The 72,089-nt window shown below is 43.9% G+C and overlaps 1 protein-coding gene across 1 annotated transcript; it reads right to left on the bottom strand.

The window, feature by feature from the left end:
• Window positions 1-21,859: 21,859 nt before the first annotated feature.
• On the bottom strand, window positions 21,860-47,684 carry YWHAZ (tyrosine 3-monooxygenase/tryptophan 5-monooxygenase activation protein zeta; the record flags this gene model as incomplete). The annotated part of the gene is made up of 5 exons (XM_082014638.1): window positions 47,388-47,684; window positions 30,570-30,693; window positions 26,708-26,871; window positions 26,521-26,616; window positions 21,860-21,919 (listed from the first exon to the last, which is right to left on the bottom strand). The coding sequence occupies exons 1-5, from the start codon at window positions 47,679-47,681 to the stop codon at window positions 21,860-21,862; spliced, it is 738 nt and encodes a 245-aa protein (XP_081870764.1). The 5' UTR covers window positions 47,682-47,684.
• Between the last annotated feature and the right edge of the window lie 24,405 nt (window positions 47,685-72,089).

Raw genomic sequence — 72,089 nt, 5'->3', positions numbered from 1 at the left:
GCATCAGGGCTGGGCGGGGGGTGCTCTGGGGGAGGAAGGGATGGGGAGCAGGGCTGGGGGGATGGGGTCGGGCAGTGGGACATGGTAGATGAGGCACAGTCACCCCACGGGGAGCTGGCTCGCAGGGCTGCCTTTGGGCTGTACCTTATCTCAGTGCTCCCTGGTTCTCAGACATTTACACTTTGTCACTTTAATTCCTTGTTTTGTGGTTGTCAGCAATCTGGCCTTCACAGCGGCAAAGGCAGTGCTACAGCAGCCCCAGGTTTGCTTGGTTGTTTTCAATGCATTGCAAACAGACCCCGGAGGTGGTGCAGTGCAAAACCACGGGGGCTCCTCCGACCACAAACGCTCAGCCCAGGTCCCAGAAATCAGAGTTGCCTCTGCACGTCCAGCCCCATCTGTTGAGAGGCTTCAGATCCGCTCTGTAATGGTCTAAGAGCTGGGGATGTGGTTTTATTCAGCAGGGACCTCTGATGCATTTTGTCCAGTTGAAATCAATGGTGTTGCTGGTGGGGAGTGCTGGCTGCTTGGCAAACGGGACCTGTCCACATTCCTGAGGAGACTCAGGAAGGAATGTGGATAAATCCACTGTCTGCCTAAACTGAGAGGCCTCCAAGAGCCCAATTTTCACCCTGGTTTTGGTTACAGGGATGGAGTTTTTAATACAGTATTTTGTCAGCAGACGAATACCCATAGAGAACTATAAGGGCATTGCCAGGGCATGCAGAGATGCAGTTAGAAAAACAAAAGCTCAGCTCGATTGAAAATGGCCAGAGGTGTCAAAAACTGCAAGAAGAAAGGGTTCTTCGGGTACGTAGACAACAAGCAGAAACAGAAGAAAAATATTGTCCCACTGTTAAACAGGAGAGGTGAATTAGTCACCAACAATGCTGAAAGGGCAGAGAGGTTCTCGGCACGTTCTTCACCTCTGTCTTTACCAGCACTGTTGGGCCCCAGGCCTTGGGAGCAAAAATCCAGGTTGATGCACACACAGACCCACTGTCAGTGAAGGAAGAGTTGGTGTGTGAACTGTTACAGGAGCCTGACCGCTACAAATCAATGGGCCCTGACGATACCCACCCAAGGGTGTTGAGAGAGCTGGCTGACATCATTGTGAGGCCCCTCTCCGTAATCTTTTAGATGTTGTGGAGATCGGGGGACATCCCAGAAGACTGGAAGAAGGCTAATGTCATGCCCATCTACAAGAAGGACTTAAAGAATGATCCAGGAAATTATAGGCCCACCAGTCTTACTTTAGTCCCTGGGAAAGTTATGGAATGGATCCTCCTGGGGGCTATCACAAATGAAGCACGTGACTGGGAAAAGCCAGCATGGATTCACCAAGGGCAAATCGTGCTTGACAAACCTGACCGCCTTCTATGACAAAGTAACCTGCTTGGTTGATGTGAGGTGAGTGATGGACATTGTCCACCTGGATTTCTCCAAGGCTTTTGATAGTTTGCCATAGCCTCCTCCTAGAGAAACTGGTGCGTTACGGTCTAGACAAGTGGTCTCTGGGGTGGGTGGAGAGCTGGCTGACAGGCTGCACCCAGACGGTGGTGGTAAATAGCTCCTTTTCACACTGGTAACCTGTCACACAGGGGTCCCCCAGGGATCAACACTGGGCCCAACACTGTTTAATATCTTCATAAGTGATCTGGATCATGGAATCAAGTGTACCCTTGTGAATTTTGCCAATGATACCAAACTGAATAGGGAAGTAGACACTTCAGAAGGGAGACCCACCCTGCAGGAAGACCTGGATAGACTGGAAGACGGGGCTAACAAGAACCTTATGAAGTTCAACAAGGACAAGCATAACGTCTTGCACTTGGGAAGACATAATCCAGGAGTGCTGGGATCTACCTGGCTGGGGAGCAGCTCTGTGGAAAGGGACCTGGGGGTCTGGGTGGACAACAAGCTCAATATGAATGAACAGCATGCTGCGGCGGCAAAGCAAGCCAACAGGACGCTGGGTTGTATCAACAAGGGCATCACCAGCAGAGATAAAGGAGTCATTATCCCACTCTGCTCAGTGCTTGTTGGGCTGCATCTGGAATACTGTGTTCAGTTTTGGTCCTCGCTATGCAAAAAAGATGTGGATAGGCTGGAGAGGGCCCAGAGAAGGGCCACAAAGATGATCAAAGGACTGGGAAGCCTGCTGTATGAAGAAAGGCCGAGAGAACTTGGTTTGTTCAGCCTTGAGAAAGGAAGGCTTATGGGAGACCCTATCACCATGTTCCAGTATTTAGAGTGGCACAAAGAAGATGGAGACTCCCTTTTTACAAGGAATCACATGGAAAAGATGAGGAGTAATGGGTACAAGTTACTCCTGGGGAGATTCTGACTGGACACAAGGAAAATTTTTCACAATAAGAACAACCATCTGTTGGATAATCTCCCCAGGGAAGTGTTGGATTCCCCAACATTGGACACTTTTAAAATTCAGCTGGACAGGGTGCTGGGCCATCTTCTGTAGACCATGCTTTTGCCAAGAAAGGTTGGACCAGATGATCCTGGAGGTCCCTTCCAACCTGGTATTCTATGATTCACTTCATTATTAGTGGGAGCAAGACTTACAGCTACTCTTAAACTCAGATTGTTAAGTCCTCCTACCTCCAGCAGAAGCCACCTGTACTGAGCACCTCGGCAGAGGCGGCCCGAGGTGGCCCTGCTTAGCCCTTCCTTCCCCAGCACACCGGGGGCAAGGCTGCTTGGAGAAAGCTGGGAAGAACAACACAGTATATTTGCTGCAGTATTTTAAGCACAAAGGGATACCAGGCTATGATTATCTTCCATGAAGATGTGAACAGATGAAACACGGAGTAATTTATGGTTCTTATGTTAAAATTTGCAATGCATGAACTGCTAAGGTTGCTGAGAATCGAGTGACAGCAGCAGCCTGCAGGTTGGATTGCAGCAGGCGTCAGTCTCGGAGGAATGCTCAAGGGCAGGTTCCTCTTGTTCCTCAGATCTGCATGGTATTTGGTGAGGTTTATGTGGAGATTAGGAGGTTTACAAGGGCATGTAGTGATAGACAAAGGATCATGGTTTAAAATGAAAGAGGGAAAATTTAGATTAGGTATAAGGAAGAAATTTTTCACTAAGGGTGGTGAGGCACTGGAACAGGTTGCCCAGAGCGGTTGTGGATGCCCCATCCCTGGAAGTGTTCAAGGCCAGGTTGGATGGGGCTTTGAGCAACCTGGTCTAGTGAAAGGTGTCCCTGCCCATGGCAAGGGGCTAGAACTAGATGATCTTTAAGGTCCCTTCCAACCCAAACCATTCTATTCTATGATTCCATGAACGTCTCGCTCTCTGTTTTCAGTGGGAGAGTTTGCCCTGGGAGCGTCTTGGGGAGATGTGGGGACCAAGAGCAGAACGCAAGAACAGTCCTTGCAGTGCCGTGTGTGCCTCTGTCAGCCTAATTAAAGCCTAATAATTAGGATTGCCATTCTCTTTATTTTTAATTACGAGGTAGCACTTTATTTTAGAGGGCAAAAGTAACCCTGCAATTACCCTGTAGGATTACTCAGTTATTAGCCGGTCCCTGACACTGCAGACACCCGGGAGAGCCCTTGGCAGGCTGTCACGGGGCTACGTGGGCTGAACAGGACCCCTGGCAAAACCATCCCACCCTCTTACCCAGACCACGCACGGACCCTGCAGGGATGAGGACACCCCTGGCACAGCCATCCAGGAGCCTTTGGCTCAGCTTCTGCGGGCTGGCAGGGCCTCGCCATGCCGTGTCCCCAGCGCACCCAGCCCGGCTGCTTTCACCCGCACAGGCATGGGCTGTGTCTGCCAGGCCCGAGTGCCGGCCACGCTGACGCCCCACGCTTGCCGGGAGCAGCCTCATGCCGCGGGGCACTGCTGAATGCTGCGGTGCACAGCGATACGCAAGCTGTTGAGCAGCATCAGCCAAGAAACTAATGTGTTTTACAACCAAAATACTTAAGAAAGAAAGAAAGAGTGGAGGAGTGCAGAAGGCTGCTGTGAGCAGCCTTGTGCTTCTCAGCCATCCAGCCCCAGCCCGTGCTGGTGCACGGGTAGTTCCTCCCCAGGGGCAGGTGGTGGCATTGCCTCAGCCCAGATGGGTCGCAGCCCTGCCCACCTCGCTGGGTCTGGAGGACGGAGCAGTTTGCGGCCACTGCAGCGAGAGCCCAAGGAGGCTGCGCTGGGCACGAGGGAGGAGAGCGCTGCATTGGTGCAGGGAGCAGCGCGGCCCCGATGAGGCTGCCGGCTGCCCTGCGGGCTCACAGCCATGCTTAACGGGTTAATTCTTCCTTCTGCTGACGACCCCTTGAAGGTGGGAACCCTGTTCTCAGCTTAGCCTCCATCCCTGGAGGCTCTGCCGGGCGCGGGGAGGTCTCTCGTCCTCCCTCTCACCCCCGCCAGGTTTGCTGCTTTAGTTGAGCCGTTCTGGAGGCGGCCTGGCGTTTCAGTCACTGAGGAAATTAGTAACTCGTTTATGTAACACCTCGTGTGACTACAGGGTCTTCACAGAGGTGCAACTGCGAAGAAGTACGCTATTGGCAGAGTAAGAAAAAGCTGCCTGAAAGCTACCCCACGGTTAACCCCGGGAGTCACGCTGCCAGGCCGGGCACCACTCCGCTGTCTTGCAGCGGCGTCCATACCTTTGCACTGCGGCTAAGTCCCGTCTTGCCGCAGCTCAGCTCCGCAGGCGAGGCCCCAGCAGCCGCGTTAGCTCGTCCTTCCCCAGGCTGGAGGAAGCTCCCTCCTTGAAAAGGAGCTGCCGGTCTCCCCTATTTCTACAGGCATCAGGACGGGCCCTGCCCCAGCAGCACAGCGCACAGCACCAAGATGTCTTCTCACCCAGGGCCCGTTCACACCAGTATCACCTGCTGGTGCTAGTAGTGCCTCAACTGCAGCTTCTGCCTGGGTGCGTCAATGGTCGATGCCGATCAGATGCAGGAGGCTGCGTGTTGCCCTGCCAGCTCACATTCCAGCAGGAGCTGAGTGCTGCTGGCTCTTGCTTTCCTCCTAAGTCCCTGCTGAGATGTTGGTGGCCATCTTTTGGCTGAGCCCAGAGAGTTGCGGTGAACGGAGCTAAATCCAGTTGGCAGCCGGTCACAAGCGGTGTTCCCCAGGGCTCAGTTTGGGGGCTTGTCTTGTTCAATATCTTTATTGATGACCTGGATGAGGGGATTGAGTGCTCCCTCAGAAAGTTTGCGATGACACCAAGCTGGGTGGGAGTGTTGATCTGCTGGAGGGCAGGAGGGCTCTGCAGAGGGATCTGGACAGGCTGGATTGATGGGCAGAGGCCAATTGTATGAGGTGCAACAAGGCCAAGTGCCGGGTCCTGCATTTGGGTCACAACAACCCCATGCAACGCTACAGGCTTGGGGAGGAGTGGCTGCAGAGCTGCCTGGTGGAAAGGGACCTGGGGGTGCTGGTTGACAGCCGGCTGAACATGAGCCAGCAGTGTGCCCAGGTGGCCAAGAAGGCCAACAGCGTCCTGGCCTGTATCAGCAATAGTGTGGCCAGCAGGAGCAGGGAAGTGATTGTGCCCCTGTACTTGGCACTGGTGAGGCCGCAGCTTGAATCCTGTGTTCAGTTTTGGGCCCCTCACTACAAGAAGGATGTTGAGGTGCTGGAGCGTGTCCAGAGAAGGGCAACGAAGCTGGTGAGGGGTCTGGAGCACAAGTCTTATGAGGAGCGGCTGAGGGGACTGGGTTGTTTAGCCTGGAGAAGAGGAGGCTGAGGGGAGACCTTATCACTCTCTACAGCTACCAGAAAGGGGGTTGTGGTGAGGTGGGTGTTGGTCTCTTCTCCCAAGTAACTAGCGGAAAGTGACTAGAGGAAATGGCCTCAAGTTGTGCCGGGGCAGGTTTAGACTCGATATTAGGAAAAATTTATTTACTGAGAGAGTGGTCAAACTCTGGAACAGGCTGGTGGAGTGGAGATGGAGGTGGTGGAGTCACCATCACGGGAAGTGTTCAAAAACATGTAGATGTGGCACTTTGGGACATAGTTGGTGGGCGTGGTGGTGTTGGGTTGATGGTTGGACTTGATGATCTTGAAGGTCTTTTCCAACCTTAATGATTCTATGATTCTATAATCTCTCACCTCCGGTCATCAGCGCTTGTGGTGGGGCAGGAGGGACAGTCTCCCCACGTACACGTGAGCAAGCCTGGGCAGACCAATGCCGGGACATCAGACCCCACGGCACTTCCCAACTCTCTCAGGGTTGAATTGCCAAGCTTGGATTGTCCAGGGGTTATTTTGGGCATGCACGTATCCGTGGGCCACTGGGCGGCAGACCTGACAACCCCGTGCAGGAACAGGAACAACTGCTGGTGCAGCAGCGGTAGGTGGGAAGGCTGAGCAGCGGTGCTAGCTCCCCTCTCAACAGCTCTGATTTTGCAGCGAAGTCTAAGTAGGGAATAACAAAGAAATGCTTGCAAAATAAAAATGCTTTTGATGTGAATAGAAATGTTTATAATAATCTGGATTTTTTTCATGTAGATAAGGCTCAGAAAATGTTTTTTGTCAAAGTGACATGCAGCGAGCTCTAGTAGGTGTACCCAGTTCAGGATAAAAGGAACAGAAGCCGCTCATTTGATGAACCTGAAAGCTTTCTTAGAATTACAAAAGGAATAAATGATCTTAATCATATTAACTCCTGGGTGGTCGCCTGAATCTTTGAGTGGTATTCAACACATCCCAAATGGTGCAGTTTTAAGCCTTCACAAAAGAAAACTTCAGATGATCTCGTGATCTCTTTTTCAGCAGTGTAAGTTATCGCTAACACCCGAAAGGCACTTTGGATTTAATTTCCAGTATAAGCCGTGACCACTCCTCGTGCCTCCCACAGGTACCAGTTGTGACAGCACTGCTTAAAGTAATTCTTGCCCAAAGCCACAGCAGCTTAGCATGGCATCGTCCAAGCAGCTGCAATCAGGACATCACCTGTAGAAGCTGCTATATGGTCATGTTTATGAAGAATGAAAAACAATGTCCAGATTGTACCTTTCCCTCCAGCACCATGTTTTCAAAGGCGATTTCTCAGACTGCCTTTTGATCTCAGGTGAGAGGGGCCACTGAATTTTGCTGTACTTACATCGGTTCAGCGCTTGTTGCCAGTCTCCTTGATTCGGTAAATCGATGTTCTTTGCCGAAGGACTTACTCAAATGCAAAATGAAGCAGGCTTTTTTTTATCTTACAGCACATACACTTCAGGAATTTTGGAATATTAAGAACCCCCAGAGACTACTTTCTCCTCTCCAGTTACCATGGCTCATCTTGACAGGCAGCGGTACCCCCGTTTGCAGGCAGCCGCTGACAAAGCCACCTGCTTTGGGGAGCGATTAGGGCAAGCGGGAACAATCCTGTGTTCTTTCTGGAAGAGGCGCTGGAGTCTGGGCACCGCGATGGGGTTCTGGTGGGTGAAGTGTTTTAAGAAAAAACATCACAGGGCAGTGGAAACCAAATGAACTCCCAGCTCTCCCTTTCCCTGTCCCCTCTCCTCCAGCAGAGCTGGTGGGAGACAGCACATGCCAGAAACTGAAAGTCAGTTTACTCACCCTGGATCCTGACCATGTGTGACGGAGAGATTCTCAAATGCAAATGCCCTGAGAAATGCTATGCCCAACATTTACCATCTAAACTTAGTCTGATACAAGGTATTGATATCTCCCTACAAGCCTCACTTGGCTTCTATGTACAGCAGCATGCTACTAAAAACATAATCTGGCATCAAGTGTTAAGAGGTCTCATCAGCACATTGTTTACTGTTGAGTAACAATGCAACACAAGGATGAGATAAACCCGTTGATGAAACCCTTTTTCACATATTGTCTATAAACAGAAAGTTCACCTTCCCCTCTCCTTAAGGAAAAAAAGATGAAGCAATGTGCTTTTTACTGCCTAACCTAGTTTCTTTTCAGGTATAGAAAAAATTGTAAACGCATTTAAGCTCAATAACTACTTATAACTTATGCAGGAGTAGAGAGCGTGCAGGGCAGGATTCAGCACTGCCTGACCTCTGCTGCACACAGGAGTGGCTCATGGATGAAGCAGCCCGGGTCAGGTCACAGATGCTCACAAAAACACACCTTTGCTCCACAGGATGGAAAAGCCGAGTACTGCACGTGGCTCTTGCAAGCTGCAGTTTCCTAATGGGCTGCGGTCAGAAAGGGTGGTCCCATGCCCTCCTGGCGTTGACTCTGGTGTCTTTGTGCCCCTGCGATCAGGGACCCCATCCAGTAGAAAATAAAGATTGGTTTTCAGCTGCATGAGTTTTCTGACTGTGAAGCCACACAAAGAGATGCTTAGGATAGCCCAGTGCTCCCGGGAAAGAAACACAGCAGAACTGTAAATCCTTCCCTCCGGTGTAAACTACAATTTTTGCCATGATGCTTTTGCTTTTTAATTGCCACATGGGCTTTCTGCTTTGTTGAGCTTCCAATCCAGTTTCTCTGAAAGGCAACAGCAAGACCTCCACTGATTTCAGGAACAGCTACTTCCCCATCGGGTCTGGGGCGCAGCAGAACAGGAGGACCAGCTTCCGAAGGTGGAGAGACCCGCTCCGAAGGGTGGCTGCATGTGGGGACTACGGCTCCTTTCCTTCGCTCTGCAGTGAAGACGAGGTCAGTGTCCTGATGTGCACCACTGTGCAGAGAGCATCAACGTGCTGCAGATAGCTTTGAGTTAACGATAAGACAAACATGCCTAGGTCCCATTTGCAGGTTTCCTGAATGCCTTTTCTGCTTTACTCTCGGCAGCTTTGCATCTCATTTCACTTTAGTGCTCTGCTTTGTGTGTATGACAGGTTGAAACAAGGGCTTATTACCTGCACAGCTCCTTTGTTTATTCAGAGATGATGATTTTGGCAAGAAAGAGCTTCTTGAGGCCCCGGCGTGCCTGCCAGCACAGGAGTCACTGCAGGCAGGGCCCAGGGAGAGGTCCCAGCCCCACTGAGGGGTAGCTGACCTGCTCTGCTGCCCTCCTGCTCAGCCCCAGCCATGTAAGTGCAGAGGTGAGAGAAGCCTGGAGGGTTTGGCAGGAGCTGCCCACTGCCTTCCTTTTATAACCGGTTATAAAAACAACAGGGTTCGGAATCTCCCTGCTCCTCAAGTCGTCGTCTCCAGCCACGCAGAGGGTGCCCCTTCTGGGAGCTGCTCGTGCACGTCGGCTCAGGAGCGCTGCCAGAGCTGCCTGCTCCTGGGGCCATGGACTTCTAAACGTATGCAGCCTGGCGCTGACGTGGGGGGAAAGGGCAGCGGACAAGGCTGCACACGCGAAACAGAGAGCAGGCACGAGTCGGGACACGGAGGGGCCGCTCCTCTGACTTCAGCCGTCAAAAACTGGGGCTCGCTTGCCCATCAAAGGGGAGAGGGGCATCTCCAGGAGAACCAGTTTACCCTGTGTCCGTTACAGAGAGGGTTAGTCACCCCTGTAAAGGGTTCCTTTCTTTTCTGCTGGCTTCAGAGGTGGGCCACAGGAATTACTACCACGCTGCACATTGAAGCCTGCTCCTGGAGGCAGGGGGAAGGGGCACTCCCGCCTCTGCCTCCTCCATCTACAGCACTAAGTCCAAGGGTTTGATCTTTACAATGCGGCACCTTGCCCTCTTTTATGGCTTGATGCTGAGGAATACTGTCCGGGGGCCTTTGTGCTCAAAAATGTTCCATTAGGCTGGATATGGTGTTGAATTCGGGGAGCCTGACATCCTTCTCCTACTACGTGACCTGGCAGCACACCAGATGCTTGCTGTCATGAGACAGATAATGATGCTGTCCTATGAGCTAGGCAAAAAGAAAGAGTACAGGTATCTCTGGACAGAAAAACACAAATGTTGCCGCCCTACTAAGAGAGCTCAAGTTCATTATTTACTACAGAAAATGGAGTTTGTGTGGATTGCCAACAGCACTTACTTGCAGGGGCCAAGGCTTTAGTACTTCGGTCTCTGGACAATTCTCCACTGAGGTTACCTAGCAGATGGAGCTGCCAGGCAGTCATGGGCAGAGACGTGAACTCCAGCATCATGTCCAGCCTCTGGAGGAATTCTGCAGATGCACTGAACAATAGCTGAGAGCGTAAGCCCCCCCAGGGCATGTGTTTTGTATGCCTCTATAGAGCCCAGCACAGCATTTGTTGCCATTATCAACAGCACAAACATCTCCTAAGAGATTTCCCTCTTCTCTCAGATAATTCTGCATCTTCTGGCAATTCTGAGAAGCAACAAACCCTTCTCTCAGTGCTCCTTCCTCAGCTACAGCGTAGCCAGACTTCTACACAGCACCCTCAGGCTCTCTGGCAGAGCTGCAGCCGAAGGTGAGTGTCAGATACTTTCAGCAGTAGCCCTTAAGTAACTACAAAAATACTTGTTCTTCCATCAACAACATAAGCAACATTTTTATTTTTTGAAAGACAGATTTTACTTCTTTCTGTAATAAGTCACTGAAATTGCATTAGAGTATCTGATAGCTACTCGATCTGTTTTTTTTTTTTAACTGAGTTTTATCTTCAGCTGCATATGGTCTTAGCATAAGGAGTTTAAGTCTATGACACAACTGGAAACCTTAGCACATGCTACATGAAAGAAAAGACATAATTAAAACAGATCTAATATCACCAAAAATAGTATTGCAGTCCATTCTGTAGGGCTAACAACTAAAAGAAAAATGTATCATCAGAGTCTAACAGACATTTCTTGGATCAAGAAAAGGTCATCTGGCTCATCCCTCTTGGACATCTTATTTCCTCTTGAAAGATATTTAATTGATTCTTTAATTTGTCCCAGGAATCTTGTTAGGGAGAGTGTGATGTAGCTTTTGCTCAGTATGTGGCATGAAGTCTGCTCCAAATTTGCCTTACATGTCCTCAAAAATACCTGTGATCTTCTATAAGATTTAAATTACATCTTGAAGTTTCTCATTTGAATAATAAATGTTTTAATCAAACATTTCAATTAGAAGATCTGTTATACGAATTAAAGTCAAACTGGCAGCCCTGCAGACTGAAGTCCATTCTTTAGCCGGGGAATAAGAGCAGGAGCAAGGCAGGCAGCCACCTTGGATTTCTCTGCCATCTCAGCTGTGACCTTTAGGGACAGCTTTTAGGGACAGAGGAGAGTTTAGGCTTCCTCATTATCCTTCCAAGAAAATGTAATTTCCTATTATCAGCACCAATGACAGATGGTGAGATTGCAGCAGAGAAAGAGCTGGCCTGTTTGGTTGGCCTTTGGTGGATGAACTTCACCAGTCTGCACTGGACGCCTGCAGTGAATCCATCCAGCTCCTCGGAGGTTTATCACTCACATGGCCTTCTCAAGTGGAGGAGGAGCTGACAGGCAGGCGAAGGAGGTTAGTCACATCGTCTTCGCCCGTTCAAATGAACTGAATTTCTGGGGAATCATTTCAGAATATTGCATCAGTGATGATGATGATGATGGCCATAAACACATGCACTCCTGATGGCTCAGAAGTGTCTCTCCATTTCACTGATTGACTTCTCGTTCATACCATCAGCCTTGGATGGGATTTTCACGCTCCAAAGCTTTACCGACCATCACGCATTGACTGATCTGCAAAAACGGTTCAGGCATCCATTGTATCAGCCTGCAGGAAGGTTTTCATGGCTTTGTCCCTGAAACTAACTTCTTCAGTGTTTCAGAGAAGCAAATCACAGATGGGGATGCAGCCCTCGGAGCACTGCTATGTTCAGCTACAGTTGCTAAACACACATACTGCCCAGTCAAGATGCTCATAGAGACAGGAAAGCAGCAGAAAAATCAGGTGTGACATAGGACAGAGACACCAAGCTCTTGAACTTCTTCAGGGAAGAAGATCATTCCTCTTCATTTTGCAACAAAATACCATATATACAGTATTAGCAGAAGAAAATGAACAGACAATTCAGTCATTCGCCATCTTGTTTCATCCATTTGATAGGGAGAAGGAAAAAAAGAAAAATCTTGAAATTCAGAGACAGAAAATCCAGATTTTTTTAGTCTGAGTAAAGTTTCTTCTTAAGAAAACTTCTTGGCTGAAACCAGCACAGCAACTTCTTTTCCACTTACTTTTGTTATCAAACCCAATGTATTGGTAGGGTAAAGGAGAAGGTGACTCGTGAATCACTGTGGCTATTTAGATGTATGAAACACAACCTGGTGAGGCTGCAAACTCATTACAAACTTCATCACAGTGATCATTAAAAGTCACCCTCCCCCTCCACACATACATGAACACCAAATGTTCATCTAGGCATCAGTTTTAGACTTTCACTTGACTTTGAGGCAGAATACCTAATTAAGCCCATTTTGACAGGATGGCATCTTGGATCCATCCTTTGCATTTCCATGGGTTTGGAACTTGAGGTACTAACAAAATATTAACCAAGGGACTTTGGATGGGGTTTGCATGGCAAGGTTCTGGTGGCGAGGGGGCTGCAGCGGTGGCTTCTGTAAGAAGCTGCCAGAAGCTTCCCCTATATCCAATAGAGCCAGTGCCAGCCAGCTCCAAGATGGACCCGCCGCTGGCTGAGGCTGAGCCCATCAGTGACGGTGGTAGCGCCTCAGGGGGAACAGAGTTAAGAAGGGGAAGAAAAAAATGGCAACAGCAACTGCAGCTGGAGAGAGGAGTGAGAATGTTTGAGAGGAGCAGCCCTGCAGACCCCCGCTCAGGGCAGGAGGGGCAGGAGGGCTCCAGGCACCGGAGCAGAGGTTCCCCGGCAGCCCCTGGGGAAGCCCACGGGGAGGCCGGCTGTGCCCCTGCGGCCATGGAGCTCCACGGGGGAGCAGATCTCCACCTGCACCCAGGGAGGGCCCCACGCCGGAGCAGGGGGATGCCTGAAGGAGGCCGTGACCCCGTGGGAAGCCCACGCTGGAGCAGGTTTGCTGGCAGGGCCTGTGACCCCATGGGCGACCCACACTGGAGCAGCCTGTTCCTGAAGGACGGCACCTGTGGGGGGACCCATGCCAGAGAAGTTCATGGAGGACTGTCTCCTGTGGGAGGGACCCCATGTCAGAGCAGGGGCAGAGGGTGAGGAGTCCTCCCCCTGAGGAGGAAGGAGCGGCAGAGACAACATGTGATGAACTGACCACAACCCCCATTCCCCGTCCCCCTGTGCCGCTGGTGGGGAGGAGGGAGAGAAATAGGGAGTGAAGTTGAGCCTGGGAAGAAGAGAGGGGAGGGGGGAAGGTGTTTTACAATGTGGGTTTTATTTCTTATTACCCCACTCTGATGTGACTTGTAATAAATTGAACTAATTTCCCCAAGCTGAGTCTGTTTTGCCCATGAGGGTAACTGGTGACTGATCTCTCCCTGACCTTACCTCAACATGAGCCTTTTGTTGTATTTTCTCTCCACTGTCCAGCTGAGGAGGGCAGTGACAGAGTGGCTTTGGTGGACACCTGGTGTCCAGCCAGGGTCAACCCACCAGAGACTTCTTTGGAGACTCCCCCCCCCGCCCTTATTACTATGTTTCTCCTACCACAGAGACTCTCCACTGCATCCCAACCACCAGACCTATTGCCTTTCTCTCCCTGAAAATCCACCCGCCCTTTCACTTTCTGTTTGCCAATTCCCCACTTCTCTCCCACTCTCCTTAACACCCCTGGGAAGCCCCAGGGCTTCCTTAGGCCGTTTGTCTGTCCCGGCAGTTGTTCCTGCCAGCAGGAGCTGTGGAAGGCAGCGAATGGCCTCTTGCCTGCAGCCGGCCGCAGCTGGTTGGGCGGCGGACAAGTAGCTCCAGCGCAATGGCTGGGGACCGTCCTTGGCTTGTACACGCTGCAACTGATGAGAATGTCAAGTCTGATTTTCATTTTACTTTACAAGTGTATTCAAAACCTTGGGCCTTGTATATATGGTAGATTCAAGAGCAGGGAAGAATTATTTCTGGTGTAGATTATATCACTGTAACAGTCACTGAAGCAAAAAGTCCCTTTACTGACCAACCCCTCAGATAATCATTTTGAGCTCCTGCAGTAACGGAAAAGGAGAGGCTGTCGAGTCTGTGATGACATGCCTCAGTGCTCATCAGGCACTGAGAGGTCTTTTAACTAAGAAAAATCAAAATCAATTAGACACTTCCTTTAAAACCCTTACCTGTGCAGCATTTGCTATCTTCACTCTGATGATGATGTCATTTTACAGGTTCCCCTATGACCTAAATTGTGACCTGAATTTCTACTGGGGATAGCAGTAAAACCAAACCCAAATTTTAATCAAAATCTCATCACAGTTTTGTAAGTAACTTAGACCTGACATATGCTTAACGTAAATTCTTAATTTAGAAAAAGGCAAGGGAAAAAAGAGGAGATAAAAGTCTCTCTGAAGGTCACATTTAATGAACCTGATCCCATTTTGCAAAAGTCCAGACCACTTCTGTAGGTCACATTCTGTCTAAAAATTCTCATTTATCAAGTCCAAATTTTTAAAACACTTCTCAGACCTACAAAATGGCAGGGTGCCACTGAATGTGCTACTCTAATCGTCCTCACTGCAGTGCTCAGAGGGCTGGCTCAGAAGTTGCATCGTGTAATCTCGTGTGTGCTTTGAGGTTAGATTCTTGCTGCCTCACTTCCCTATCTCTCTCAGCAAGTCTTCTTACTTCCTTTTGTTGTAGTCTTGTTATTAGTGTTTTCTTTGCTCACCTCACCAAAATATCTGCTTGCATTCTTTTACAATTATTTATCTTCAAGAATACATAACACCACAGACTTATCTTCCCTAACGATTAAAAGCTATTTCTATAGTCCCAGCTGTGCAGCCTTCTGTTTTGTTGGGCGTTTAGCACACAATTAATCTCAAGTCTGACAAAATAGACTGGAAAAAGATGGATAGTAGACAAAGTTTGCTATAGAAAAGTTAGGCGACTACAATACTACTGAGGGGCAGCAGAAAGTAAACCCCATCCTTATGCCTTGGTAGGTCAGGACTAAAGTTCAAGCTATGCTAGAATTGCAAACTCACCATCAACCTGCTTTGTCTTTGAGGAATTCACTCATTGCTAATGTTCACTGCTTTAGGTAATAGACTTACACTTCTGTTTTCCTGCTATTAAAAGGTAAGCACTTTTCTTCAGTAACTGAGTAATTTTTCGCTCTAGTGTAAGAGCCTGTCACCGCCTCCATGGCCATTGCTCACGGACACGTGGCAGGATGAGAATGTAGGAGGTGAATGGTCTGGATTCACACCGAAATGCTTTACAACAGCTAGCTTGGGTGAAGCCTCAGCTATAAACATTAAGGAGTTAACCCTTCTCTACTTTGAATAGAATTGTGAAACCGAGTACAGAAATACTGTCAGGTCTCAAAGCACACATACAGATGTTTAGCTGAAGTTTAGTGTTTTCTCTACAATGCCGACAGCCCATCACCTCTGGTTGTCCCATGACACATTAAATAACCAACAGAGGAAACGGTACATCCTTATCTTTGGTCAGAAAAATTCTCCTTCATGAAATGCCACTTGCTGGCAATCCAGAGACAACCTCACTGACCTAGAAGGGTTCTCCAGTTCCTTTTGGCAGCAGGAGTTGGAATTAGATACACTGATGCTAAATGGCTTAGCATGAACAGTAAAACAGCTCAACTACCCTGTCCCAGAAGGTTAAACTGTAATGAGCCTCTTAAAAAATGCTCAGTGTAATGGACAAGCACTAGGCTCTGTGGTGCAAGGTTGAGGATCAGTCTTCCTCTTCACGTGGTATGTATTACTTTTAAAAGTACTACTTTTGAAGTGTAAAGAAATAAAATGATCGAATTTAGATATAAAGAAATAATTTGATGGAATTAAATTTTACATTCACCTATGAATAAGGATATTTTACCATGATAGGGGTTTATATTTAAATAATTCTTTCCTCTTTAAGGATCTTAAAAAATTCAGCAGCTTGGGACTTGGCATTGCAAATTCACACGTGGTGACAAGCTGACATGCCTGCCCTACCGAGTTACCTGGGGTCCACGCATGCTTGCCAGTCTGCCTGGGATGGCAGCTCAGGTCTATGATATTTAGATTTTATGTAGATGGCACTCTACAGCAGCAGTGGCGTTGTGAATGAATGCTTCCAATATGCAGATACCACTTTACTCACCACAAATATGTAGATTCCTGATGAAATGCTCCAGCTTTAAAGTGCTACAGCACAGCTTATACAGCAGACCAGGATTAAAAGCAAGAAGAACATGGAGCAAGCAGAGGCAGTAAGGGAGTAATTCTTCCCACCAAAACCAATGTTTCTTGTCAGGCAAGAAATGGTTGGTCAACAGAAATAATTTTCTAAGTTGCTTCAGGGAAGCACATCTCTAGTAAGAAAGAAAACATAAAATAACACCCACCCTAAGAAAGAAAAAAAAAACAAAAGAAAGGTAAACTATGGTTAAAAATATATTTTTTTTTTACTGTTTTCCAAGCCCTTTTAAAAACAAGCCCCTGACACATAGTCCAGGGCATGACACATTTCAATTCTGTCCTTGAAACCTTTTCTTTTTGCCCTCTTCCTCCCAGCAAGGAGTGACATAAAGTGATGGGTCTGCAATGAATTACAGCATTCCAAATCTGCACCTAGTAGTTGAGTTTGGGGGCCTCATGTGTTTCAGCCTCCTTCGAGGCTACTTTCAGCCACTACAATCTGGTAATGTCTGGGGTTTTGCCAGTAGGGCTAAGCATCCATCTAAGCAGCTGCATTTGAAAAAGTTTCCTTAAAAGAAATAATTTTCTGCAGAACAGCTGTACCAGAAAGTTCTCCAAACATAGAATCATAGAATAGTTTGGGTTGGAAGGGACCTTTAAAGGCCCTCCAGTCCAACCCTCCCTGCAATGAGCAGACTGGGCTTTTTTTCTAGAAAACCAGAAAAATACAGAAGAATACATGTCTAAAATTGCCCTGTTCACTGCAGGAACCTTGGATGTTCCAAAAATGTGGGTTCCTGAGAGACCAAGGAAAACTGCATGGCTTGTAGAGTGAACCTCCGAAAGCCCGTAGAAACTTCTACTTCCAGGCTGTAATTGTTGCTGCATTTTGCCTAGGAACAGAATCTGAAATGGCCATTTTCTCTCTATTTTTAAAAAAGCAATTTGGTACATCGCATGATTGACTTGACTCTACCCCATACGTATTTCACTGCTGAGAACTGTTATCCACTGGAAAACCAGGCAATCCATCCCTGATCTAAATGGTGGAGATAAGGGCTGCGTCGCTACAGCCTCGCCCCATGACCCAAGACTCCTCCCGCACCAACCACGGCTAAGGGCATGACTAATACCCTTATGTTCCCTCTTGCCTCCAAAGCATATCTACACCTCTAAAATACTTCATTCTGCTTCAAGCACCCATTTAAAGACTACTGTGTTTCACATCTACTGAAGCTCCATGTCAGCCTTGCTGAGGAGAGGGTGGAAGATAATTTGACCCACAACTCAAACAACTAATGACAATGCAAAGCGCTGACTCCAGTAAAATCACACCGACTCTAGGTGGATCTCTCGCGCAGAGACCAAAACCAGGAGAGCAGGCTCAGCTTTTCTGCTTTCAGCTGGAAACAGAATTACACAGGATAGGAAGTCTTTGGAGCACTTTCCTGTCACTCATCTGTCAAAAACAGAGCGTGGGGACAGCAGGGCACAATGTGAAGAACATAGAATTCAGCTTAATTTTCTGGATTCAGATTGAAGCAGGTAGCTGTTAAGGCAATTAGCACTTGGCAGGTTTAAGGTTTTTTTTTTCTTTGTTATTTCAGACTAGGCTAAAAGAGGATAGGAAAAAAAGGAGAAGAATCCTTAAGGCAAATTATTTTGTTACATTAAAACAGAAGAATAAATGAATCAAGCAACATTTACGGTGTAATTTGTAACCTCAAGAGTGGAAAAGCATGCTTGGGTCTTACTCATTACAACTAGCAGCTCCTACTACTACAGCTAGCAGGTAATACTAATTTTTCTAAGGGTGAGCTATGCAAAAAACTATTTTCCATTATATCCACAAGATTAATGCAAGGCCTTTGATACAGCAATTGTTTAGAATAGTTCTCACTTTCAACAGGTTCCTTCTGTGAGTTTTGAGGCACCCTACCACATCAGCAGCAAGCAATCTCCCCTCTTTGAAAGTGTACTTTGAGTAGCCATTTTCAGAAAAGCTGGGGTTCCCTATTTTCCAACACCTTTTAACTGCACCTTGGAAGAAAATAAAGCTACTTACCATAAAAAAAATCCCAAGAGAGAGCTGTGAATAGAGGCTAAATCTTGACTTCCAATACAATTTTCTTATCCGTAGGGCTGTCCTTCCTTCCCTCCTCTGTTCAGAATCTGGAAATATCAGCCTGCCAGGATCTTGCTGAGATGTAAGTTACTGGAAATAAGGAAGCATACCCAGTCACACACTGCCAGCGGCACAAACGGCTTAACTAGTTCAGCCACCTGCCTTCCAACAGGACCCGAAGCAAAAGGCGAGGAGAGTAAAGGGCGGGCGCTAACTGGACTTATCAGACTGCTTCTGCAGTGTCTTTAAAGCCTCCGCATGCCCATGTGGTCATTCTGGAAGTCTTCCCCTTCAGGAGCACAAGGCTGCAGGTGGATGCCAGGCTGCCCTCAGTGCAACAGGAGGGGCAGTTTAGCCACCCCCAACCTCTCTCATCATTTTGCCCTTTCAACCTGTGTCATCTACCCCATGGTTTGTAAGCACTACACATTCCTGTAAAAATGGCATTTCTGTACTGCAAACATGTGCAGTGCTACTGCTGCACAAAAGGCTCAAAGAATTTCAGGCCCCTGTGAGCCTTTTCTGCTCAACAAAAGCAGGAGACTACATTGCAGAACGGGATATGCGCTGTGTGAAGCAACACTGCCACATTTTAGGAAGGTCTTCAACATCAGAACAAAAGACTACAAATACATGAAAATACGCTCATAGTAAGAGGAGCCTGATCACTCAGTACAGGAATGTTTTTTCATGGTCAAACACTGTAGACGACTCTAGTGCAGGAATGGAGGAAATGAGGAGTCAGGGATGCACCTTCTGTGATACTTCAAAGATCAGCTTAGGTACTGAAATAAGAGAAGGTTTTTAAAAAAAAACAAAACCAGAAAACACCACACCAAAAAAAAAAAATCCAATGACCTCCTATGTAAAGATACCTTCATATTTTGTGTTTAAGGCACAAGAGCAAACTATTTCTTCTGCTATGTTCCACTGGTCGTCATTTGACTATGCGCTTTTCACTTTTCAGTAATCACTTGATTTCTCCAGGTACAGGGAGTAACTTGACAGAACCCTATTAACTCAAAACTTTCTTAAAGAAACAGTTGGGTAAAGGTTAAAAAAAAAAAAAGGCACTTTCAGGTCACGTCATTTCATGTAGCTTGAATTTAAAGCAGTTTGGGGTAAAGCAGTTTACCATGTAAGCTGAAAGCCAAATCTTTCAGTAAGGGAAACGGGCAACATCTTCATTAAAGCCTAAGAAACAGAATTCACTGTAGTGTGACCTACAGTCTTTCCTTTCTAAAAGTGGATCCAATATCCCCAAAGGAATTTTTTAGTCATGGTCTGCCAACTTGCATGGCTTCCAGATTGGAATGTAGCCCTTTGTTTTGTAAATGTACTTGATTACTGCTTTTTCCTTTTGACAAGTGCTTTCATGTATTAAAGAAGTCATTGTTACTTTTTTCAGTGGTAATTGATGGATATACTAAGTTCTCCCTTAGAAAGCCTCATTAACCTTTGTCCTCCATATTCCTCTCTTCTTCCTGTTCTTAATCAGATTCTAATTTTTATTACCTATTACAACAGATTATTAACTTTCAATTCTAGGAATGGTGGACTAGTTTTGCTAACTACTTTTTTTTAAGGTTTAAGATTATCCTACCCACCTTTTCTACCAATCTCAACCCTTAAAATTCTGGGACAAAGGGCTCAGCTGCTTCTAGAAATGGAGCATCACATTCCGAATGTAACGATCATATGTATTTTAAATTTTTTGTTTTTAAATACAAGAAAAAGCCTATACTGAACTTCTAAAAAGTCAGACCTGTAACTTGCTTAAGTCTATTGCATGTGCAAAAAGGTAAGGCAATGGAGTTCATGTTCAGCGACTTGGTTCATCTTATTCTTCCAGGTGTCAGATTAACCTGGTGACACCAAGGTAACTTTTCACCCAAATAAAAGGTATCTAAAACTAGAAAATACTTACACTGTACTTACAGGTAAAGCTCAATCAAGAAAAAGGCCACTCAAGCTTCCCCTATGTTGACTATGTAAATACAACAAGAATATTTTAATACAGTTCAATTGTCTTCCAAGAATCTCAGTTCTTGACAGAGGTGTGACACTATTTGAAAATTAGCCTCATTTTTTCCGTAATTACTTCAGTTTCAAACCAAATATCTACCAATGCCATCGTTATTCCGTGAATACCATCAGTGCAGACCTCACTGGGGACAAGGAAAAGAGCAGCACCATTACTCTGGGGAGCCTTTCCACAAACAGAGCTGTAGTGTCTGAACTCTCTGAAGACTATGGAGGCTCCTGCTCAGCTCTCCTTTTCAAGGGCTCACAGCAGCAAGCTATGGGTTTCCATGTAACTAGACCTATTCCAAAGGTCAGCTCTCAAAGAGTTTCATATGCCTTTTGCCTAAGTCTGAGGACCATACATTTGTTAAGGTATCTCCAGAGTACCAGCCAGACAGTCAAACCTGCAGGCATCTAAAAGTTGTAAAAAAATTAATTACAGCAATCTTAAAATCAGATATGAAGTATTCAATCTTGGCTTCCTGAAATTAACTAAATGTGTATTAAGATTTTCCATAATAAAAATAGTTCCATACTGAATTTGTGCATAATACTGCCATTTCTCTAAAAGGTGTAGGAAGACAGATCACATGAAATCTACACCAAAGGTAGTTGAAAAGTCCATTCATAAAACTTTTATTCCACTTACATCAACTTAATACACATGTTCTGAACAGTTATGCTTGGATTGTTCATGAAAATTTCATAGGACATTAAACAAAGCTAGCCATCATCTCAAGTTATTTCCCTGTTAACTATTTTTACAGCACATGCATGTTAGGCAAGTATCAAAAAAAAAAATCACAAAAGCAAAAAACCTAAAAAAGTTAAATACATGGGTTTTTGTTTTACTGCTGTGCTCGATATACAGTGTCATTACGGATATCAAGCAATTCATTTTTTACTGCATCTTTACTTGTACATTTGTTCTTAGGTTGCTTAAACCATTTAAATACAAATAAAATGTGTAGCAAAAATAATGAAAGCAACAGCAGGTAACTTTACAAATAATGGAATGTGAACCGTTTCTCTGTCCTTCTCTAGAGAAAGTCGACTGGGTTATCAAACTGTCTTAAGGAACACTTCAGCTGCAATCAAAGATGTACACTTGATTGGTATATTCCACAGATTTCACATGTTGACTTGACATGCAATATCTATGGGACATCAGTTTATTCACAGCCATGTGTGCTCCAGCTTGAATACTCATACTAACTACACCTGTGGCTGCAACTGATTATCCCTTTTTTCCATTGTGACAGACCAATATGCAAGCAGTCATCTTTGCTTGACATAGAAAGCTGTTTTAACACTGGCCTTGTGGGAAGCCACAATGTACCAAAAGTACTATGCCAAACATGTAAAACTTGTATAAAAATTTCACAACCCTATGTTGGCCACCTCAGATGAAAACAGATAAATTCCCCAAATGTTAACTGGCTCTATTCCCCTAATATTAAACAAAACCACATGGGAAATATAGAAATCCAAATAGAAGTAACATAAACCTGTCAAATCGTAAACAAAAACTATTTGTGGGACAGCATGGATGACAAATGGTCTACTGTGGAAATTTCAGAATGAGGCAGACGGAAGTTGGAAGGCTGGTTAATTCTCCCCTCCTTCTCCTGCTTCGGCTTCATCTCCTTGGGTATCCGATGTCCACAACTGTTTGGGAAAGAAAACAGAGTAAAGTACGTAAGATATGAACATTTATGACTAATAATTAATAAGGAATTATTAGAAAGAAATCCCACTCCTTAAATAATAATTTTGGCAGAGGTCCTACTAAGCACCATGGGGAAAAAAGCACACATTAACATTAATATATTTCTTGGCTATTACAAAACGGAAATCTAGTCCTAGGTGACCCAACCCTACACTACCTTCAATGAGGAAGTTCATGATCAGTCAAAACCAGAGTCTCATATCCAACAAGGCTCACTAAAATACAATTACAAGTAGGCAAGAATCAGACCTACAGGACAGATGCATGAGAATCAGGAACTAACAATACTTGGTTTCCTGTGGATTTGTGCCTTCTCTTCCAATGAGCTTTATGCATTTTTCTGAAAGAAGAGCTTCAGTAAAGGTCTCCCTCCGCATCCAACATTATAGTGAACGCTACCTTTTCTTCAGAACAGGCATCTGAAGTGTTTTGGTTTTCTAAAAACAAAAACATTTCACTGAAATCTCTATCCCTTGGCTCTATTCAGTCAGTTGTGCCCCCTTCAGCAACTTTTGGAACACAGAGCTTCCAAATTTGGAGGGCAGGGTAAGGAGGGAAGAAAATCAGCTTATTTTCAGCTCCAGAAAATCATGCTAAGAAGCAATATATCAAGATTAAATACCAACTAAGGAAACTAAGCATCAGTTCCAGAGCAACACCCAGGGCAAAGAAATTATTTTGTGAACCAAATATTTCACCATGCTGACTGCTTCCAAACTATTACCAGCCCAGTATGATTTGTAATCTCTCACTCTATGGAGTTATAGCAGCATTAACTGGATCCTTCACGCTCTGTAGCATAAGGTGGTAAAACCTAAGAACAACTAATTCTCTTTCTACCCACGCTAAGGTCTCACAAGATGCTAAAAAATAAAATAATCCATCATCAGAAGCATTTTATCTTTTCCAGGAGTACAAGACAATAGAGAAACTTGCACAAGACCAGTAGCCTTGTTCTTGCTCTGAACATAATACACAGTATCTGCACTAAATGTTCTTTGCTGAGGCATTAAGCAACAAGTTAGTTTACTGGAGACAACAGCACACTCATCAGTTTCCAGCCCCCTGCACTATATTCTATACTACATTATGAGAATACTATGTTATTCTCAATTTCAGTGCTATTCTTACACAGAACAGTTAGTAAGAACAGTTTTCTTAGAATTCTATCAGAGGTTTCCATCCTAAATCCTCACCTCTATAGAGTATCTACAGATATGAACATATACATACCTTTACTCATTAAATAAAAAGGGCCTGACTGGTATGAAAGGAGAATTGCCAATTAAGAGCAGAGTTTAACGAATCTGCTGGGGAAAACAACACCCTTAGGGGGAAGGGATGCCTTTTTTGTTTGTTTGTTTTAAAGAAAAAACAATTTCATAACAGAACAAAAGAAGGAATTATCTAGCAACCCCAGTAAAACAGATTTTGACTTGATATATTAAACACACTCTGAAGACTTCTCTACCTTCCGTTCCCGCAGAGAATGAACACAGACTCTTCTTCAGCCATACAAGACTCAAAATGAATCAACAACTGACGAAACCGTTCCTGCACATAACTGATCAACATGCTGAATCACTGTCAAAAGCCTTTGTAACAGACATGCATAACTAGCAAAACAGAACGTTTTTATATTTATGAAATTGGCTGCTGTCTTTGTCAGTCACACATCAAAACTTATTTTTTACCTCAAGAAGTTGTGGAAAACCATCAATGCACTCGTACAGGTCACGCTACGCATTTAAGGCAAGACATATCATCCTTTCAAGAATATGGAATCCTGCAGCTGTCAACAGCTTTCTCCCTTATAATGGAAAGCCCACATCAATTAACAGGCCTACTACTGTAATTCACTCGCTATGGTAGCTCAGTTCAACTTCCGCTCTTGTACAAAACAATTCGCTTTCCAACTGGTATGACAAGCTTTACATTATTTTTACTGGGAAGCTAGCAATTCAAGTCAGCTTCTATTCTCTATGTCAATACCACTCAGAGGACAGCTCTTGAGCAATCTCACTCAAGGGGACAGCACACACAGACACTGAGAGCAATGCCAACCCTGTATCTGTCTCCATTACAGAGGTTGAGAAATCTCTTCCATTTCTTTTGTAAGCAACAGCTGGAACAATCACAAGTAGTTTTTCCAGTAGTGTTAAGTTGCCATTCTAACGGAAAAGGTTCCAAGGAACAGGGAAATAAAGCGCTGGAAACAAAAGCAGAAAATATGGCAACTCCAATTTTATGCAACTGTACAACTTCACTTCCAGTTATGTTACAGAATCACAGAATCACTAGGTTGGAAAGGACCTTCAAGATCATCAAGTCCAACCATTAATCCAGCACCACCATGTCCCCTAAACCATGTCCTGAAGCACCACATCCACACGTTTTTTGAACATTTCCAGAGATGGCGACTCCACCACCTCCCTGGGCAGCCTGTTCCAATGCCTGACCACCCTCTCAGTGAAGAAATTTTTCCTAATATCCAATCTAAACCTCCCCTGGCGCAACTTGAGGCCATTTCCTCTTGTCCTATCACTAGTTACTTGGGAGAAGAGACCAACACCCTCGTCGCCACAACCCCCTTTCAGGTAGTTGTAGAGAGCGATAAGGTCTCCCCTCAGCCTCCTCTTCTCCAGACTAAACAACCCCAGTTCCCTCAGCCGCTCCTCATAAGACTTGTGCTCCAGACCCCTCACCAGCTTCGTTGCCCTTCTCTGGACACGCTCCAGCACCTCAACATCCTTCTTGTAGTGAGGGGCCCAAAACTGAACACAGGATTCAAGCTGCGGCCTCACCAGTGCCGAGTACAGGGGCACAATCACTTCCCTGCTCCTGCTAGCCACACTATTCCTGATACAGGCCAGGACGCTGTTGGCCTTCTTGGCCACCTGGGCACACTGCTGGCTCATGTTCAGCCGGCTGTCAACCAGCACCCCCAGGTCCCTTTCCGCCGGGCTGCTCTCCAGCCACTCCTCCCCAAGCCTGTAGCGTTGCATGGGGTTGTTGTGGCCAAAGTGCAGGACCCTGCACTTGGCCTTATTAAACCTCATACAGTTGGCCTCTGCCCATCGATCCAGCCTGTCCACATCCCTCTGCAGAGCCCTCCTATCCTCCAGCAGATCAACACTCCCACCCAGCTCGGTGTCATCTGCAAACTTACTGAGGGAGCACTCAATTCCCTCATCCAGATCATCAATAAAGATATTGAACAAGACTGGCCCCAGAACCGAGCCCTGGGGAACACCGCTTGTGACTGGCCGCCAGCCGGATTTAACGCCGTGCACCACAACTCTCTGGACTCAGCCATCCAGCCAGTTCCTCACCCAGCGAAGACTAAACCCATCTAAGCCACAAGCCGCCAGTTTCTCCAGGAGAATGCTGTGGGAGACGCTGTCAAAGGCTTTACTAAAGTCCAGGTAGACAACGTCCACAGTCTTTCCCTCATCCACTAAGCGGGTCACCTGGTCATAGAAGGAGATCAGGTTGGTCAAGCAGGACCTGCCTTTCATGAACCCATGCTGGCTGGGCCTGAGCCCTTGGTTGTCCTGCAGATGCCCTGCGAGCACTCTCAAGACCAACCGCTCCATAATCTTCCCTGGTACAGAGGTCAGGCTGACAGGCCTGTAGTTCCCAGGATGTTAAAAGAAGCCTAGCTATTTTGTAAATGTCTCTGATACCAGATGCACAGAATGTGAACAAGGGGTTACATCTGGCAACAAGAGGTGCTTTTTATTTTTTCAGTTCTGGCTTGCAGCTCTCCCTTCCCCCACAAAGACCAGGGAGTGAAGTATGCCATTAATGACACTATTGCATGTTTGCTTACATTCACTGTTTCATTTATTTTAGATGTTTATCTTTGCCAGTTTTAAAGTTCAAAGCAGGTTAAAAAAAACCCCCATGCACAAGATGAAGATGTTGATTACTCTGACAGAGCAACACAATCTTGATCCATAACTTACACCACAGACAGCTATGAGTCCAAGGAAAAAAAGAATTAAGACAGTTGTTTTATGGCTGCCATGGAAATAGCCTGGCTAGCACCAATTCCAATTTCAGCTTTACCAAAATTAAAACCAAACAAAACCCCCCTAAACAACAGGCCCTTAAATGTACTTGCTAGCTTTGTTTGTAGTTCTCATGTAGGACCTACTCCTTGCACATGCAATCACACAGAATAAGCTGTATGAAATTTGACATAAATTTTGAAGAGGCAAATGCAACTGTATTCTCAAACGCTGTTCAACAAAAAATAGCAGCTTTGCTAGTCACAGTCCAAACTATGTCACTTAAGCTAAATTCCTTGCATAAGAAAACTGAAAAATTTGGTCAATTTGTCATGTCAGAAAACCATGTTAATTAGCATGCAGACTGGGCAGGAGAAAAAGATGTAGCTCAGAAACAGGATGTATTGTAAACCCATCTGGAAGTGAATGACAAACACAGCTCCACAGCCAGGAATGAACAGGACAACTTTGAGTGCCATGAAGAGCAATCCCATTACCAACAACAAGCAAACTTGAATGATACTCACTGTCAAGTTGTCTCTCAGTAACTGCATTATTAGCGTGCTGTCTTTGTATGACTCTTCACTTAATGTATCAAGTTCAGCAATTGCTTCATCAAAAGCCTGGTGTTATAAAAACAAACAACTCCATTGGCCAGGTGACAAAAGGTCATGCAAATAATACAAATGGAATTGCCCCTTCTCTTAGACTTACCGTTTTTGCAAGGGAACAGGCTTTCTCCGGGGAATTAAGAATCTCATAATAAAACACGGAGAAGTTTAGAGCCAGACCTAATCTGATAGGATGTGTTGGCTGCATCTCCTTTTTACTGATTTCAAAAGCTTCTTGATAAGCTTGTTGTGATTGCTCCACTATCCCTTTGGGGAAAAAACAAAACACACACAAAAACCACAAGTAAGTAATTCACATACTGTATTCAGACATACAATGAGGACTGTGTTCATGCTTGCATGAACAAATACGTTAGAGTGAATGCCTGTGAATGAGCACTTTACCTAACAAGTCGTTATGTTACGAAGATTTCACTGAATTACATTTTTAAATTATTCAAAAAAAAGAAAGTTGTCATTGACCAAATCACAGGTTTGGTCACACTCACTCTCCCTGCCACCCTGTGACTACTTCTATTTACAAATGTTTGCAGTTTTGTAGTGCTTAGGAATATAAAACCCACCACCTATATGAAAAGGTACAAAAATTGAAGTTTTAACTACACCGAGGTTTGATATATTACCACAATTTCAATGTCTTTAAACACTACAAAGCATTATAGATCCACATTTTAGTCACAGAAAACACTGATGACCTTTGCCTATCATACCAAACTCTTTCAGTAAAAGTCATCTATGTATCCCCATTCAAATTGCTTGGCAAAGATAGTGTGGTATACCTCAAGCCAAATTAAATATATATATTTAAAAGCTTCCAACACAGTTCCATTCCCAAAGCAGATATAGAAAGCATTTTAACCAAAGTTTATAGGTACTAGAATGTTTAAGTTAGAAGTAAGGGAGAAAAATTAATCATTGGTCTCTTTTTCACCATTCTCTTAATTGGTTCAATTATAAATGCTTGGTGGAAAAAAAACAACTGTATTGTTTATACTAAGATTGAAGAGCTCAACAACTCTCTGCACTTGAATTTATGAGCAGACTATGCCTGCACAAGTCAGAGATTATGGCCCAACACAGCCGACAAGCTGGACTATGCCCTTGACGACTGCAGGAGGCAAGAGACGTGCTAGACACTGAGCACAAAGGGATCATTGTTCCTGCACTCTCCAAGACTGTTAATAGCGTCTGAGAAAAAGGTGGGCAGGAAGTCATTCAATTCGGATGCAAAAGGATTCCAATCCTAAGATTTCTGGATCAAATCAGAAATGCATCCAGCATGATCTCTGCAACAGCACCTGTCATGTATTCAAAAATAAAGAATGGAATTTTAGGCTAAGGACTCAAAAGTACATCAGTATTTAAGTCAGAAGTACTCAAAGTCTGAGAATAACTCAATACCAATACTCAGGATGTTTATGCAATCTCTATTTGTTCACGTTTATGTAGTCACAAAAATTAAAGCAGCATATCATCCTCTTCAACATGGAAGAGGGATGACACTCACTGCACAGTTATTCAACACTTTGTCCTCTCTATGCTTATTGCTAATAATGGGAGTGCTTAAAAAAAAGTCAGACAACTGCCACAAAGCCTTGAAAGCAACCAGAAGTTGGTACACTATGGTTGAGAAGAACCAGGTTTATTCTAAGTTCAATTTAGAAATAGTGAAGTGTTTTATTCATAATGGAAGAGCCTTAAAAAATGACACTGTTCATGAAAGGCAGAACAAGCAGCATGAAAAACAAGTAACTTCAAGGAATGAAGCTGAGCATTTTATTTTCAATATAAGAAAGGCCTGTTTTTTCTCCTCATTTGAGAAAATACAGTTACCTTTTGAGCAGTGATTTGGGGAACTTAGTGCAAAATTTTATATATCCTATTAATTTTTAAATCAGTCACCCAGTATAAAAAAAGTTGCAATATTTTTAACCTTGAATTCTTCAGATAAAGTGTTACACAGTTCCAAAGTTCAAGGCTAAAATAATAGGGTGAGGTACTTGCTTGACATTCCTGCCCACTAGATTGCTATAAGAAAACCCCAGCCAATAAAATAAACAATCTGGTTTATGAAGATGAAAATCCAATTCCTAGAGTTGGGAGTTTTGTACTGTTGCTGTATTTACTGCAAAAGGCTGAAAGAATACTGTCCAACTAAATGGCCACTATTTCCCAAACAATAATTATCAACTGCTCTTCAAGGTCACACACAGCATACAGGAAAAGCCTGTGAGTTGAAACATGGAGTGGGGGTGGAGAAAAAAGAAATCTTAATTTTAGGAGCCATAGCAACTATGAGCTAGACAGGCTTTCAAAAAATTTTCTTCATCTGGAAACACACTGAAAACTGCTCAGCCAGGAGTCCGGGTTAAATAAAAATGACTTCAAAACCACTTTAAAGATTTTCACAGTCTAATTGTAGAATCTGTGACTTAATCCTCAACTGAAAAAGAAACTTTTGGACTCGAAATACTGTACCTTCTATGCATGTGAATAGAGATTACTAAAAGAAAAGTATAATTACTCTCTGTACAGTAACAGATCTAAGTACTGGTTATGCATGCAATTCTGCCGCCACCAAGACTGGGTCAGTCTGCACGCAGTAAAACATCAGAAGTCAAATTAAGCCCTATTATATGAAGTCTTACTATCTTTATGCAACTCCCTATTATCCAGCATGCTGGGGAAACTGGACTACCCTATGTAATGTGGTATAACACATATGCCAAAAAGCTAAAGCAGACACATCTATGCCCTTAAAATTGTTCCAAGTCTGTCTCATCTCTATACCAAACAGCCTAGTTTCTGTGAAGTTGCAGACAATTTTCTATGCCATACTGTGAGAGCTTATTAGCTTGAGCAGCAACAAGGCCACAGGGGCACCACACGATCAACAGCACCACAAGGAACCTAATTAAGTCCTACAAAAGGGCAGAGTCCTGCTGACCATAAGCCACAGAGCCGAACGGTTCTTCAATAATCCCCGAGGATCCCAAGTCCACACATTCGGATCGTCTGTGTGCTCCCAAGCATCCCATACTTCTGCAGACTGAGTGCAGACTAAATTAAGTCTGCAAGAAAACCACCCAGGACTAGCAGAAGTTACTAGATTGGGCTCTGTGCTGAAGTGCGCTGCTCTTCAGGGCATGCTGCCACCAGTCCTAAACTGGCTCCAGGAAACAGCTTAGTGCAGTTTGCAACAAGCTGTATCTAAACATAATGTGTTGTTCTGAATTGGGGGGTCACTCTGCATAGAGTCAGCATGTTGTTAGGGTGTTTCTTCAGCTATGGCAGGTAAGCCACCTAATATAGGGAGAGGCTTATATTAACTAAATTTAGGTGAAGTCCACCTACCTGCAATTATAAGCTGCTTACATGAAGACACAAGAAACTTGAGGATATAAAAAAAAAACATTTGAACATTAAACTACCATGGTTATGGAAGAAATTTTCCTAACAGTAAGATTAGTTTTATCAATCCTTTTCTTCTCCAGGTGGTTTCTAGTCTCTCTGCTCACTGAACCTATGTAGACTTTTAGTATTCTGTAGAAACGCAGGAGAAATAGCACGAGTAAGACTTCAAAAAACTACAACACTTCGTCCCCCAACAAAGAGGTAAAAACCCAATACACAGCCAGGCAGAAGATGCATAAACCTGTACTTCAGTGATAAACCAGATGCATGAATCCTTAAGCTGGACTTGATTTCAAGATTTTGTGACTAAACATCTGTTCCCTGCTTCAAACGGCAGAGGTACATGGAAATTTTCATAACTCATTTGAAAGCCAACGACCTACGATTTTTCTTCAGAAAACAGGAAGCCTCTTACTCAAGAAATTTATAGAACTTACAGATCAGAATTATTCTGAAGTTAGAGTCATGTCACCACCCCACCAAAAGCAATCTAATTTGACAATATTTAGCCACAAGCTAACATACAATACCTTTCTTGTCATCTCCAGCAGCGACCTCAGCCAAGTAACGGTAGTAGTCTCCTTTCATTTTCAAATAGAAAACCTTACTTTCTGCTTGTGAAGCATTAGGAATCAAGAACTTTTCCAACAGAGACTAAAAGAAAAACAAAGAACACAGTGTTTCGATCATACATACTTTTACAGCACACTGAAACAACAATTCAAGTATACAACAATCTATTTGAAAGTCAAGACAGCTTTACTTTTTGCCTATTGTCTTCACATCCTACGTAGCATATTCAGCTAAGGAGAACGTGTTCTGGATCACAACTCTAGGTACAAAAAGGAACGCTGCATGCTGTGACTTGATGTGGAGAAGAAGGCTATGTTAATTTAGCAGATTAGTCTTGTATGACCAAAGGAAGGGTTTCTATAACCTGTTTTACAGTACCCTGACAGAAATAAGGTAATCCAAAGAGTCTGGGCAGAGGGTATACAATGGAAGAAAGTCTGCATCCACAGAAAATAATAAAAGGATTTTAAGTATCACCTGCCAAATCAGACCCAAATATCTTATATACACAGGCAACAAGTAAGCCTTGTTAACCTCGTTCCCATTAACTGGAATACTGTACTGGCACTGCCAGCAAGAAAGCTCAAGGTGAACCTGGATTCTTGCATTTCCAGACAGCTGACAATCTGACAGTCAGCTGTGTAGCACTGAAAAGGATTATCTATTTGACTTTATGTGCTGCCCTAATAGGTGTCTCCAGCTCTCTGGAGTCACTCCATCAAACCTTCTCTGTGGGCTGCCAGTGAAGACCAGGTTTTTCCAGATTATTCTAACTTATTAAATTAACATAACAAGTTCCCAGCTGCAGCAGTCACGTAGTTTAGCAAGAGTTCTATTATGATGAAAAGACAAAAAGGAAAAAAAAAAAATCACTAACTCCAACACATTTAGTCAAATTAAGGTACAAGCTTGTCAAATTTCCTGATATTGAGGGCATAAAGTCAGACTTTGAAAGAAAAGCCAATTATTTAAAGGCCAGAAAAACTGCAGAAGTGCTCCTGAATAATCAAAATTAAATCAGAAGCTGTTACATATACTTTGCTAAGGCTATGTAGCAAACAATTTTTAAAAGAGGTTTTAGTAAAATTTTTGGGTGTGTCTCTTCCCCTGTAAATTAGATGGGTGACATTTCAGTTTTGCCTTACTGTTTTTAGCTCATATTTCCAGTGACACCACAGAAATGGACAATCTAATTCAGTTCCAACCCACAGAATGACGGCTGCTTTACAGTACCTCCCTCTAGCTAGTGCCCTGCAGGTTAAGTGAGTATCTTACACTACGTACACCTGGGATAAGCATACCCTGAATATGGTTGGCTATAACCACTGTACTGTGACACAGGTACCCGTGGTACCTACTCTGCTTAACAGGCCAATTGACATAAAGCTACAGAAAACTGTTTGTAATTCACAGAAAGAGCAAGAGGAACAAAAAATTCACAGGAAGAAGAGTGAAAAAGTTTAATTTAAAAAAATTAAAAAACCCAACCAAAGTACTGCTAATTTGTTTATATAAATCATGACTGTTTATCCTAGTAGCCTCAACCTTGTGTGAAACCCTTCAAAATGAAGTGACCTACTATGGCAGCTTGCTCTCATTTGGATCTCGGCAGATAGGGTACTGAAGAAGTCCATCCAACAGAAACCAAAATCAGACAAGGTTCAGCTATGCCTACGCTCCAATGAGATAAAAATCTGTTAGCGGACTTTCTTTATTGGCTTCAACATAATGGAAGGTATTTATTCAATCATCTTTACTATTAGGCAATTCCAGTATCGTGAGAGTTGGTATATAGCTTCATTCTATAACCACACCAGGAGACATCGAAAAATACTGCATGCCCTTGCTTCCCATCTGAACGACAACAAAGGAAACATAAACAAGTCGGTGGCAGCAGCAGTATTTTTATGGAGCCAGGCAAATGGGGTGCTGAGCTGCCTCATGCCAAGGGCACCCTTCTGGAGGGCATACCACTATGCGAGGAGAAGGGTTCAGAGCCACCTCTGCCCCAGGGCGTCTGGAACGAAGCAGAAGGCTGTAAGGTATATGGCTCACACACTTCAGCTCTCTGTAACTCCTTACGCACTCTGTTCTCATCATTAGAGAACTTCAAGATTCACAGCTATGACATTTTTCATCAGTGCCAAGAAACTCCGACTTCAATGACAACTGAAGGTTCCCAGCTACTGAGAATAAGGCCCCTTATTAGTTTTTCTCTGTAGGACTGCAATTAAGTCAGGACTGCAATTAATTGTGTCAGTCCACACCTACCCTTCTGCCACCATGGGGAGTTACCATCCTTCTGTACCCTCCATTAATTGGTCAGACCAAAATATTGTCAATGATTCTAGAAACAGAAATTATTCATTATACACACAGAAGGTTGTTCAATTAAGAAGTACAGCTCTGCTCACCCCCATAGCAGCAACCAAGCCTCCAGACCTAAACAAATGAAGTAAAGTTGTTTGCAAACACCTAACTGAACGGGTGAATTGCACCAGCAGACAGAGAAGAGGGAAGACTACTGACTGAGGAAGTCATCCTAATCAGATAGATACAAGCAGGGCAACAGCAGCTCGGACAGTGCATGAACCTTGTATTGAAAAAAAGTTTTAAACCCATGTCAAATTTAGAAGACTGACAAACTAAGAAAATCCCTTTGTATAGCTATTCATAGACCACAGCCTATGCAAAGAGGCTCTGACTCTGAGACTGCACTGGTAGCTCTGCTCATATCTGGATGAAAGACTCTATTCTATACAAGCAACACGTAGGACTGGTAGGCCACATATCTTTGTGAGAATTTTATTTATGCCAAATACTTCATAAACAGCAACAACAAAACCTGAAAGCAGATTAACATTTAAAAGCTAGCATATGAAACTACTGAAAGGAGATCTCTCCCCTATTATTTATCTAGTACTATATATTCAGTTTCTCCTGTTTGTACCAGTCTTCTTATTTCAGGATGTATTTTCTTTTACTGGCAAAGTAAACACTCCTTTAAAGTTAGCCTGAAGATTCAGAGTACACTGGTTTATCCTAGCGAGTGTCTGTGAAAGCCACAATCTGCATGGAGCTGGTATGGCTACAGAAAGCCATACAAAGGAAACCAGTAAAACTACTGACCTTTTAGAGTTCAGTTACAGAAAATAAGATAAAATGTTAGGCATAATGAAAGGCATAACCAATCTAACACTTTGTTATCTGGTCATGGGGAATACTGTGGGTTTTGTTGTTGGTTTTTTTAAATAGCTTTAACTGCAAGGCTTCTCTGTTTTTTCAACAAGGAGGAATATCTTGATATTTAAGTCCTATTGGTGGGTTCTGTTTGTCTAAAGCAGAAGAAACAGAAATAAGGACTGTTTTGATAGTACCACTGATATAGTCCTACCTTCCCTCTCCTTTACCAGTTGATATGACAGTCGTTATCAGTATAGAGCTGATTATCATATGGGCCCCTGAAGTGCTAACAGCTAATTCAGGACTGGACCAATGAGCTGATATGTAATTACTAACTTTGTTAGGTGATCGGCATCACTGCAATGCATAGAACACCCTGACAACTGAAGTCCCTACAGCATGGGTATATTATAGCTACCTGGTACGTAGCGCTAAGCCTTCATGTGTGTTCATGACATTATCATAGAATCATAAAGGTTGGAAAAGACCTTTAAGATCATCAAGTCCAACCGTCAACACATTCCTGCTATCATGCTAAATTGCCATCCATTTTTCATATATACTAATATGCACTAACTACAATTCTACAGGCAGTTAATTACAGTGTCTCAATCGGAATCTGGTAGGAACAGCTTTTTACACAAAACCAAAACACCACTCCCTGCCTCCCAAACCCCACAACTACTCAGCTGTAATTGTCAGAGCTTTTAATTTGACGGCAAGAATCTAACTGCTGTGAAACAAACCATAGCACTGTAGTCAATCAGGCAGATGCAGCAGCATCTTCAGAGCACTTTTCAGCCAAAACCTGTAACAGCTTGTATAAGTGCTTCTAATACTTTTCATAGCAAAGTCATACACAGTCTTTCCAGAAAGACTTAATGGAAAATTGTTAATTTAAAAAAAAAAAAGAAACGCATGTACTAAATTTGAATATCAACTCTTACTAGTATGCTGGCCATTAAAAGATCAGGCTTCAACACCTCACATCTGCAACTGTGATTACAACTAAGTTAACAGCCTTCTGGTACTCTGGACTGGGACAGACAGCACATTCCAACTCAAGAGATGTCAGCTCTGCTCACACATACCATAGATAAAAAAAAATCTCATAAATTTGGTACGTTCCCCCACCCCCAGCAAGTACACACCAGAGAAAAGTCTTTGTCTCCAAAGACGTAACAGAGGCTGCCTCCACGCAGCTTTATTATTCTACTGGCAAACTTCAATCCTGTCTTATTTTAAACACTAAACTGGTTAAGAGATCCACTTTCTTCATTCTTACACGTTCTTTTGCCAGAGCAGGACACAGTCTGATGGCAACATTAAGCACAATGTGTTTTGACCCTATTTTGATGAAAGGCTCTACAGACTTGTTCATGTAGTTTTGCAACATAAAGCCTGAAAGGTAAGAGTTATCAGACTCAGTTAGGAGTGTGAAGGAAGGACAAGAAGTAGTAAATCTCTGTAACAAAAACCAACACCCAACCCTCTACAAAAAGTCTGCCTGCTTCTTACTGCAAGTTGCCATGCTTCAGTTTGTCAAGTTGTGGCAAGACCTTCAGTTGGAGACAGGAAGCCAACCCATAAAGACTTGAACAGTCCTTTCCTGACACTTGAAGCTTAAAACTACCCTTCTTTTAAAACCATGTCCTTACATATTTGCCAAATGACTTATGTGGCCCAAAAGATGTTCCCAAATTCATCATAAAGAGCATTAAAATCAATGCCTCAGTATTGCCTTGTTGCTTATATTTCTGTGCATATTTCCCTTTATTAAAGGCTTGGTCTCAGTACATGTTATTGCCTGGGAACTTTAGATAATTATTAATGCACTGGAGGATTGCATCAACAGCTCAATTTTCTATTTAAGATACTTCCCACCTGACAAACAGGTCATAAGGTTAAAGTCACCAGATTATTGTAAATGAGCAGTTAAAGTACTGAGATCAAGGAACTTTGTTTTTAAATAGCAAAAATTAATTATTAAGGTACATTGTTGAGTAAAAACTCTCAACTATTGGAGAAACAAAAAGATATTGCTCTTGCACAAAAGTACTAAGCTGCAGAATGGCAAAAATCCAAGATAATACTGTTTAAATTAGCCAGTGTTTATCAGTGTATCAGTTTTGCTCAGAGCTAACAAGGCAGGCCTTCTGTTTTCATGCAGTATTGAAAGTCACCTGACATAGTTATGACATTATTTCTAGTTTTGAAGATAAATTACACAGGAGTATTAGCTGAACGTTAACTCACTTGTCATCTATGTGTGGTGTATGGCATATGGATGAAGAATACATGGAAGAACTCATCGTTTTTTAAATTCGTGGAAGACATGAAAGAAACATCTCTTAAGTTCAGCCTGAAAACCTACTTCTTTGACATTTCACACTAACTGACAATGGCTTAACATTTTCATCATGTAAGGAGCATGCCACTATCTTTCTCCAAGACATTACAAGAACACAGGAGAGATTGAATTCTGTGATTCTGTACTGGCTGACAGGATTCTTCTGTGTACTAACCTACATGCAACACTGCCCAAAAGGGGATGCCATTAGAAAAATAAAGCAAGTAAGAAAATAGCATGTCTCTGTTAGCTTCCATCAATACCTCGGGACTTCCTGAGCCAGATGTGGTTTCCCTGAATGTAGTAACCTTCAACAGGTTTCCCACACACATCCCTCACACACATTCCTCACACTTGTCCAAACTCTCCTTAGGTCAACATAACCTTAATACCCACAATACACTATGAAGGAGGAGCTGGAGATACTTGACTACCTGCACATAAGACGGTGTTACTTTTGTCGTAAAGCTACTTCCCAGTTTCATTAAAAAAAAGTTTAGTTGATAAAAGCACTGGTACTCAAGTAGGTATTTCTTTTAGATGACTATCAGATAATTTCAGATTATTTGAAGAGTTTCAGTACCATTTCCAAACATGAATCAAAAGCCCCCACTGCACTTGCACACCATCCAGGTAGCTATTTACTTTACAAAGGAAGATGATGAGCAGGGAAGGAAGGAAAAATAAGAAAGATGTGATGCGTGTTAAGAAAAGGGACATCCAGCTGAAGCACTGTGTTAGAACAAGCAATAAAATTACAGTCTATCAAATCTTGAGATTCAGCTTTCCAGCTGCATCAAGATACACTTACCAACTGCAACCCAGAGAGTACCAAGCTCCCCGTGTGTTCCTGTGCTCCTAGGGCAACAACCCTTCCTTTGAGGCAGGAGACACAATACTATCCAGACCACCGTTACAACGTTTTCTTGCTGTTTTCTGACTACCTGCACAGCTGAGCAAGAGTATTTTAAAGAATTACACCTATAAAATATCAGGTGTCCTTGGGTAGGCATTCAAAAATACTGATTCAGATCACTGCGGCACACTTTTGTTAAGCTGCTCTTTTACAAGTTTCTACTTTGATGACAAAGTTATTAAAGTAGGCCACCTATGTTGGACAAATTCAAGACACCTATCATTCCCATAAAAACCTAGCATGTGATTTTCCATGCATGTGTTTTCTTCCTCAGCACCAGAGTTAGGAAAGTTACTCGGACTATAAAACAACATGTGCAATTAGCTGCACTGCACAGCTTGGCACACACACTACAAAGGGTTTAACCAAATCATTTGTGGCCAATAGAAATTTTATTTACACATATCTCTCTGAATTGTTGGAGGAAAATGACAAATATTTGTATTTTTAAGGGGAATATTTTTAGATAATCCCTTCCCAAACCGAGACTTTTTAGAGACAGGCTCATTATGCTGCTTCTGATTACAGTTCTACCCAGAGCTCAGGATCAGGGCTCTGCAACTGCTGCCTCATGGGTGACCTCCAACCCTCTTCAGGGAAAACCAAAAGGACTGTTCTGCTGTCAGCCTTCTACTCTGGCCAAAAGCAAAGCCTCTTGTTTAGTTAGCTACAGATTTATACATACTCATTTGCTCACTAGAACAGGAATACAAGAAAATCTGTCAAATACTAGCGGCTGCTGTGGCACTGGAGACCTCTGTGGTAAAACATCTGCTGAAGAAGGAGACAAGCCTGCTGCCTGTTCTCAGCACCAGTTATTCTCTCTTACCATCAAATTGGCTGCCCACACAAACAGACAGTAGCAGAAGTTTGAAAAAGGTGAGAAGAAAAGCCTGGCTGGAAGAGACGAGGTGAGAATGATGAGCCTGAGTAGGGGAGAAATTCAGTATTTGGGACAAAGAACCTCAGGGGGCAGGGAGGCATTCGATTGTGGAGTTCATGCAACAGTGGGAAATGTGTCACGCATAGGGACACCAGGGATTGATAAGAGCAGAGAAGAGGTACACTTGGTTAGCAGCTTTGCTGTCATCCATCTGGTGAAGATCTAGAAAGGGAAAAAAATGGAGGAAACGAGGCCTAAGTAATGCGAGCGTAACTGAAAAAAAAAATTAACTAAAGGACTAATGCAGAAAAGGGAATCCTGCATAACAAAAAGAATGGCAAGAAATTTTAGCTTATTAAAAAAATGCTACTAGAACAGTCTAAATGTGTTTCTTTAGAAAAGAGAACAAAAGCAGCATCACATATGGGCAGGTGGAGGAAAACATGGGAGAAAAGTATGACACCCAGAAAAATCATCTTCATGCTGACACATAATGCTGGGGGATAGAACTAAGTCAGTAAGAAGTACATATATGCACTAAAACACCTACAAGGTGCTTAGAGGGAAGATATGGCGCATACAGACGGACACACCATTGGTCTGCATAAACAGAAGAGGATGGGAGGTGAGGCAATGAGGAGCAACATCTCATTCCACACTTTCGCAGCCATATACATAGCTCTCCTTGCAGATCTATCCTCCCCAACTTAGAGTATCATGCCCCTCACTACCTTGTTCCTTCTACCACTTCGCTTTCCAATATGCATTTATGGCAAGGGAAGCAAGTGTGCTTAATATCAGGATACAATCTTTGAGATTATTCTATGAATCATAGAATATCTCGAATTGTAAGGGACACACCCATAAGGATCAGTGAATCCAACTCCCTGCTCCTTGTGGGACTACCTAAAACTAAACCATATGTTCGAAAGCGTCATCCAGAGGCTCCTTCAATTCTGACAGGCTTGGTGCTGTGACCACTTCCCAGCCAATGAAGAACCTTTTCCCAGTGTCCCATCTGAACCTCCCCTGGTGCAGCTTCATTCCACTTCCTCGTGTCCTATGGCTGGTCACCAGAGAGAGGAGATCAGCACCTCCTCCTCCGCTGCCCCCCCTGCCCTGTGACAAAGTTGTAGACTGCGATGAGGTCACCCCTCAAAAGACTTTAAGTCCTTCATGCTAATCATTACAGGTTTTTACGAAAGTATGCTCAACAACACGTAACAGTGAAGGAACCAATTTCTGATGTACAGGCAAAAATACCTCTCCAGTTTAGTAACCATCTCAGAGTACTCATATGAAAGGCAGCAGCTAATTAAGATATTTAATAGAAAAATAATTAGGATGAAAGTATTTAATTTTTTTGAGGCATTGCAATAGACATTATCACACAAAACTGTTTCCCCTGAGGATCAAAGCCAATATGCAATTTTTACTTTTTTTTTCTTTTTGCATCACCTCATTAATTCATTTCTTGAATATTGGGGACTTGCAACAAAACAGAATGGTGTCAAATGCATCAATTATTATTTTCTGAAGAAACAGAACATCTTCTGAGAAGTCTGAAATAATACAAAACTGAAACCAATTGAGTTGGATGAGAATTTCTGCTAGACAGGTAGGTCTTAAGCGATAGCTATTGTGGCTTTACTCTGAACCAGATCATGTTCTGGCTGTCTTAAGACTCTACAGTTTTGGTCTCTGAAGAAATGCTACTAAAATCCCCCATAAACATGATGTAATGCTTTTTATCCTTGATAAGAAACAAAAGTAGGAACAATTTATCTTTAGCAGCTTGCACTCCAAGCAGATCTGAAACCTCCTAAAGTAGACTATGTATTTGTTAGGAGCTCATTATAGCATACAATGTTAATGAAAGTATTTTATTAGCAAAAATGTCATTTTAGCAATGTAAGCCTACTCTGCACTAGGCAAATCTGATCAGTCAGAGATCAGATTCCTATTGTTAAATATTTTGTTACCTGCAAAATCAAAGGGTAACAACGTCCAGAAGAAAACACAGACAAGCCACAACTGCTCCCTACCTCATTTGAGCTGCATTAAATCTGATCAAAAAAATTAAGAATTTACTGTTCATGTCAGCAGCAGCACCACTTATTATTCCTTCTCATTAGAAGAGGCATTGCCAATCTTCTGTCAGACTTCAAGAAAAATAAGCAACTAGGCAAGAGCTGACATTTAGTAAAAAAAAAAAAACAAGTTAAAGAAATAATCACAATCTTAATGCTCTTCTATCAGCTTTAATAGCACAAGCTTTCCCAAACTATTTCAAAATGGTAGTCAACCACTGCCTGAATGGACAATTAATTTCACATTCAGAGCCAGGAGCCTTTGCCTACAGCAAAGAACAAGTAAAGAGTTTGAGAAGCTGTTTCAGAAACACTTCTGTCAAGTGCATGGTAACAAGACAGAAGTTTCTAGATAAAACCAGAGATAGTGTGGCATCTGTTTATATAGATGTACAGAGATAACGCACTAACTCTGCTCATATTATAAATTTTGTATTTCTACCACTTAGCGCTTTCAACAGGCACAGTAAAAGCTGGTATCTTAACAATGCAGCGTTTTTACTCTTAGCATTCTAAGTAACGAACCAGTGAAACAAACACACTCGGCAGCTTCACAATATTACAAGTACATGCAATGAAGTTCTTGCTTTAACAGCACGGAAGAAGAGTATCTGTCATAGGTGACTAAACTGATCAACTTACTTTGTTTTGCAGCTTAGAACTGCATATTAGCAATAAGTGCATAATGTACTTGAACACTGAAGGTTCCTGTCAAATAAAGCAAGTTGTTACTTGGTACTTATACTGTTCAAAAGCATCCAGGTACATTCGTTTGGTTGGTTTTGTGTTGGGTTTTTTTTTTTTAATCAAAGCATCATTAAACATTAATGCCAAGTGAAATTAATACAATAAACTATTGGTTATAGTAAAGATTTGATCTTTATTGATGGATCCAATAAATGCAAGCATATTTATATACACGTATCTATACATATAGATAGATGTATATTTGTATATACATACATGTGTGTGCACATAGCTAACATAAGGATCAGAGGTAACTGCATATTTAAATATTTTTTTGCATTTATGCAGGGTACCTTAGTTGATTTTATGATAAATACGTGCTTTAAGCACATGTATCAACATTATGGATGCACTTCTTGCTAAGATTAATAAGTACTAGCTCACCTTTGCTTATACAGCCCAACCATCAGTAAATTACTTATATGTGCAGGAATCTAAAATCCCTTCGAACATGAAGTGAAGTTTCATTCATTTACAAAGAATTAAACAAACAACATAGAATAAATAAAAGCCAACACAAGTCATCTCATATTTGAGCTGATCCATTAATGATGTTTTAATTCTCTAAGATTCAACAGTTTTTCAACAGTTTACTTAAAAAAAAAAAAGACCATTTGCTTAAAAAAAAAATAAAGGAAATTGCTCTAGTTTAGGCAGTGCTTTCACTGCAAGAAAAAAGGAAAAACTAAAAACCCAACAGCCAAAAAAAACCCCAACCTGAAGAGGTATAGCTACAACCAGGGAAGCGATTAAAGTATTAACAAAACTAAATCATGAGGTTGATGCAAATTGCCTCAGCCTCCTACCTTCAATATATGTGAGCAATTATACCAGCCAAACCCTAACTGAAAAAACTAGACTTGGAGAGTTAATCAAAAGCTTAAATTATAACCACCCTGGGAAGTTAGTAAACCATGGCTACATTTCACTCTGCAATACATAAAAGTTCACTCAGAGCAGCATTAGTGAACCAGAGGTACTTGCATATTTTCACATACACCACTAGCACGTGACCAATTTACCACCTTTTAATACAAATTTTAACAACTTGAGATGACATCTGGAATTCTATGTCCAGGTTTGGGCTCCACAGTACAAGAGACATGGATATACTGAAGCGAGTCCAGTGGAGGCCACCAGCATGATTACAGGGCTGGAGCACACAATGTACAAGGCAAGGCTGAGAGAGATGGGTTTCTTCAGCCTGGAGAAGACCAACAGATCTTAGTGCTGTGTACAGCTGCCTAGAGGAGATGAAGCCAGACTCATCAGGCTCTGGAGGTCCACAGTGAAATCATGAGAGGCAGCAGGCAAATTGGAACATGAGAAATTCTGATTACATACAAGGACTTTTGAATTTTTTTTTTCCCTTTTAACCATAAATATGACCAAATATCATGACAGGCTGGACAGAGAGGTTGTGGAATCTCCATTGTTGAAGATATTAAAAATTTGACTAACAAGGCCTTGAGCAACGTGATCTAACTGGTTCTGTTCTGAGCAGAGTTGAACTAAATGACCTCCCTTCCAACCTAAATTATTCACTCCTAGATTTCAACAAATCAACCACTCTGCTGCTGTGATTGACATTCTGCAAATAGAAGTTTCTACAAATGCCTCCCCTTCTTTTCCAAAAATATCAAATAAAGGACACAGATCTCAAAGACAGAAACAAAGTGCAGTCAAAAATAGAAAGTTAAGCAAGACTGAAAGAGTCACAAACTAAAAGGTAGCAACTTTCAGTCAGAACACTGAATTTTTGGTTACTATCAGGTATTTAATGGCATTGAAGGTTGTATGGTATAGTCAGTCACTTGAGCTCATAAGCAATCTACTCATCTGCTTGTTAGCCCCACTCATAGGTTAGCTGTGCTCTTTGACCGTCACGAGGACACATTCAGCACACAGTGGTTGACTTAAAAAACACACACACAAAACTCTCATAAATGTACACATCAAAAAGCATGTGGCTTCCTACAGGAGAGGACTAAACTTCCTAATCCTGTCATTAAGAATTAGTGCAGAAACAAGTTTTTTACATGTTAACATAGTAACCCATTACATGTTTGCAGGCAACTAGAAAATAGTCCCACAACAATTTGAGTACAATAGCAATAGGCATTGATTCTATGGTATGTTCTTTAAAAAGCCATTTAGATGCATTCTGAATGGAATTACGCTCTGTTCCCCCCAGAGAACTGCAGCCCCATGACAGATTACTACACCTTCTCCTACCCCCCCACCCCCCAAACAACATACCCATGAAAGAATCACAAACTCAAAGTCACTTAGTTGAGATTTAACTGCACCTTCTGTTCTCATTCCAATTACCACTTCTAAAAAGTGAAGCATCCATAACAAGTGCAAAGAAATCTAAATAGTGTAAGCATACATGGAGTACCATTTTACGTTTCTGAGCATGGTTAGGAAGAAATAACATGGCGAAGATAGCAAACAATTCATCTTATTGAACAGCACCATTAACCTGCAGCTTTTCTGGCAGGGAGGGAGTAAGGAAAAAGTGCTGTGTAGCACCTATGTGCAACAGTAACTCCAGAATGCTAAAGGGCAGCCAAGGCTTCAGGAAGCTCTCTAGACCTTTAAGGGCAACAACCAACAGGGAAAAGAAACAGTGAAACAAGAGTGCTTGGGCACTGCAAGCAAAGAGATTTACTCAAGGTACGACTTGTGGGGGAGTTTGGGAGAGGGAGAGACATCACCCAGAAGACTAGGCACGAGCGAAAAACATGGGAAGGGTCATACACAGTACACTTGGGAGGACATGCAGGGGACTAGCTGCTGCATGTGCCAGCCTAGGGAAGAGAGTGTAACTGTCTAGAATTACACTCATATTAAAGCAAAGATAGCCAGGTCATGTTTTAAATGACTAGCTTACATTTAGCTCATGACAGAGACTGCCTGAAAGCTACTGGTAGTTTAGAGCTCCTGAGAACTTCTAACACACAAGCAGAATCAGATGTTAGCTATTCAAAGATCTCTCCATACATGCTTCTCTGTACTTCAGAATCCTCATTAGCTGAAAAATTCATCTTACTACAGATTTAATTTGAACCACTTCAGTTACAGCTCTGTTTCCCATTAACAGCAAAAAGCATTTTGAAGAAAATCCACACGTGTTCAATTAACAACAATATTTATTATGGAAATTACAAATAAAAGATCGTTATACTAGTATTTTAGACAGACTCTCCCTTCTACTATAGAAAGTGAAACCGGATGTGAAGCACACACTTAGCTAACATGAAGATAAGTACTTAACAAAAAGCTTAATTTCCTGTATCAATATGAAATTTATGAGGCTGGAAATTTTCTATTATAGTCAAGTACATTTAAGATGCTCGAGTATAGCAATGTACTTCCTTCCTCACACACACTGTATTATCCTTGAAGAATTTGGAAATTCAGTCTTTATTGTTCTAGTGCAAGGAGCTTGTACTATCCACAATGTGTCACAATTATTTGCAGTGCATCAGCACTACCAGACCAACTCCAAATTAGAGTCAGTTATACTACACCTGAATACAGTCCAATGTATATCTGTCAGAATTGGTGCTGGACCAAGAGATTTTAGGTGTCTCTCTTGTGCAGCAGCACTCTGAGGCTGCAGCAAACAAGAGGACAAGTTCAGCTGTTTGCAGAGCTGTAGAGCAGGTTCAAGTGAGGGAAGATTTAGGAAGTGGCAAGGATGTAGAAGCTGGCTTTTCTTTGTGCAAGGTCAGTGTAAAGAAGAAACCGTCAGACCTGACCCCATAACCACTAAAATATTTATCACTGAGTTTAATAGCTATGAAACAAGAAAAAAAAAGTCCAGCATTAATTGCTCTTATTCACTCTATGTTAGTGGAAGAGCTGGGAACAGAACTCGGGCACAGTTTAGTATACTCCGCATCTACTGGATTAGAGGAGCTATTTCTTCCAATCCACTAGTAATTTGATTCCAACAAATGAGGGAAGGGAGCGAGAAGCTGCAGAGGAGCCAGCTTTGGCTACATTCTGCTAGTCACAAACACATTCTCTTAATTGGTTTCCTCCCTTCAACACTGAAGTTAGGACACCAGCCACTTCCACACTCAGCTGTGATGTAACACCCCAGGGTATTAAATATTACTTAAGAGCCTAGCAAGCAATTGAAGACACAACAACAGCTCAAACAGATTCAGAGTCTTAATAAAAGACACAAAAGCTTCTGAGCTGTTTTTGTACTGTAATTGATAAAGCTCGTGACTTGAAAGATTTGAAAGTTTGTTAACACTTCAGGTCTTGCTAACGGCATACTTCACACCAATCAAGACTTGGTAAGCCTTGGTTTTCACTTCTGTGAACAGTCAGAGACTAGATTATGCTGTATAAAAGCTAGAGGATCTTCCAAAAAAAAAACAAAACAAAAAACACACCAAAAACCAAACACACACCCAAACCTAGTTCTGTGTTTGCATGTAGCATTGTGCAGACTCCTGTTCATAAAAAACAACTAAAGATGTTACCACAATTCTTTTTTTTTTTTCCCTCTGTTAAAGCAAAGTGGATGTCAAATAAAGCAATATGGTCAGTGATGTTTCTAGGTGAGTAAGAATGTATGTGAACAGGATATTCCAACAAAGAAAACAAGAATATGTTTTAAAATATAATTCTTCAATGCAATTAGCAATGTCAAATCTAGTGCATGCCATTTGAAGGCATTTTTAAATCCTATCCCTTGAATAATAAAAAAAAAGGTTTCATTTTTTCCTTTTAAACCTGAGTCTAAAAAAGTGGTTTTGTTACTGCTAATCACTGCCTAAGGCGTTGTTTCTTCTGGACAGCAATTTTTACTTAGTCTATTAAGAAAAACTGGACTGGCAACACTGGAGATTAGTAAGACATTAGCTTCCTAAAAGTAGTAACATGTCAAAGAATATTAGTTTCTTTGAATAATGTATGTATCTCTCGTTAAACACAGAGAAATCCGAGACAATTTTGAGACTCAGAAGATCTAACAAGATTCCCCACCCCTCCCAGATACTTTAGCTGCTGCAGCAAATTCAAAAGCTGGTTTTTGTTTTAGTTTTTGTATTTAGCATGCACAATAAAAGCTAGTTTCACCTCAACCTGGTTTCCATTATAAGAAAGATAATTGCAAGCACTAAGTTCTTCTAAAAGGGGGTTTCTAAGCCAAATGACTTAATTAAAATGATTTCCTAAACCCAAACGTAGTTTACAAGAGAATTTCAGATCACTCTGAACTGAAAACATCCCCCCCACCGAGGACTTTCCCGTTAATAAAATAAATTCAAAAAAGAAACATCAAGAAATTAGAACACCAGATTTGGATCCTATTTCCCTGGCTTAAATCGGTAACCCACCACTTAACAACACAAGAACTAGTAAATACGTTCTTTCCTCTGTGTAAGTTTGGCATTTCCATTTTCATAGTGGAAGTTTAAGAGCTATCCTTAAACAAGATAACAAAACATACAAAACTGGGTGTGTTACAATAACCATGGAAGCCAGCCTAAACTGGAAGCCAAGACTGAGAGTTAGCCATGCCAATTCTTGCACACCCTTGGAGAACCAGTCTTCTAGAAGCGATCACCACCCCATGTCATTTAGTTACCTTTACACAGCAAGCAAAATTTACGTTACTTGCTCGTTGATCTTAACTTTTGTTTGACATCAGATCTTCAAGCACATATTCGGCTATTGTAACACCTCCCTCATATCACATGTTATTCTGTCACCTCCCAGGTACAGCATCCCTCGTCACATATGGGATGACACACCAGCAGGGTCCACAGTCCAGGGGACAATTCTATTACTGAGAGTAACATCTACCTCACAAGTGGTCACAGATCAGGCCATCCGTTAACCATGTGCTCTCTGAAGCACCACAGGTGTATGCAGTTGAAAAAACCTGATAATCTGGAGTATGCATTTGGAAGAGGATCAGATTTCACAAACCAGTCTCCTAACAAAAAGATAGGGTCATTTGCCAGATACTTGCACATTTTATCATAACTACAAGCCACAGAAAACATCTAATTTGAACACCCTTTTAGTCTGCTACTAAGAAATTTAAGTTTAAGAGGGTATCACAGCATTTCTACTGCCTCTTCCTGCAGACAGTTTTCTGCATGGCTGAGTCATAACTAACATTACATCATCTTACCCAGGGAGGGGCACAATTTCCGTAGAGTAAGAACTACCTCTTACAACTACAGCAGCATATTAAAGTTGCAGAAATCAAAGCGATCCAGGATACAAATACTGCACTGAGGGGGGGAAGGGCAGAGGAGAAAACCCCAAACTAAACCTGTATCTAGTTCAGTCTCAAAGAAATACATTGACTTTCCATACCTATTACTTTATATACAATAATGTTTCAACGTGTCTCCAAATTCTCTAGCATGTAACTATGATGACTTGTATATCAATAGTCAATACACTAGAAGGAAAGAAGAGTCAGAGGTTTTTTTTAAACCTTGTCCTTCAGAAACAGCATAGGAGACCACAGCTTTACCGGCAGGCTAGAAGTAGTCCCTATGGGCCCAGCACCATTTACCCTGCAACTCTAAGTAAAAATGGATCAACAGTTTCATTATTTCTCACCAGCACATCATTGCAGATGTCTCTTAGCTCAGTCTCAATTTTCTCTCTGTATTCTCGAGCCATCTGCTGTTTTTTCTCAGCGCCTTCCGTCTTTTGTTCAATACTTGAGACGACTCTCCAAGATGACCTACGGGCTCCTACAACATTTTTATAGGCAACAGAGAGAAGATTCCTCTCTTCGTTGGACAACTCAGCTCCTTGCTCAGTCACAGACTTCATGCAACTTGCCATGTCATCATATCTTTCAGCCTGCTCAGCCAGTTTGGCCTTCTGCACCAGCTCATTTTTATCCATGCTGATATTTCTAAAGAGGAAAAATAGTGAGGCATTATTCAGACATTGATCAAGGATAAAGGTGTTTTAACTTTATATGCAGAGCAACCGTTCTCTAAGTACTTTGGAACTGTAAGAGGTACAACTGAAATCCAGAACACAAGGCGTACAAGCACTCAATGCTCAAACACATGGATATGTGGATTTGAAGAGTTAAAGTCACAGCTTTCTCCTGAAAAATTGTTACCTCTTAAAAGTATCTTCTTATTTTAATAAATGCACACAAGAGCATCCAAAGGTGAACTGAAAGCAAATCATTCTGACCTGATGCAAATAAGTGATCCTAGTTCTTTGCCACTGCTCTCGTAAGACTACATTCAACCTGCAGCATCAACTGCATCCAATTATCAATATAACAAAATTGACAAAGCTAGACAAAGAGTACCAGGCAAAGTCTTAACAGACTCTTACATGCAGGAAGACTTGGCATAGGGATCTGCAAATCAAATCCCACACTGGATGTTAAAGAGTCATAATCCACCTAGTATCTAACTTACAAGGTGGACACCTTTCAGTAATGTTAACCTCCTTTCCCAAAATGGGATACGGAAGACATTCTGAGCCAGGTGCTGCTGCTCATCCTGAGAGGCTATGCATTCAGAGACAAAATGAAATTTTACTATTTAAAAATATTACTTCAACATCACTATTTGAAATAGCAGGACCTGGCTGAGATGCTTCATAACCTACATCTTATCAGTGCTTTAAAAAAAAAAAAAAAAAAATCAAGTTCTGCTGAGCAGAGATATTGGGCTCTTTTTTTTTTTTTTTATATCAGGAAAGAATACTCCTCCCTCACCCCTCATCCGTTTATATATCTTGACTCAATCATCATAAGGCCCTGGTGATGTTCTTTGGGATAAACTATCCTTTAAAGTTTGACTCGATTATTAAAGCCAGAACCAATTTTGGTCATATATGCTTTATGTGTTTCTATATGTTCCATACAAAACAATCCAGGGCCTTTATCTTTAACCATTAACCTTTTTGTCATTTTACATGAAGTTACCACAAACAATAGCAGCACTATCTTCCATTTCGGAGAAAAGTAAGCCCGTTTTAGCATTCCAGTCACCTGAAAGGGAAAGTTTTAGTAGCTCCTACCCCCAACATCGGGGCACAAACTGTTCCGCAGCGTTTGCAAACGCGCGTTGAGAATCTGACCGCACGGCAAACAGTGGGGTTAAAGGAGCCATTTTACATCAAGGTTTTGGCCACGGTTATTTACCACCCGGCGCGATCAGGACGAGCGTGGTTAAAAAGGCGGCCCCGACGCCGGTCTAGCGGGCCACCGGGCCGCCCGCAGGCAGCTCCGGCGGCATCCTGCCCAGGCGCGGCGAGGGCTGGGCGCGGCGCGCCACGGCCCCGCGCGCACGGTGACAGCAGAAAATGGAGCGGGGCGGGGGAGGAGCGGGCGGCGCGGCCCCCCAGGGGCAGGGGGCGCGCTGCGGGCCGCCTCTCCCCGCCCTGCGGCCGCCGCATCCGCCCGCCGCCGCCGCCACACCGAGCGCTTCGCCGGCCGCCTTTGTCATGGCGGACGGGCGCCGCAGCCCAGCCCCCTTCAGCGCGCGCTAATCCCGCTCACCTCCGCCCAGCGCCGCCGCCGGCAGAGGAGGAGGATGCCGCGTCCCCGCCCCGGCAGCGGCCGGACGAGGGAAAGCCTGCGGGCCCAGCCCCGGTGAACGGGGGCGGGGGAAAGCGGGCGGCGGGAGAGGAAGAGCCCCCCCGCCCCGGTCCCCGTCCCGGGGAAGCCGCCGCTACCGCTCCGACCCCTCAGCCGGGGCTGGGAGGGGGGGCAGGGTGGGCTGGGCGGAGGGGCAGCCGCTGCGGCTCTTCCGCGCCCGGGCAGCGCTCCCGGCGGGAGACCACACCCAGCGGCGGCCGCCCGCGCCCGGCCCCCGCCCGGCGGAGGCGGCTCCCCCTACCCCCTCAGGCGCCCACGGGCGCGGGGTCGCCCCCGCTCGCCGCGCCACGGGCGGGGCCCTCACCTGCCGCCCCCCCGCCCCACCCCGCCGCCCCCCGGCGGCTCTACCCCTCCCCCCTCGCTCCGCGCCGGCGGGGAGGGGCACCGCGGCCTCACCTGCGCGGCCCCCGTCGCCCTCCGCAGCGGCCCCCACGGGGCAGGTGGCTCCCGCCGCCCCGCTCCCTCCCCGCGGAGCCGCCCTACCGCCGCCGGCGAGGCCGGAGTGGGATAGGGAGGGCTCGGCGCTGCCCGCCGGCCGCCTCGCTCAGTGTGGCCCCTCCACCCCCCAAGCCCCCGGGGGCGGGGGGCAGGGTCCCGGCGCGGCCGCCCGCCCGGCGCGGCGGCCGGAGGCGGGGCGGCGCGGCAGGCCCCGTTACCTGTGCGCGGCGGGAGCGCGGCGGCGGGTGTCTCGGGGCGGTCGGCCGGCGCGGACTGTGCCTGTCTCGCGGCTCGCTGCGCTGCAGCCTCTCTCCCAGCGCCACACACGGCGTCTCCGCCAATCACCGCGCCGCAACGCACGGGCAGCGCACCGCCCGTGACGTCAAGCGGGGCCATGGCAACGGCGAAGGGCGCGAGCACGAGCCCGCGCCTCCCCCGGCGCGCCACAGGGCGGAGGCCTCGCCAACAGCCGCGGGCGCCGGCGGCGCGCGGGCCGGCGGGATACGCCTAGAACCGGCGGCCCCGCCCGCGGGCGCGCGCTTCCCCTTTCCCCCGCGCCCCTCTCCCCTCCGTCCGACTGAGGAGCCGAGCGCATCGGGGGCGGGGGGCTCCTCCGCGCTGCGGGGCTGCCACGGGGTCGGGCCAGACCGGGGCGGGGTGCCGCTCCCTCAGCCCTGGCCGGTGGCACTGCGCCAGCCGCCTCGCCCGGCCCGGCCCGGCCCGGCGGGGAGCCCCCTGCACCCTCCCCTGCCTTCGCCGCTGGTCGGCTGCGGAGATCGGCGGTGGCGGAGCCGTCCCCAGGCCTGCAGCACCACAGGGCGCCGCGTAGAAACGGAGGGGGGGGGGGGGCGCGGTACCACCACCTCATGTGGCCGTGGGTTGTGTATGAATGTCACCCCTGCCCCCCCACGCACCACCCTCCCCGAGCGACCTCTCCTGGCTTTGTGTTTTCCACGGGGGCCGAGTTTTCCAATTGCCCCCCCACCCCGGCCAAGCTCGCCCCTGTGGCAGGGCCGCAACGTGGGGTGCCTGTGACGGAGGGCAGGCTGGTGGGGTTCCGAGGGGACCGGGACTGTCCCAGTGCACGTCGGCCTGCGTGTGCTGGGCAAGGCGTTGAACTGCCTGCCAGAGTCTAACTCTGGACCAGGAGCAGGAGGGAGGTGGTGGGTTGGAAAGACCCAGAAGAGGAGGGCACGGGGAGCCGGGGCAGCAGCACCGGGGGAGGGAGCCCGGGCAGTCGCCGGGGGACCCTGAGGGACCCTGCCCAAGGCTGGCAGGGTGGACGCACAGCCGGGCTTTATAGATGCAGGGGGGTCTTTTCGCAAGCCTCTCCCTTGGAAAGGCAAATGGGCGTTTTGGCCAATACCACGAAATGTCAATGAGAACATGCTGACAGGAGTAGGAAGAGTATTAAAATACTAAACATTGCTATTGTTGGAAATGCTTTTTTTGAAAAATGAGTGGTTTCCCAAAGGTGTTCAAAGCCTGCATTCATATGTCCCCTTTTTCAACAGCATGCCCCAGCTTGAGTCCCTGTCTTAAGTACATGGTGTCCCGACCTCTTGTATGCTTTCTCCTGTGCTCTGGGATCAGCACTATCTCACAGAATTAGAAGTAAGATGGGGAATAATAGGATGGAGACAGCACCTCGATATGTTTCTTGAAAAGGCTCAGGTAGGCTACAGGGGGTTAGGGAGATTTTCTCTTCCAGACTCAGTTGTATCTGGCAATGCCACGGAACTGGAGCATCTCCAGCGGGAGAGGGAGATTACCCCTCCAGGGGCTTGCTCCAGGCTCCAGTGCCTACGGGAGGCTTCGGTGATCAGGCTGCCCCATCCATTTTCAATGCCAGGTCTCACATAAAACTTCAGGCTCTGGGATGGGGTTGGTTATCATATCCCAGCTGTGGAGAAGAAGTTATGAATGTATTTGTCTTCTTAACAAGTGGCTGGCTGGGACCAGGTTGGTACGGTACCAGGGAAAGCAGCGTCAACAGGTTCTCCTGCAGATGTGCTGCCTTCTGCCTCGTGCCTCCTTCAGTCTTTTCCAGGCGCTTCTGGGGTAGCTTCTTGGCATGTTCCCCGTCTTCCTTCCGCCCTGCAGTGATGAACTGACCGTAAACCTGAGAGTGCGATAAAGTGACCAGAATGGAGGCTTTATTTCTAAATCTTCAAAACAAGGATCCTGCGTTGTGACTAAATAGCAGAAAGGTACTATTTTAAGCTCTGCATGACAAAGCTGGCTTTTTAAGAAGAGGGCGTTTTTTCATCTACCCATAAAATTGTATCATATAAAGAACAGTTGTGTTTTCTGTGGTGGCATTTTACCTATAGCGTTAGTTTATGGATCTCTTACTACCCTTTCTTGTGGCCTATGTACGTTGGGGTTTGTCATAATGTACATTTTTCTCTGTGTAAATTTTCTTCAGCAACTTCTGTTATCTTAGACATTGATTTAACAGTGGGCTATTTTTTTTTTTATTTTTCATCAGTTCTATTGCCTTCCATTTACTCCATGTTTAATGATTTCACTCACATTCCTGTGGAATATTGCTGGAACGCTTGTGAAGAGAGCTAAAAAAAAGCAAAGTGGGCAATATTGGGTAGAGCAAAGCTCACCAGAATTTACTGGCTGTGTCAGGTGAGAACATCGCTGTTGCTTACTTTAAATGTGGAGAAGAATATACCCTTCCTTTTTACTTCCCCAGTGATGCCCTGTTGGGTTATACAGATACAGAGGAGTTCGTTTTTGAAACAAGCATTGTAATGTTCAGGTTCATAATGTATTCCAATACACAATGCTTCTTCGTCTTATCTGTTTTTATTTTTTATCATTATTTCCCACTTTAGGAAGCAATAGGAGGAGAGCTTGAGAGCTGTACTTGAACACAGATGGTATGATGGCACAGCATTTGCTGCAACTTGCTTCAAGTTATGTTACAGAGTTCATTTTTAACATAAGCTTTAAATCTTTATTTTGTAGAAAAATCTCATTGAAATGGCAACTACCCAAATATAGACTATAGGTTTTCAGAGGTACTTGAATATTTTTCAGTAACATGATGAAAAATTAACTGATACAGCAAAAATAATAATCCTTAAAAGTGCATAAAGATTCCAGACTGGAGCATATATTAGACGCAGCACAGGTATGTATTGCTTTTTGATGTCTCCAGGAAATATAGGGGATCCCCCTGTGAAGTAGGCTGCAATACTGTAGGCAGTGTTAATAGTTTTGTGGAAGGAAAGCATCAGCCTTCCCATCCACTTCTTGCCATTATTTCTTGTTTTGGAGTGAATGGAACGTCTCCTGCAACAACCCTAATTGACACTAACCATAGTTTTTGTTTGCTAACAGCCCCGTATGTAAATAGACTCTGCACTTGTTCCCCTTTAAGTAGGCTGGTTTTGCCAAACACCATTTCCACTCCTCTGGATTTCATGAATGCTGCCATTTGAAACAGATCCAAGGAATTAGACATTACTCACCTTTGCATATGCCCCGTCTCCTGAACAGATACTCTCCTGCTGTCTTCTATTCTTACATTTCCTGCACTTTACCCCAGTGTGGAATGTTTTATTTTGCCTTGCTTATTGCAGTTTTGACCGGGGAACTTGGTCTCTTAAGAAGGTAGGCTTGAAGCAGTTTCCCTTTTCTTCAAATGCATTTTCCCTGCTGCTCTCCACACAGCTTTTTCTTCGATGACTTGCACTTTCAGTATCTCAGACTGTCAGGAGTACTTGTCGGCAACCAGGAGCAAACACTCATTTGTAGTTAGACACATTTGCATATAAAAGTACATATATTTATGTTTATTTACAGTGATTCTTACTTTTCTTTCCTATATGAGAGGAAGAAACTGGGGGGCGTGGGGAGAAAATGGCCCCAGATATCTTTTATTCTCCCTCTAACATAGCATTTAGTTCTTGCTTTTTCGCTCTCATCCTTACTCCCCTAAGTACTTAGTTATTCTTCCCTGTGCTTAATCACATTTAATTAAAAGTGGATGGGTAGCAAGGCAGGGTTATCCACACACTAGAAGGGGATGGCAGGGTTTTTGGGGGGCTACCCTCCCGCAGGCCGGGGAAGGCAGTCCAGCAAGTCTGTAGGAATAGCTCTTGAAAATCGGCGAACGCTGCCGGGACTGGAAGGCGCAGCAGTGTTTGCTTTCGGTGCTAACCAGGCTGCTGCTAGAAAATGGAGATGTTCTGATTGCCTGCTTTTTGGGTTTTTTTTCTTTTTTTTTCCTGGGAACAGGAAAATGAGGAAAGGCAGGCTAGCAAAGGGCATTTCTCCACAGACCAGGAGATGATTCTGCAAATCTATGACCTGCAGTGGGGGGGAAGAAGAATTGGCAGCTCTGTCATGTGCTCTCCTGCTGTCAGGAGCTACTTTTCTGAAAGCCGATTGCTCAAAATCCTGACTGTTGTGACTTTGTTGCATACAGACCTTTCTGTGCTGATTTTCAGGCTACATGATTATACTGTATATAGGAGTATTCTTATGCAATGTTGTTTGCTTCTGTAGGGCTTCGAGCTTCTTGCCGACCACTTAGCAAAAGCAAGATCGTTGGAGTATTACCACCTTCATTAACATTTTTAGGAGTATGTCCTAGCTGTCTTTATTTCTTTCCTTGGCCACAGCCTGGGATTTACAAGCCAAACTTCAAGCTTTGCACAAGGGGATGAGATCTTTCCTTCCTCTCCTTTGTAGTCTGATTGTGCTTTTGGATCAACTCACACCCTTTGTCCTCAGGACACTCTTGTAGGTTGACCCAACTGAGAAGCTTTAGTGAAGGATGGATGCATTTGATACTTCTCTTTTCTTTTTGTTTCCCTCTCCCTCCCAGCGGTCTAAAATGAGTCAGATTCTGACTCTGTGTCAGGTGCCAGTGATAAAACATATAAATTGTGGATAAGGCTGCTATTTTCCATCACCGACTGGAAAGTAGTTAAAGCTGCTGGATCTCACAAGGCCTTTCCTTCTGTCTCTTTGGAGATGTTCTGAGAACCTTCTCTAACCTCCTCATTTGTCTGTCCACAGTCTAGTTTTAGAAAAAATGACATGTTTAGCTGAAGGATTGAAGTACTACTGAGTCCTGCTTAAGTAATCCTGTACCTTGGATTAAAATCCTGAAATGATTTTGGATGTGGACTACTTTATATATATATATTAGAGAGTTAGTGCATGATTGGAAGTGTCCCCAAGGATGATTCCTCAGATTCATCCATCAATAAAATGCAAAGGTCATATTCACAAAAATAATTTTAAAATATTTGCAAACATTTTATCACCAAAGTGACAAGTATCCAAGAAGGATGTCAGGATACCCACCAAATAAATGGCATATAAGTGATGAATTGTAAGTTATCATGTTCCCTGATTCTGAAAAAAAGTGATGTAAAATGGCAACTTCCTTCACAGAACTTGTCACAAAATGATGAAGATAAATCAGCACCGCTCCTTACTTCCTACAGACCTTTCTGAGAAAAGAAGATAAACGCTGTTTTTCCTTGTTTAGAAAAAGCTCCTGAAAGGCACAAAAGATTGTAAGTTTACACAGGTGTCATTAAACAGCTGAATTTAATCTAAAGAACTTTTATTTCTGACATTTATTGTATGAGGTGGGGAAGGACATCAGGATCTCGCTGCACTTGAAGGGCTGCAATAACGTTCAGTAACCAGTTGGCTGGAAGGAGGGTTTGAGAGGTCTGGGAGGCAAGGCTGTTATGTATAAAATGTGGGTCCAAATATGGATCTCCTTCGGTTCCTTTCACTGCAGTGTTTGAGTGTGTCAGTGACATCTGAGCACCTACATATTGAATGTAAAAGTGTGCAAATTCTGGAATTGCTGAGAGCTCATTTTGAAAATGGGCAACTTGGCATTGCTTTGGGTGTATCTACTTTCCCATGGAAAATTCAGTTTGTTTCTGTGTTGAATCTGAGTTGATTTTACAATATTACATGCAAACTCAAAAGCTGCACAAGAAGAACAAAGTTCATTGCTCTTGAATAAGGTTGATTAATCGGACTACTTTGAGATGCAGCTAAGGAGCATTATAGGGATGCTGCTGCAGTCATCAGAACCTTGAAGAAATCAAATGAAATATCCCCAACCATCAGCAACAAAAAGAAGATTTAAAACGAGTGTTTGAAAACACTTGGCTAGACAGAGGTCTGCGAGTGGAATATGTATGGTTTATATATTATGATTTTATTATATTCTCATTCCTAACCGATTGCCCAGTGCTGATGTATTTGTGTGTCTTCCAAAGATATACTGAAAGCACATATCACATACGTTTTCTTCTCCGTTTCTCCCTACAGGAAGCAAGATGGAAGGTGCTGAAATGGGTGTACTTTGCCCTAGGATGCATGAAGGTGATCGGCCACCCCTTCTGCTGGGAGCACCCACTGAATGTAGGTCCTCCGGGGCTGGAAGTGTGAGTTCGAGTGGATTTAATACTGTGTTGATAAATGAACTGTGCATTGGTCTTATCCCAGTCCTCTACACAGGCCTGAATTACACACCCTGAATTATTAAATTCTGAGTAATTCTGTTGGTTTCTAGATGAAAACAGTTCTTTTCTTTTTGCAAACAATAGCCACTGGGATTTGGGAACTTGGAGCTCTTTCTAGCTTGTATTAATTTCTGTTATGTGTAACTGCTTTTGAGTGAGCAAGATAGTACTTAAAAAGTGCTACCGGAAGAGACAGGATGTCTTGAAGCAAACTTGAGACTAACATCATTCTATTATACCTACTTTGATTTATTTTTGGACTTATTTTTTATTTATTTTCACTTACTAGCTAATGTAATTTTAATGTTGATTGACAGGAAAAAGACTCCATAATGTCTTGTTTCAAATCGGTTCTGCCACTTAATTTCAGAGCTTCTTGTCTTGTATGCATTTATCCTAAGTTTGTCTCTTATTTCTTAAATAATACATTATTTACTTTCTTTAAATTCTTTAGAAGTATACCATCGGTGTTAGTGTTGAGGGCTTCATAAAAAATGCCAAGGTGCAAGATACCAGTCTCACAGGGTACGCCCTGAAGATTTCTTGGAGGACCTCAAAAACGAAATAGCATAGCCACTATGGGATACATGCAAACTCTCACTACAAACATTTGCCATTAAAAGGGTCAACGGGTAATGTATTGAACCTGTATTTTTAAAAGGTAATCCAAGGAATTATTAATACAGTGAATTGCATATTAGATTATCATTTGAAGTTCTACTTAAACATGGAATGATACAGCACCTCAAAGTCCATTTTATGAGGTGGTCAAGGAAATGACAATTTCTAATGTAGAAAAATCTGTCTCATTAATCTCTTACTGGTATCTGAATGGTTCGGTAGAGGTATGGATGAAGAAGAACTTACTAATATATTCTATTAGATTTTCACAAGCCCTTCTTAAAATTATCACAACAGGCTACTAAAGAAACACAGGATATAGTTTCACAAGGGAAAATTAGGCCCCTAAATAAGTATTTAAGTAACTTTATTCAAGTCATAGGCATTAATAGCATATCTAACCTTGAAGGTTTTCTTAATGCAGTAGGAACTTACATTTTCCACTGGTAAAATTACTCAGTTCCCTTGTTTTTGCTGCCGAGCATGTGCAAAACCATCTTGACAGCTCCAGGCTGCTAAGCCCCGAAGAAATACATAAAATAAGCATTTTCTTGCAAGTTTCCTCTCAACTGCCTGTCAACTTTGGTTTTGCATCCCAGCAACCAATTTCAACTCATTTTATTTTATACTGACTACATTTATCACAATTTATTTTATATTCTTGATAGGATATTGAATGAGGCTCTCAGGGCCACAGATCGCTGCTGAAATGTTAGACAAAATTTGACATGAACAGGATCAGAAATTAAAAACTGGCATTTTTTAGCCTGGTTGCCTTTGAAACGAGCTTTATGAGATTGTGTTGTTTATCTCTCTGTACATTCAGCAATTCCTCTTAAAAACTTTGGGACCCAATTTCAACCAAATCTGAAAGATGAGCTGAAATCTCAAGATAAATAAGGTCTGTGAAAAACTGCAGCTGTACAGAGGACAAAGCGTGTAATTAAATGCCTGCGCTGTGGCAAAGGCAGGTGGAAGCCAGCCTTTATATAGCGGCTGAGAGCCGCCAGCCTTCCAGAGTATGCTCAACGATTTTTGATTGAGCATAGCATGTGCCCCATTTAGAGGGTGGGTTTCGGAAGGGAACCTGAGGTTGTTATGGTAGAGGAGATTTTAGGAGGCAAAGGACATAAATTCATGAAAACAGTCAATCAAACCCTGCTTTGTTTATTTTATTTCTTGCAGAACAACTCTTGCCCTGCCTCCTCCTCCTCCTTTCCACCCTTGAACACCTTTTGTCCTCCCAGAATCTCCAGAGTCTGTTACTATCTTTGTATTGCCCTTGCTCTCCTGGCTCAGAATCAATTCCTGTAACTTAACCGGCCTAAGAATCCTGTCTGATTTAGTAATGAGGTCTCAGATATACTCTGGTGGGAGCCAGTTAATGGCTGTTTCTTCATCCAAAAAGTTCAGCCAGGGTGTTAGGATGTGCTCCTGTCAATAGCTGTAACAAAACTAATTGGTACTGACCCCTTTCCATGCTGACTGGAGAATCTCCTGCTTTGATATTTATACTCATCAAACATTTGTGCCCCCCTGCCAGCTACCTGACATTTTAAAGACCCAGCTGTTGTGTGGTGGACTAGTGAACCTAGTTTGAAAGAAGCTAACTAGAGTTAAGCAAATGATTTTTTTTTTTTAATCTATACACACATTTCAAATGGCATATCCAACCCAAATATCACAATGTTTTTAGACTATTCCTACAAGGTATGGAGGCTTACGACTGCCCCACGAGGTCTGCGTTGCTCTAAAAAAACATGTGAGAGTTGTATATTTTACAAATTAGTTTAGCTGGCGAAACAAGGAAAAATGCTTTGTCTCCTTTTTGTCTTTTCTGCCGGGTTCTTCCTCAAGATGGATAGCTTATCTAGCATGGAAAGTTTTTGTAGCTCTTCTCTGGTCAATTATCTAAACAGGACACTATTGAGCTGATGTCAAAACAAAGAATAGACATATACATAGTCCTGGGCTGTGATAAAAGCTGCTCTTCTGCACAACTTCCCAGCTTGTGAAACCTGTCTGGTTTTGCATAATAGATAAGCCCCAGGAAGTATAAAATTAGTGGTAGTGCTTGCAGTGTGTTAACAGTTTTACAGTCATTTAAAGGTCAGCAGCAGCAAATTGACATCTACACCCAGTTCCTGCAGGGTAAGGCTCTGTAGGGACAAAGCTCTCAGGCAAACATCTGTATGATTTGCCTGTGGCCATATGGAAAACCTGAGGCTGAAGAAGGGGCTGAGAGCCCACCTTGTCACTTCTAAGCCAGGGCCAGTTACCAAGCTAATCTTTCTCATCATTTATCTAGGGCAGTCTTTGAAACCTAAGCCTCGAGGAAAGATTTTTAAAGCAAAAACTCCAGGCCTAAGGTCTCACACGGCAGGTACTTTTTTTGTCCCCAACTTCTGGATTCTCTTTTTCTTATTACTTAACTTGAAAATGAGGTTTCAATGAGATGAAAGTTAAACTGCTGAAGGAGACTAACAAGATTATAGATGTTATTATCTCTCAAATAGTTAATGTCTCACTTCTCAGTTAAACATTTATTTTTTTCAAACTTGGCAGGCTTCTGGCTAGGCTAATTAGGAGTGCAACTAGGCTGTAACCAAGTGATCTCTATGATATGATAAGCAGCATGCGAGCAGCAATAATAGCAGTAGACTAACTTCAAAATGCTGTGAGTTCCTCTAAGCTTCACCAACAGATTTGTTGATCAGCTCCAGATTTTATAATGTCATTTTTCTTCTTTTTCTTTAACAGAAAAACTGTCACCAGAGCTGGTTACAGCTCACGCCTGCAAATGCAAAACATTGTATGGAGACAACAGCGCACAGGAAGACTTGTTAGGCCATGGATTAAGGAGCTTACTGGTGCCAATTTTCAGAGAAGAGGCTTTGCCCAAGGAAAGATCAGAACTCAAAAGCAGAGATTGCGTGCTCTCCTATGGAAAATCTGGACATTTTTGCCAACATGCAATGATAGGTGGAGGGACAATATTTGGGAGAAAAAAAATGAACCCAAAAAACCTCATGTAGAATATGTTCCACCTGCTGCAAAAAAAATAAGGAAGGAGGGTAATAAAATGAGTCTGAAGCATATCGAGTTTCAGAAATTGGCTGAAGAAAAAGAGGCTGTAAAAATTGGTACTACAGATGCAATCCATAGATGGTCTTAAAGGACGGAAAGAGCTATACTGCATCCTGCAACTATCAGAAAGCACATGGCATGGGGGGATGTTAATAAGCAGATTATAAGGCAAAGTGGAGATTCGGAAGTGTCCAGCTAGAGCTATGGTTGATGTTCAGGCAGGAAGTTCTCGAAACGTCCTGAACTCCACAGAGCATGCTTAAATCCACAAGTCAGTGTGGCATATGCTACAGCTGCTCGACACTGACCAAGAAGCTCTCCAAACAATTTATTTCCTCCATCTCCTACAGATAGCTGTTGATGAGGCAAACACGGTTAGGAGTTCTCTTTCTGATGAAACTTTTAAGCTCTTGGTTGGTGCACAGGTACTTGATCTATGGTACCAAACCTACCCCTCAAACAGCTGGATGCAAACTGGGGGAAGACCTTTTCTGCAGGTTCTCGGGTGATGAGCTAGGCTGACGTACCTGTACTTCAGCTGTAAATGAAGCCTCTCCTGGCACTTGTGCTGCAGCCTGCCACTCCCAGGATGATTTAGGAGTTTGCTAGGCATGTCCTGCCCCCGGCTCACGCGGTCCCTGGCACCGACATTCACAGAACAATTTACATCTCCAGCATACCACCTTTCCAAGTAAATAAGGCATAGCAGCTCAAAGGATGTTCAGAGCGCTCTTCAATACGTTCATTTGGATACACACAGCACTGAAGTGCTCTTTTTCTATCCCTTGGTGCCCTCCAACCAACCCCCCCCTGCCCTGCCATGATCTTCCTCCCACAGACCAGCCTTGCTGGGGATTTTGGCCTGCTCCTCCCTTCCCCAGCACTCCCCAGCGAGCTTCTTGCTCTGACAAATTCTCCCTTGGCAACAATAGCTCCTGCTGGGTTCCTCCCAGTCTGTGGTCATGGCTACTGGGGTGTGAAGTGTTCTGCCCACCTGAGTCAGAAATGCTCGGCAGCTCCGCTGACAGCGTAAGAAAGAGCAAGTCATCAGCTGAACCGTACCCAGCCGTCGGGACCCTCTCAGCAGAAAGGGCTGGGTGTGAGAATACCTGGCCGGAAGACTGCAAACTCTCAAATTATTTTTTCAGTTCTAACAGCCTGCAAACTGCTTCAAATTTATGAATCCATCTTGCCCATAATTTAAAAGCATGTTTTCTTCAGAGAAAAAGTAAATTGCAAAAATAAAAATGTTTCTCTACCTAAAAACAAGCCCGTGTTATGTTTCGGGAGTGGAAAAGAATCCCCAAGCTAGATTACAAAAATGCACAGTATATTATTTTGATTACAGTTTTTCTAACTGAATATTTTTACAGATCTGAAAATGTTCAAAGGAATTTAAAAGTAAAGGAGGCACTTTTTTTTTTTCTCCTAGGGCTTTGAAATCTAAATTCTATCTCCATGTTTGCTAGAGGTCCTCTTCTCTGCTTCTTTTATACCATGTTTCCTAAGTAACATACTGGTTTTCTTTTTTTTTTGGGGGGGGGGGGTGTGTCTAAATTAATCTGAATGAAACACTTTCAGAGGAGGCTGGCTGCTGAGCCCACAAAACCGTTGGTACTGCAACACCAGTGTGTGAGAGGTGCAGTCCCAGTGGGGGCTTGTTCTGTAACCTCGTGGGGGGCATCTTTGCTGGACCAAGTGCATGTGCTCTTTTCATGCCACGCCTGTTGCGTCTTCCTTGGAGCATATGTTCGTTACCGTCAAGTTAACAACCCTGTGCAGTTGGCTGCCTCCAATGCCAAAGGGAATGCCTTTTATCAGGTTGGGGGGGCATTAACACGTAGCTTCCTTGTGGAGATGAAAATGGCAAGTTTGCGCATATGTTTGTTTCTTCCCATCTTGTTTTTATGATGAACTAAATCAAGGTCTGTTTTGTTATTTATAGGGTGGTTTCAGTCTTTCACCACACTGCTTACTGCTGCAAGAAAGGTGCTAGGGAACCCTGATACACCTCAGAAAGCTAATCTGAGTTTATTTTACACAGTAGTAATCAGCAGGTAAGACACCGAAGTAGTCCTTAGGGCACAGACCAGAACCAGATCTCCTTGCCCTCAGCTGTGAGCTCTGGCCAGCAGACCAGCAGGCTGCGATTACTCTCAGGATTAATTAATGTTCTGTCATTAATTTTTGCACACATATGACAAATTTTTAGCAGGAGCTAAAGGTCCCCTTGTGGACCCTGATAGCAAGAGCGTGTCCTGAAGAAATGGGTTTGTATTCTCTCAGATGGAGGAGTGAATTGAGTCTGGGTCCCAGGTGTCCTGGGATGCTCTTCCCACTGAAGTGCTGGGTTAAGGTGGTGGGGAAGGGAAGGTAGGCAACTTCATTCACTGTTTGAAAGGAAAACATGTTACCTGCTTGCTCTTCTCCCAGCTCCATCTTCAGAAGAAGCAACTGGCTTTTAAACCCTGGCAAAGAGAGATCCTTCCCTGCAACCTGGATGCTGGCAGAATGAAGATGCACCATTGGAGAGGTGGTGCAGGGATCTGGAGGCCAGGCCTGTGCGCGCCGCAGGAGCCGCGTTTTCAGGAGACGACTGTCATGGCTCCGATGGGGCTGCATTGTACGCAGCAAGTGGAAGGTATCCCTCTATGTAGGCAGAGAGCCTGTCCTCCGGGAAGCACCAGAATCTTGCCAGAACTCGATATGAGGTGGGTGGGGAGGGAAGGGAGGGTTCCATGTTATACGCTGAAATGACATGCATATTTACAAGCCTCCATGTTCGCGGTCTTTCTTCCTGTGCTCTGTGTAAACAGGAGTCAGTCCCAGTGAGAAGACAGCTGTGTATGGGATGGGTTGTGGGTTGTTACTGTTATTTCCGTAACACTTGCGTGTAAAGTTGTCAACCTGCGCTGAGACCCGGTTAGGTTATAAACACAGCAAGTTGGAATCCCTTGGAGAAACAGAAAGATGGATGACTTGCCTGCAGTCAAACAGAAGTTGGTGGCAAAAATAGTACCTGGTCTCTGGACTGGAAAACCACCACGGGATCAGGTTTGTCTTGTGCTTCCCCCAGCTTGCAGGCAGATGTGAATACGTTGGGCTGAATTGGGATCTGTTAGATCTAATTAAGCCTTAATTAGAATACATTAAACAATTAAAATAATGAAGATCAGGCACAATCAAATTTCAAAACAAAGAGATTTAGCAAGATTAGACTGTTAAAACTGTACAGATGATGCCATTAATCTTGGAGGAGGTCCAACATAAACGATACAATATGTAGCCAGCTGGGAAGGCAGCAAACCGGAGGTAATGTCAGGTTCCCAGCATAACGTGTAAGGGGGTAGATGGATTCTCCCCTTCCATTTTACAGCTTTATTTTTAGGCAAGAGCAAAATACTGTACGTATCAAAGCATGTATATGCGTGCACATGTAACATAGGTGTGATGCCTGTGAGTCATACAAATTTGTGGACTTCAAGGAGGCAGGGAGTTCACAGCTTGAAACGCTTGGTGAATTATATGTACTGCTGTGCTTCCCATTTATGTTTTTAAGAGTTATTCTGTTATTTATAGTGACTTTAGGACTGAGGAAGCTGTCTTTGACTGACAGCTCCGGGAGCAGAAGTTGTTCTTTGCCCATAAAACAGGTACAGCTCTCCAGGAGATGGGAGAGGGCTTTGGGCCCAAGCTCATTCCTTTCCTGGCCTCTCCGGGGATCTCATCATCGCTCTTATCCACAGTAATGCATTTATGACACTTTGTCATTTGTGAGAGGAGCCCGCTGTGTTGTTCGCATGGAGCCAGGCTCCCCCCAGGAAACCCGGAGCCGGTGGAAGCTCCTGGAGCCCAGGGAACGAAGCCATGGGGAGGGAGTGCTGCAAAACACCCCGAAGCTGTTTGTTGGAGGCAGAGCATGGAGAAGATCAGCGTGTAACAGCTGATAATGGAAAAGCAGGTAAATGTGACCAAAGGCCTGGCCTGCAGTTCACAGGTAAAACGCTTTTACCAGAAAAGGAAATTCTTTTTAAAAAGCCAAAGAACAAAGACATTTGAGGCCTCCTGTGGGAAATAAGGATGAGCAATCTAAACTGCTGGTTTTCTTTGTATAATCGAACACTGCATTCCTGGAGGGATCTTTTTATTTAGTTCTTTGCTTTCTCTGGCTCCTCTCGACAATGTACACAAGCTGCAGTACAGAAAATAGAGATAGTCAGACAGAGATAACACTGTACCGAGAGAATTTAATTAGTAAGTCCTTTTGGGACTGTGAGTGACTATGGAAAGAACGGAGGAAATTCAGCAAAAAGAAATCTTCCTAAGTCTCAATGTATTAAATATTTAATTGAAAGAAAGCAAAAGAGCCACCAAAAGGAGTTTATAATTCTTGGAAAACCTACAAAAGAATATTAGGCAATATATTCTCTTTTCTCTTTCAATTTTGCTTCAGACAAACTTAGCACTGCACCACTTTCAAGGAGGAGAATTTGGGCCAAGGATTTAGCAATAGACATCTGAAAACCTCAGAAAAAGCAAGGGTCTGGGGAAACAGAACAAAAGGAAAGACTCGCTCTCTTTTTCAACCACCACCACCATTTACAGTTCTTCCGGAGACGTATGTGAAGTCCTGCATGGGTGGATGCCACACACACCGAGACGCAAACGCTAGACACCCGTTGCTAACCCGTTGCTTAATTTCAGGCTGACCCAGGAATAAAAGATTTTTGGCATACTGGTCTTGACCTCTCTTTTCTGTCCTGTCAGCTGTTACTTCCCAGTGCCCTTGGGCTGGCTGAATTTGCTCTTGCTGATGGCCTTTATATAGTTCCCTGCCCTGGTACTTGTGTTGAAGCTGGGCTTTTAGGTCTTTGGGTAGATCTTGGAATTGCAGCTTAAAATCACATGTCCCTGCTTTTATTAGAAGCTTTGCTGAGGTCCAGAAGTTGCTGGAAGCCTGATATTCTCCACCATTTACTGGCTGTGAATTATGTAGATACTCGTATTTTTAATTTCCTTTCATTTAGTTGTGTGTGCAGGACCTCTGTCATGACCAGCAGGGAACTCTCCCCTGGGTACAGAGAGGCAATTCAGCAGCTGTGCCAACCCTGGCTTGTAAAAGCCTGGCAGCTTTTGACAAACAAAGCCTAGAAATGTTGCTATTAAAAGCATTTATTGAATAAATCCATATGTGACAAAATGATAGCTGCAAAAAGCAGTGGAATTGTTTTTTAATGGATAAATCTTATTTGAAAGGTAAAGCTGAGCTGCGAAAGCTTGGAGAACAGTCACCTGAGGATAGAGCAATGTGGGAAAAATTAGAACCACTATGAACAATATAGAGGATAATAGATTTGAGAACGTCTGCTTTGAGTGGGAGCTTTTATGTAAAGAAAAGAGAGAGGATAAGCCTGGATTTAACTTTGGTATTTGAATGCTCTCACAAATAGAGCTAGAAGAACAAACCTTCATTCCCTTTAGCAAGCCTGCAGCAGTTAGAAACAAGAGGACCCCTCTTCTATGCAGGGGTCGGCAGGCTGCAAAGGGGTACAGTGAGCAGGCTCTGAGCTCCCAGCGAGCCGCGCAACCGAGCTGCAAGGCCCCCGGGTCTGCCTTTGCACCTTGGCTGCCTTTATGTTTAAGGGCGGCAGGGTGCTGAGCTCGGCTGGTTGACACCTCCCTGCGGGGGGGAAGCAAAGGAGCAGTGGTTGTGTAAAGGCTGTTGCAACAACTGAGGAGCAGCTCTGCTGGCAATCCAAAATTGCCATGGGAGAGGGTCCTATTTTTGTGTCTCTTTGCTTCAAGTGTCTTTGCTTTGGCCTGCTTGGGTGATCAGAACTTGCTCTAGACACCAAAAAAGAAGGGGGGTGGGGGGAAAGGTCATTCTTTAAAAAGAGGCATCTCAGCAGTATTTAGCCATAAAAATAAACCAACATTGGCTATCATCTGAATTGTTTTGCAGGATGTTGAAAAGAATCTCTCATGATGGGCTTTTGGCAGGTGATAGCTGGGGGTGGATATTTCCTGGTGAGGGATGAGGAGCCCTTTATTGGAACCGGCAAAGGCAGATGTAGTGACCTAGAGGTGCAAAATAGCCTTGCTGGGAATGAGCGGCCTCCAGCGAGGACAGATGGCTCCTGTGACTGCTGCTGACATACATGAATGCAGTATGGAAACACTCAAACTAAGTCAGGAATTTCTTGGAACACATGATGTCCACATTAGGAAAATGTTTTACATCATTTGAGGGATGGTCTAGCTTGTCCAGTCTCTTCAAAGAGATTATTGGAGAAACTATGAAAACAGCATATCAGGATTGTAAAGCTTTACTGGAAGATCAGAAAGAAATGAAAGGGAGGACAAAAAAATGTTGTGGAACAATGAAAACAAATAACATCTGAAAACCTAACATCGGAACTGATCCTGCAGAAAACTCCAGTATGAATATCACATCCAAACTTGTATTTAGGAAGATATTTGGGAAGTAATGAGTTCAATCTAGCAAGGAACAGGTTTTTCAAAATCAAACATAGGAAAACAAGTCAGAAGCACCTACTATGTCTGGAATATTACACATACAGGTGCAAGTGCCCAATTTAGAAATGAGTCTCTGACATTCCTGCTCACAGTCTAGGAGCAAGTGGATGTCTGTGTGAACCTATTGCTGTAAATCAGTCTCATGACCTATGAATATATTGCTTTTGGAAATGACAATATTTTCTGGGAAAAAAAAAAATGTTCTCTTTAGTTTCTTCCCAAAATAGGATGTCTAATGTTGGTAAAATTGTAGACCTTTTATTTCAAGATAGATCTACACTGGCTTTTCTGTAATAGCGGTTTTCCCTCTACTGTTTCCCAAAGTGGTTGTGGTAGACCTGTGATATAGCATCAAAGAGTGTCATGTGCTCAGTGCTTGCAAACCATCTTTTTATTAGAAAACGTCATAGTGAAAAATTAACCAGTTTCCAAAATCTGGGCTATTTAAACTTTCAGAAGCATCTAGGATCCTTTATTTCTACTTTAGCCTTGGGAAAAAAAAAAGCGATGGGTAAAAGAAAACAACTCAGTTCAACACCTTATCCAGGGAGAATAGCTAGAAAATGGACAACAGAAGCACATTGCATTTAATTCACATGTAAAATTCTCCCTTTGCATTGCAAGCGAGCCAGGGTACCACTGCTATATTCCAGTCACCAGCTAAAGTAGCTGGAATCCCATGTAGAATCACAGAATCATTAAGGTTGGAAAAGACCTCTAAGACCATCAAGTCCAACCATCAATCCAACACCACCATGCCGCTAAACCATGTCCTGAAGTGCCACCTTTACACATTTTTTGAACACCTACAGTGATGGTGACTCCACCACCTCCCTGGGCAGCCTGTTCCAATGCTTTCTCTTTCAGTCAAGAAATTTTTCCTAATATCCAGTCTTCTAAACCTCCCCTGGCGCAACTTGAGGCCATTTCCTCTCGTCCTATTGCTAGTTACTTGGGAGAAGAGACCAACACCAACCTCACTACAACTCCCTTTCAGGATGCTCTGCTCGCTGCCAAACCCAGCCACCCTGAGATGGTTTCTCGTTATGGAGGAGAGGCCTTAACTCCAAGTATCTTGCAAAATGCCCGCTGTATGGGATCCCACCACTGGAAAGAGTAAGATGGCTCTTAGACATGGAATAGAACAGAACAGAACAGAATTGTCCTGTTGGAAGGGACCTACAACGATCATCTAGTGCAACCAGATATAAGATATTAGCCAAGCCTTCTGCAGTGACGGGATGGTGTTTTGCTACTGAGTGCAGACGTGCTGCAGATGCAGACCCGCAGCTCCCCAGGGGAATGTACCCCACGCAGGGCAAGTGCTGGGCACGGGCAGCAGGGGCACAAGACAGCAGGCTGTCACAGCAACACGATGCATCAGCCCTGGGAAACCAGGCTCACAGCTGCAGTGGCCAACAGAGGAGCGTAGATAGCCAGGGCAGCAGTTGCTGTTAGGGGTAAGGGGAGGGCCCCATCCTGCAACAGCACTTCTGTCTTCACCCTTCCTATCTCTGCAGTAGAGGCAGCCATAACAAGCTTGGTTTTCCGTCACAGTGCTGCCCTTCCTTCCCCTTTCCTGTGGCAGGAGCAACCCAGCCCCGGCCTCTTGTCCTCAGGATGGCAATATTCAGTGCCACCGGCTCTTCTGAGGAGCCTTCGGCTGGCTCTGCCTTGAATTCCCCATAGCAGAGGGCTACATTTGAAGCTGGGGACTCACAGCAGCCCGTCATTCTAAGGCAGTCCACAGGAAAGGTATGAATATGTCCCTCATGTGAGTTCTTAGGTAAAAGTCAGGTGCTTTAGCTAAATTAGGACTCAGAGCTTGCAATCAGTTTTTGGACCAGCAGAATAGCCTGATGGCTAAGGCAAGGTCAGTGAAACCGGAGAGCTCGCCCGTCTCAGCCTGCAGGGATCTGAACATACACATCCTTTGGGAATATTGTAACCACCAAACTGCGCTGCTGCCCGTCTAACCAAACCGGACCCCTTCACTGCAGGACCCACTGAGGAGCTGCTGCCTCATCCTCACAGCCCTTCACTGCCTCTTTCTGAGGGAATTTAGGCAATCTGCTCCAGCCTTGAACCTGTACTATGAACTAGAGAAAGCACTGGGCTTGGATGCCTTTGAAATCACTTTGAGCCGTGCATTGCTCTATTTCTCCTGACAAGTCCCATTTGTATACTGTGACATTTAAGTCTCCCAGACCCTCGAAGCAGAACGGCTGGGCAATTATAAACTGCATTTGTTGTTCAGCTTGCACCCCCCTCCCGTGAACCGAACCGTGAAAACGGAGCTCGTGCCGGCTCTGCTCTTGTGACCAGGCAGCACCATTTATAAAGCTCCGGGATGAGGCTTTATGGCCCGTCCACAGTGATGGATGCAGAACTCCTGCAGGTGGACAAGGCTTGATATACAAATAGTCAGTCTGATACCCAGATTCTTCCTTCTACAGGACCAAAAAAGTTTCTCAGCAGAGAAGGGCTGAGCTGAATTTCCCATCCAAAAATCCTGCTTGGATATCTGTTTGCAGACTCACTTTCGTGGCCTCTTCACAATGGAAGGTGCTGTATAAACGTTATCTATTGTCAACCTCCCTGGGAATGGAGTACGACCACTTATAATAACGCCTTGTATTCTTTAAACACCTTATACCTCATTTCCTAGCCCTTGGCAAACGTTAGGATTTCAGCTTTGCAGTGCTTGGTCAGGAAGGGTACTGCTGTTATCCATGGGTTATGGGTGGGAAACTGAGGCACAAAGGTTTTAAATGTCCACAGGGATCTCTGACTGCCGTGTGAAGTGGGTCCAGACGTGAGGCATCCCAGCCTCAGGTCTGTGCCAGCCCGCTAATAACACGGCCAGCAGGAAGAGATGAGTATGAAGGATTCTGCCATCCCAACAGCAGCACAATTTGCCAGCTTTTGCACGGTTATGGGGGGCTCTAAACAGGACTGATGGGTCGCAGGGGCTGGGTCCTGTATCGCCTTCCGTCACGGTTGCTCTGGGGCAGGGACTGCTGGCAGAGCTGGCTGCTCAGGTAGGGACAAACGATACAAACAGCCATCGCAGAATTGCTCGGTGTTGTCTGCCAAGAGACCTCAACATGACCCAGAAGATACATTTTTAACAGAGCTAATTCCTTTTCAACCACAATGCCTTCCCCATGCCTCTCTGTCACTTGTTTCGATAGCTGTGGTATTTTTCCAACATGAAATAAACACACATAATGTAATTCCCCCCCGCAGCTCTTGAGTTTATCTAACCCAAACATTTTTAGAGGCTGGATAATAGACCAGAATGCCAGTCTCAAAATCATAACTTTTAAAGTTGGGTGAAAAATTAAAGCAAATTAAAAGTAGATATTAAATTTGAGAGAGGCTGAAAAAGTTCTGTTGGAACTTGGAGGAGTTTCAAATGTTATTTTTAACCATAGACATTTAGCTCTTATGGGAAACAAAACTTAGAAGGACAGATATAATTAGGTCAGATATTGAGAAACTTATTATGCTTTGCTACAGATCATCCCAGGAGAATGTAACTTAAGCCCTTTTTTTGTGTTAAGATTCAATCATGGTTCTTCACTTTTTTATGTAAAATAAAGTGGGATAGAAATATGCTTTGTATTACAAACTGCTTCAGCATGTGAAGCAACGAATGTTTGACAAAAAATCTGAGGACAGAAGGCAAGATTTTTATTTCATTTTGTACCAAAATACATAACATTATGCTAGCATCTGTGCCTGCTTTTGTTCACTGTGTAGATACAACTGATTTACTGACGATACTGGTATCTCCTGGATTATCTGATGCTTGGCATTTCCAAAGCACCAGCGTGCAAATATTAACTATGCCTTGCAGCAACATAGACATTATTCATATTACAAGTGGGGAAACTGAGGCAAAGAACAACAGTTGTTTGATCAGCACCGAGTCTGATTCACAGCCGCAGTCAGGACTGAAGAGCTTCTGCCTTCTGCTCCCACTGCTTCTGCAGAGGGATCCACCTTCACACCACAACTATGCATTTCATACATAACCAGAGGAGAAAACCCTTTATCAAAAGAAGAAATGAGCCAGTAGGTGGCTGGTAGAGTACTGTTAGCACATGGATCTGTCATTACTCATAGCATTTATCATGTCTGTTGCTGTGAGGCACACTGTTCTTTAAAGAGGTGTCTAATTTGAGGGATACTGGTTTTCCTAGCAGCTACAGAGATCTGGGGAGGGAGACTTGGTGAGTTGCCTGAAGTGAGATAATGCACATCATTCAGTGTAAAGTCTGCTCAGAGAGAGGTGGAAGTGGACTGGAGTCATGCTAGGCAGGTCCTGGATACCAAGTTTTCCTGGCACAGTCCCACTGGCTCAGGAGTAGGAAAAACAACATTCTCACTGACAAAGATTTGCCGGCACCTCTTCTGGAATCCACAGCCAAAGCAGACACAACACATACAGGCGAAAGAGCCTTTTGGCTAGATAGCTTGAATTTTTCAGGGGGGTGGTTTAGCTGTATCAGGAACAGGTCTCCATTGCTAGTATAAAATGTTTCTCCAGCCAGCAGGGGATTTGTGTGTATAGTTATTAGCAAAACTTCTGTAATACAAAATGCAAATATCTACAATGTGGATTTGGAGTTTGGGTCAGGTCCTTCATTACAGGTGAATGAAATAGAAGGAGTCTCTTGCTGCTAGACCATGTCCAGGCCAGGAGTGGTGGTAAAGCTGAACAACAGATTTATCTTGAATCCATCTTGAATCTGAAGTGTAGATTAGCCAGATGCAGTGGTGGCACCATCTAGACCTAAGCACATTCAAGACAATTTGATCCAACTGGTGTTAACATGGAGCAAGACTCCATACCTGACATAGCACTGGAGGAACATAGATAAGCCAGGAAGCAGAATACATCAATATTTCTTACAATATTTTTCAAAAGCATAGGTGAAAGGAAAGCATGTAAGTTCCTATGGCAAGTATAAATCTCATGCTTGGCCTATGAGAAATCTTGATCAAGACAAAGTTGTGGAAGGTAACGGACTCCTGTGCTGCATTAGAAAGCGTGTATTTGTGGCAATGTGAATGTGTCACCCATCCCAATATGGATTTGCCAATATTCAGAAGTTTACCTGCTTTCTATACTTGTAGATGGTAGAGATTGCAGTCAAAGTTTCCTTGTCTGCCACAAGAGGTATTAAGGTTGATGAGCTGTTCATAATTATTGCTAATTGACTACAAAGTAGTGATATTGCTTTTCACCTTCAAGGCAGTAAGTGGCATCAAGCTATCTCAATAATTTCCTGGTATAAACACTGTACTCTTACTTTCTAATGTAAATTGCACTCTTATTGATGCAATAAACTGCAACTGTTTCTTCAGGCTGTGGAAGACTTCCAGTAAGTGATAAAAGCCTCAGTCATGCAATTCTGTTGGGTGCTAGTTCCTCACAGTGCTTTGCTTGCTGAGCTTGCAATAGAGGCCATA

This window comes from Phaethon aethereus, assembly GCF_964289735.1.
Source record: "Phaethon aethereus genome assembly, chromosome: 2".
NCBI classification, from domain to species: Eukaryota; Metazoa; Chordata; class Aves; order Phaethontiformes; family Phaethontidae; genus Phaethon; species Phaethon aethereus.
Note: the sequence above shows the minus strand (reverse complement) of the source record. Positions and strands in the feature narration are given on the sequence as shown.